The sequence below is a fragment of the Equus caballus genome, chromosome 3 (genome assembly GCF_041296265.1).
Source record: "Equus caballus isolate H_3958 breed thoroughbred chromosome 3, TB-T2T, whole genome shotgun sequence".
Taxonomy (NCBI): Eukaryota; Metazoa; Chordata; class Mammalia; order Perissodactyla; family Equidae; genus Equus; species Equus caballus.
Window position 1 is genome coordinate 57,074,105 of NC_091686.1, and position 59,971 is coordinate 57,134,075.

General features: G+C 39.2%; 1 long non-coding RNA gene across 1 annotated transcript; it reads left to right on the plus strand.

The window, feature by feature from the left end:
• Positions 1 to 9,159: 9,159 nt before the first annotated feature.
• Positions 9,160 to 50,576, plus strand: LOC138923623 (uncharacterized). The gene is made up of 3 exons (XR_011437504.1): positions 9,160 to 9,284; positions 38,365 to 38,439; positions 50,377 to 50,576. It is a non-coding gene; the product is annotated as an uncharacterized lncRNA (long non-coding RNA).
• The last annotated feature ends 9,395 nt before the right edge of the window (positions 50,577 to 59,971 follow it).

Consider the following 59,971-nt stretch of genomic DNA (forward strand, 5'->3'; position numbering starts at 1 on the left):
TCCATCTTCTGTTTACTTCTCTGTTTCTCTGAGTACGTTGTAAACTGGTGGTCCTCAGACTGTAGCTTGCAGCAGAATGGCTGGACTCAATCTCAGAGTTTCTGACTCAGTAGGGTTGGGATAGGGCCTGAGAGCTTGTATTTCTTACAAGTTCCAGGTGAAGCTGAGGCTGCTGGTGGGGAGACCACACTTTGGAAGCTATGTTGTAAGCTGCTGGAGGGCTTATCCAGCCGGACGCACCAGTGAAAGGCCAAGGGGCTCCGCTTGCTCATTTATTGCCAGCAAATCGTGTTCCATATATAGTTTTCCCCTTCACCCTTATTCTTCTGGAAGGTCTAGTACTCATATGCTCTCTTGCTCTGCTTAGAGGATAGTAAGAGCAGTAGTAACTCATTCAATTCTCACAGCTCATCTATGGAGAGAGATTCTACTATTCGCTTGTTACAGATGAGAAAACTGACACTTGCTTAAAGTCACACAGCTGATAACCCAGAACTCTACCAACTGTGGACTGCGTTACTAGGACCAAGGAAGAGCATGATTAGGTCTGTAAAAAAATCAGATTCCCACCCATTCTGTGGCTCTACAAGTTGTTAAGATGGTAAATATCTGTAATATATTTTTCAAATTAACTTTGATTTGCTGAAATAATTAAGTATATGTTTTCTATATCGAATATTGGGGACAGTTGTATGTGTGCCATGTCGATATACAAATTTGAATTTGGTTCCTATATGGCTGGTAAAAATTCTAGGAGGTTGAATTTTATGAACCAGATTATCTTGGCACCTCTTTAGACTGAAGTCAAATATTTAATTACAAGAATAAAATGTGTATATTAATGTTCAAAAGAACATACCCAATTTTGCCTTTAACTGTTATTTGAAGTGAATAGCCAATTGTTACATATCACTCTATCATTATATCATATTGAACAGTAGGTTCTTTTGATCTTAACACTATAAAATAGTCTGTGGCTATATAAAAATTATATGAAATATGAGAGAGAGTCTTACCTAACTATCATGATTATTGAACTGATAACTGGCGAAGCCAGACCCAGAAACAAGGAACACCAGCCAGATTGGTTCAGACTGGTTCACCAGCCAGACTGGCTCAGAGGAGAACAATCCAATTAGGATGTGGAGTCCAGTGTCTGGACCCCACGGTAGCAGGTCATGAGACTGAGGACAGCTGCCACTGCTGCCGACGTTTATTGAGTGCTCGTCATGTGCCAGATGTTAAACATTTTAATCCTCATATAAATTAGGTCTATTATTATTATCTCCATTTTACCAATGAAGAAACTCAATCTCAAAAATGTTAAATAACTTATTTAATGCCACATGGTAACTGGTAACACTGGCAACTGACTCCAGGTAGTTTGGCTTCAGAATAAGCATGAGGAAGGTTTGTAATGAAGTTGTGTGTAGCTGGTACAACATGTAGTGAACTCTACAGTCAGTGAAGTGTGAGAAAAATGCAGAAATCCAGGTGGGGTTTGGGGAAGGTAGGTTTTAGTCAAGAGGTGAAGTTCAGAAGCAGGCTCTGGTTTGGGGGAGGATTGGCAAGTGTCAGTGAAAGCCCCGGACTCAGGCTTCGTGTGAATTCTAGTCCCCAAGTTCTTTAGGTGGGTGCTGCCCTGAGGAGTGACTGCACGTTTTCCAGTCTTGAATGACTTTATTTACGCAGTGGCAATAACACCCATTACATGGGGTGTGGTTCTCTCGCAATGGGGAGATGTTAAAAGCTTTGCTGGAAAGCAGTGGAGAGTTCTCCATGGCTCTGAGAAGATCCTTGGTTTCGAATCATATCAGGGACTTATCGAAATAAATTTAGAAACTCACTAAGACAAAACAATAACAGATGGGACAAGATTAGGGCCAGAAAGACATGGAGGGGTCAGGTTTCAGGACCATCATTGAGCAGAAGGCACTTTGTGCAAATTAGAAAAAAGCACTCCTTGTACCCAACAGCCAGCCTGATAGTGACTCTAGGAGGGGCTTCAGCCCCCCACCTCCCTTGGCCAGGTGCCCATGCCTATGGGGTCCTTTAGTTAACTTTGTATTAGAAACTGTTTCCTTCTATAGATTTAATGTAATCTCTATTGAAATTCCAATGGTATTTTCACAGAAATATAAAAAACAATCCTAAAATTTGTATGGATCCACAAAAGACCCCAAATAGCCAAAGGAACCCTGAGAAAGAACAACAAAGCTGGAGGTATCACACTTCCTGATTTCAAATTATACTACAAAGCTATAGTAATCAAAACAGTATGGTACTGGCATAAAAAGAGACACATAGATCAACAGAACAGAATCAAGAGCCCAGAAATAAACCCGTGCATATACGGTCAACTAGTATTTGACAAAGGAGCCAAGAATACCCAATGGGGAAAGGATAGTCTCTTCAATTAACAGTGTTGGGACTGTTGCAATTAACAGTCTGCATTGGAGAACCATGTGCAGAAGAGCAAAATTAGACCCCTATCTTATACCACTCACAAAAATGAACTCCAAATGGATTAAAGGCTTAAACATAAGACCTGAAACCGCAAGACTTTTAGACAAAAACACAAGGAAAAAGCTCCTTGACATTGGTCTTGGCAATGATTTTTTGGATATGACAACCAAAAGCACAAGCAACAAAAGTAAAAATGAACAAGTGGTACTACATCAAACTAAAAAGCTTGTGCACAGAAAAAGAAACAATCAACAAAATGAAAAGCAACCTTTAGAATGGGAGAAAATATTTGCAACTCATAGATCTGAGAAGGGGTTAATATCCAAAATATACGAAGAACTCATACAACTCAATAGTGAAAAAACCAAACAACCTGACTGAAAAATAGGTGCAGGAACTGCATAGATAGTTTTCCAAAGAAGACATACAAAATTGCCAAAAGGTACATGGAAAGGTGCTAGACATCACTAATCATCAGGGAAATCCAAATCAAACCACAATGAGATATCATCTCATTCCTGTTAGAATGGCTAGCACTGAAAAGACAAGAGATAAGTGTTGATGGAGGTGTGGAGAAAAGGGAACCCTTGAGCACTGTTGGTGGGAATGTAAATTGGTGCAGCCACTATGGAAAACAGCATGGAGATTCCTCAAAAAATTAAAAATAGAACTACCATATGATCCAGCAGTCTCACTTCTGGGTATATATATCCAGAGGAATTGAAATCAGGATCTTGCAGATATTTGCACTCCCATGTTCATTGCAGCATTATTCACAATAGTCAAGATATGGAAACAGGGGCCGGCCCCGTGGCGGAGTGGTTAAGTTTGTGCTCTCCACTTTGGTGGCTAGGGGTTTTGCCAGTTAGGATCCTGGGCGCAAACATCGTACCGCTCATCAGGCCGTGCTTCGGCGGCATCCCACATGCCACAACTAGAAGGACCTACAGCTAGAATATACAACTATGTACTGCGGGGCTTTGAGGAGAAGAATGGAAAAAAAAAAAAAGAAGATTGACAACAGATGTTAGCTCAGGTTTCAGTCTTCAAAAAGAAAAGAAAAGAAAAAAAAGTGTCCATCAGTGAAAGAATGGATATATAGATATGCACGGTGAAATACTATTCAGCCATGAGAAAGAAGGAAATCTTGCCATTTGTGACAATTTGGATGAAACTTGGCGTTATGCTAGGTGAAATGAGTCAGGTAGAGAGAGACAAATACTGTATGGTATCTCTTATATGTGGAATCTGAAAAAGCCAAACTCAGAGAAACAACGAGTAGAATGATGGTTGCTAGGTGCTGGGGTGTGGGGGGCGGGGGGTGGGTGAAATGGGGAGATATTGGTCAAAAGGCACAACCTTCCAGTTATGAGAAGAAGAAGTTCTGGATGTCTAATGTACAGCATGGTGATTATAGCGAATAATGCTGAATTATACACTTGAATGTTGCTAATAGAGTAGATCTTAAATGTTCTCACCACAAAAAAGAAATGGTGATTACATGATGGGATGGAGGCATTGGCTAATGCCATGGTGGTAATCATTTTGCAGTTTACAGATCTATCAAACCAACACATTGTACACCTTAAACTTACACTATTTTATATGTCAATTATATCTCAGTAAAGCTGGAAAAAAAAAGCAAGTGCAGAAGAGCAAAAAGATAAAATTGTTTCCTTCTCACTAACTTTTCTCAGTGAGAGAAGTCTGATTATTTCTAGCCTAATCATGAAAAAAATATTAAAAAAGAAAAAGACATTAAGCTGCTTACCTTTCTGCAGGCTCCGATTTCCACAGGATTTCTTCTGGCTCCTCATGGCTTTTCTGGCCTCTTGGCAGCGGCAGAAGAGAAAGAAAAACTCCATTTTGACTGTCTGCTTAGCACTTCCCCTGGCAGCTGGCTGCTGAATTGCTGCAAGTTCATCCACCGTAGGCTGTCTGCTGGATCCTTCCATACCTGATGGACTCCTTATCAACCAGATTTAACTGATAGATGGCAGAATGAATGGTCGGATTTGATCTTCAAAAATGACTGACCGTAGAGATTATAGTTTTATAATCCCAAGTCAGTAAATATGGCCTGACAACTGCACATGTTCTTATGGGGACAATAATAGCTACTTCTACCGAATGCTGCAGGTCACATACTATGAAGTACTCTATACAAAAAACAGCAACAAGAAACGAATGTTGAAAACAGTGTGCCAGGATCATGCCAAACTCCTGTACAGGATTTTCTTGTTTAATTCACAGAAAACATTCTAGGAAGTAGTAGTATCACAATTTCTATTTTCTTGTTCAAGGTCATAGAGTTAGCACATATATTCATGGGGATTTGAGCCGAGGTAGCCTGTCCCCAGAGCTGGAGCGCTTAACCACTACACTGCTCTTACTGACTGGCTATTGAGAAAGAGTTTGAAACCAGGGCTTTCAGCATCTGGGCCATATGTTGGACTTTCAAGATTCCTTCCCATGCTGTGAAACAAGATTTCTACGGATTTACCCTTTTCTGTTTACAGATTATCTTCCTCTGAAATGGTTTTGCTTCTTCTCTTTTTAAATGGGGCTTAAAATGGCAGGATCAAACTGCCAGAAGTCAACTTTAAAATCGAATTTAAAGAGATCACAATAGGAGTTTTAAACAGTGATAAAATGCTTTCTTTTGCTATATAAAAATAAGAACACATCACAACTAATGGATGATATAGAAGAGGCATGAAACAATAGAGATGGTGAATGCATGAGCGTAGAGAGAGTCAGTGAATCAAGAATCAAGAGTGCTGGTAGCCTAGTGTTCAAGAAAACAGTCCTAAAATCTGTGCATTCAGCCTTGGGGTGCAATTTTCACAGGACAGTTAATTGCAGGAGGAGATTTGCGAGCATTCAGTGATTGCCTTGCTTTTCTCCTTAAATTTTGCACCACTCTCTCCCATGGCAGGCAGATAGTGTAGTTATTAAGTACACACTGTGTGAAGATCATTTCAGGAGACCAAACAGAATATTGTTCAGTGCTGGACTTTGATTCCTAAAACTTGACTGGGAACTCAGAGGAGATATAAAAGAAACAGCTAATGTGGGCCCCCATTTGATGCCTTGACAAGAGATGATTACAACTGAGAAGTACAAGTTTGGACCTGACATCCTGACAACATAATTATTACCTTGGCTTTCGGTATTAGACATGTCATAGCGATTCTCTCTACTTTGAAAGGGTAAACAGACACAATTAAGGGGGTTAGAAGGGGGAGAAGAAGGTGGTCACTCAGGTTCCGTCTGAAGAAGTTAGGCAAAGGCTGTAAGTCTTTTTTTTTAAAGATTGGCACCTGGGATAACAACTGTTGCCAATCTTTTTTTTTTTTTTTTTTCTGCTTTATCTCCCCAAACCCCTCTGTACACAGTTGTGTATGTTAGTTGCAGGTCCTTCTAGTTGTGGGATGTGGGACGCCGCCTCGACGTGGCCTGACAAGCGGTGCCATGTCTGTGCCCAGGATCCGGACCCAGGGCCGCCACAGCAGAGTGCGCGAACTTAACCACTTGGCCATGGAGCTGGCCCCGGCTGTAAGTCTTATAACCACTTGTGCCATACCACCCAGTGCCAAGAATCCATATGAAGCCATCAGTATTTCTTGTTTCTGAATTATCAGAAAAAAATTGACTCAATTCCTGCCATTCTTCCTCTGATTCAGTATTTATCATTTGACACCTTATTGAACTGCTGCCTTAGCCTTAGTTGAATCATCTGTGTCATAAGATCTCGCCATAGGTGTGAGACGTCAGAATGTACGTCACAGACTGCAAACTGTGGGAAGGTAATTGATCAAGAGCCCCACCACTCACTCTGAAATTCACTGTTGCATTTGAGCCCAGGCCGTGTTTTACACGCCTGCCTCCAGTCCTTGACTGACTGCGGCAGGTGGACAAGGCAAGCCTGTTCCCGGGAGACTTGGGCCAGCTTTGGGCTGGAGGTCTTCCCAACAGCCTTGCTAAACCTTCTAAACTCAACTGCGGTCTACAATGCTTTCGCCCAACTTTCCCTCCCTTTCTCCTTCACTCAAGGTCAGACTTACGTCACAGTCAAATGACTAGCCTTTCCCAGCTTCCTCCCCATTTTCTTTCACGCAGGAGTTTCTCTTAAATGAAATCCTTGAACTTTTTATCCTGTCTTAGCATCTACTTCTCAGGAAATCTGGATTAACATACTGCAGTTATAAAAGATTTTTCTTCTCACAATCTCAAGCTTTTTCCTCGTAGGTTTGGTGGTTGACTTAAAAATATGCTGGCCAATGAGTTTATTTATACTTTCTGTACTAATTGGACGTGATTGTGAAACAGTGTTATTGAATTATTATTGATCAAACAGATTTCTTCTGCCCTGTGAATTTGCCTGAACGAAAATTATGAATTAAAGAGACAATGATGATAACTCATATGATGCTGTGTTTGGGGGGCAGATAGCTTCAGATGTGGTTGGATCAAGGATCTCAAGCTTTGTGATCAGAATACCATCTCTGACTCTCTTAATTCTGCTTTCCTTTGTGTTGGTTTGGTTTTCTTCTAAAGTATACTCTCCCTGTGAAGTGAAAAATGTCCTCATAGCAGCTCTAGCTTAGATCGCCTCACTGTGGACAATTTCAGTGAAGTGAGAATACCGGTTTCCCTCCGCTCCAGCACATCTCAGCTATGACTCTTCTTGTTCCAGCTTGGATCATGTGCCCAAATGGAACATAATGACTCTGGCCAGGGGCATGGAATGCTTCTCAGCCAGGTCTGAGTTGTGTATCCCACCCTGGAGCTGGGCAGTGAGGGAGAAAAGGAGGGATAGTTTTTCAAAAGAAAATCTTAAGAGACTTCTAAATGGTAGCAGATATGCAATACTGGGGTTATAGACCTAATACAAATTTCACTGCTGCTCTCTTTGGGCAGACAATAAGCCCGAATATTTGTGAAATGACCTATAAATCCTGTTATAAATAATCTATTTTGAGTTTTACAACATCCTGTGAATATTATCTTTATTTTACAAATAGGAAAATAGAAATTTAGAGATTAAGGGATTTGTTCAGGGTCATGCAGGTTAGTAATAAAATAGATGTTTATTTTTTATACTCCACTTTCAAGACATATAATAAGATAGAAAAATAAATGAGTGAAATTTAAAAAGCGAGACAAAGAAAAATATAATTTAAACCAGAAGGTATAGAGTAGAACATGGAGAATATAGGGCTCTGTGTAATGAATTTTGCTCACACATTTAGGTGTTAGCTTCCAGGTAGCCAAAGAGAAATGAGAAAGATGATTGGTAAGAATAAAGCACATCAGCTCCTAATGGGAGTAAAGCTTTTCTGGCTGGAAGAGATAAAAGACATTTATCACATGGTACTTTATATAGGATGCTTTAGTGAATAACAATCTCAACAATGTCCCTCTAGCTATTGTGATTTTTTTCTAAAGATTGGCCCTGAGCTAACGTCTGTTGCCAATCTTCCTCTTTTTTTTCTTTCTTCTCCCCAAAGCCCCCTAATGCATAGTTGCATATTCTAGTTGTAGTCCTTCTAGTTTTACTTTATGGGACGCTGCCTCAGCATGGCTTGATGAGTGGTGCTAGGTGTGCGCCCAGGATCCGAACTGGTGAAACCCTGGGCCCCCCCGAAGTGGAGCACATGAACCCAACCACTTGGCCATGGGGCCGACCCCTAGCTATTGCAGTTTTGTTTTTTTTGAGGAAGATTAGCCCTGAGCTAACATCTGGGGCCAATCGTCCTCTTTTTTGGCTGAGGAAGACTGGCCCTGAGCTAACATCCGTGTCCATCTTCCTCTACTTTATATGTGGGATGCCCACCACAGCATGGCTTGCCAAGCCATGCCAGGTCCGCACCTGGCATCTGAACTGACGAACCCTGGGCCACTGAAGTGGAACCTGTGCACTTAACTGCTGTGCCACTGGGCCAGCCCAATTGCAGTTTTTAATGCTGTTTCCTATGTTGCCTTTCAGTGGAAGCCAAGAGTCTGAAGCCAAAGTGCAAATCAGTAACAGCTATTCCTGGTGGAGGACAGGATGTGCGTACCACCTAGCACGTTGTATATTCACAGACATAAAGGATGCACAAAACATGCCACGCACTGCATTTCTGCGCTAATGCATAGGAGGCTAATGATAAACTCTTCGCTCACTCAGTGATTTGGTATTCATGTTTTGACTCAAAATTTAATGCCTTTCCTGAAGTACATTGTTTTAAATGTATTTTTAATCTGTTAAAGGAGTAGAAGCAGATCAGAAATAAAAATTCCATTAATAAAGCATATAGTCAGAGATACTAAGTTCATTAATTTATAATTCTGTAAATTATAATTTACTAACTCTGAGAAAATTGGCCTAGTGACCCACACTTAATTTTGCAATCTATGTTCACTATCCATGTATATGTAAGCACATAATCAAATCTTCTTATATTTATTGGATCTGACAAAATTCTTTAAAAAAAAAAAGGAATAATGGTTAATTATAGCTTACTATAGAATTATTTTATAAGTAGATCTTATGGTTAAGCCTCTGAACTTTTGCCACTAAGATGTCATTGAATTAGAAGTAAGTGGCTTCCAAAGAAACTGCAAGGGAGCAAATCCCTGCATTAAACTCTTCTCTCAGAGAGCAGCATCTGTTACATGTTGAGTAACATCTTATATAATTAGAAAGCTTATTGTAACGTTTCATTTTGTGAAAAACGTAAATTGATTCAAGCACATTTATTATAGAAGATAAGTCAACTGTTAACAATATCCTGGTTTGAGTGGACTAATACGGGCTTCGGGACTAAAAGGTATTTTCTATCATGCTGTCATGTCTTTGTTACGGTAACTTGCTATTCCCAGTAGGTTAAACCTCTTCACCACTTAGAAAGAGAGACAGAGAGACAGAATAGAGAGAGAGAGACGGAGAGAGAAGGACAGAGAGAGAGGGAGGGGGAGGGACGGAGGGAGGAAGAAAATCATTACTATCGCTTGCTTATTTTCCTTATATGTTACTATTGTAGTGTTCTCAGGGCTTGAAAGATGTCTGCTCCCTCTTAATATGACATTTTGTCTTGAGAAACTATACTAAACATGGGTGTGGGAAAGAAATGCATTAGCAGAAAGGCAATATAAATAACACTCAATAAGTAAGAGAAAACCATCAGTAAATAATGTCAGAGAAGAGGTGAGCTTTTGTCAGAAACCTATCTAACCCCAAGGCATATCATTAAAATTTCCAACACGGTGACAAAATAATGATAGTTTAGCAGTAACGTTGTACATGATGTGATCGTAAGATGTGGAAATATATTTATGTCTGTGTGAGAATGTATTATTTATATAGTTATGTATGAGCAATATATGCCACAAAAAGATTCTTCAGCTGCCTCATGTTTTCAAGGTTATAGTTCCCGATACTCATTTACATGTCATCTGATTTTTTTTTTGTAGAAACTGTGTAATTTTATATGTTATGGAAAATTTGAAACAAATGTCTATTTAAGTCATTGTCAAGTTTTCATTCTTTTCTCATATTGCTGAGCAGAATGATCTGTTTCCTTCTCTGTGTCTTCATTGCACCAGGCTGATACCACTAGGATAGCATTTGTCACGTTATGCTATAGCTAAGGAACCACCTCCAACTGTAAGGACCTTAAGGTCAGAGGTTGTTGTGCTGCTCTTACACTCCCAGTGGCTAAGGCCTAAGCCTTAGCGCATCAGGATCTCAGTAGCCTGTTTGTTGAATGAACCAATTGATAAAGCCATATTGGCTGCAGGCTCCACCTGTGATTCTTGCCCTCAAACTACTCATAATACAAAAGTGGAGATTGTATATTACTTATTAATGAGAAGGGACATTAATATTGGAAGAAAAGCTATGTGCTAAGTAAGAATCTTTTGACTTCTATTTGAGTTTGTCCTTAAGAGAGGCAGAACTGTGCAGTGACCAGGAGCGTGGATTCTGCAGACACATTGTTTGGGTTCAGTTTCAGCTCTGCTATTTACTAGCAGCCTGACTGCTGGCAAGTGACAACTTTCTGAGCTTCAGTCTTCTCATCTTAAATGGGGAGAGGGGGAGGTGTTGATAATAATACTATTTACTACATAGAGTTGTTATGAATTTAAATGAGTTAAAGATTGGTGAAAGCCACATCTGGCATATAATAAATACTCAGTCATAATTAGCCACAAGATCTTTGGGTCTTTTTAAAAAAAAGTCTTTAGAAGTAATATACTATGGGCATTTCCCCCCGAAATTGAAATTCTATCTCTCCAGAACTGAGTCGAAGGCTAGTGTTAGGAGTGATGATAACTGGGGATGCAGATAAAGAGTGGAAAGTAGATAGTTCTCTATGCCCACTTCTTGAAAAAGAATCATTTTCTCTACATGGTGGTTGACTGGAACAGGAAAAGCCTGAAAATTTATTTGTTTTGGCATAGCAGATTCAGAGCTCTCTTAACTCTCTGTGAAATCCATTGGAAAAACTGAAGCCACAGACTATTTCCATCTTTTCTTCCCTTATCATTGGCTATCAGAATAAACTTAAATAGAGTGTAACTGAATGCAAGGGCTAAGGGTAAAATAAATGGCAATTCATAACACAACTCTCTAAATGATGAGGAAAACAGGGTGTTGCCCAGGAGGGGCAATTTTCAATGCCACTCATCCACAGGGAAAGAACATATCTTGCACTGGAGCCCAGGGGAGGAAGACAAGCACTCCTGGGGGTTCCCAATGCCTGGAGAAAGGGGCAAAGAAGCCAAAGACAATTTCTCCCTTCTTCAAGAAGGTTTGGAAATCTTTAAAATAGGAAAGTTAACCATCTATCGTGAATAATGAATTATTCACTTTCCCTGTGTAGGGGACTAGAATTGGCTGCCCCAAGATGTGTCTCTTTGGCATGAGGATTATTTTGGGCTGGTTAGTTTTAAAAATTGCAGATATGAGAGAAACTCTGAAAAGTAGAATTTACTTACCCTTTGTTGAGAGACATTTACATTTGTAAAGGAAATCTCCATCTGTAAATGTGTCTCCCTTTCTGTACCAGGAAGAAGGGGGGATGACCTTATCTCTACAAACTCTGAATCAGTTGGGAAGGCGAGGCCTTAAATCTGCATAACGACCCTCCCTTATTCACCCTGCTTTTTCTCCCATAACTGACTCCCCCACCCCCAACATCCGCCTTTGTCTTTAGCTGAGGATGGTATTTAAGGTGAGAGCTTCCGCCATTTTGGCGAGTTACTCAGTTTTTCTGGGTCTCTCCCATGTATGCGTGTTATAAAGCTTTGTTTAATTTTCTCCTGTTATTCTGTCTCATGTGAATTTAATTCGTTGTTGGACCAGAAGGACCCAGAGTCGGTAGAGGAAATGTCTTCCTCCCCTACACCTGAAAACATAGTTGAAGTGGTTGGCCTTCTATACCTTCGCAATTCTACATAAAATATACAGCTGTAATGTAGCCACATTTTCCTCACCAGAATCTTTCATGCAATTGTTCGCTAGACTCCACGGAGTAGAGATTATCTATCTATCTATCTAGTCATCCATCTGCCATCTATCTATCGCAACACTTGAGGGAGGAATTTATAAAATGACAATGAAAGAGTTCATTTAGAATGACTAAATCTGCTTTACAGACTGAGAACCATACACAGTTAGGTTAGGCTAGCTACAGTGGGCTTCTTGATTTACAATTCTTTTTCACTGAGGAATTAAGAGAAACTTTTTAGGTGTGTTTAATGAAATTGTCTCTTTCCTGACCTATTCCAGAGCATCTTCTTTTTCTATTGTATGCTCATTTCATCTTTTTCTTCTCTCTCACATAATTTATGCTCTAGGCTAGCATCCAATAAAAATATAATGTGAGCCATAAAGGTGAGCTACATCTGTAACTTTAAATTTCCTTGAAGCCACATTGAAAAGTAAAGAGGTGAGACTAACTTTAATAGTATGTTTTATTTAACTCAATATAGCTAAGATTTTGAATTTCAATATGCAATCAGTATAAAAATTACTAATGAGATACTTTACATTTTTTGGTACTAGGTCTTTAAAATACAATGTGTATTTTACACTTATTTAGTTCATCGCAATTTGGTCTAGCGACATTTCAAGTACTCAATAGCCACATGTGGCTCCTGGCTGCCATATTGGGCAGAGGAGCTCCAGGCCCTCTGTGTTGGAAGGATTTCTTACTCGCGTTTGCTCTATAAGTGCCCCCAATGCACAGATATATAGGGGAGCATGATGCATCCAGTGAAACATTACCCCCACTCCTGGCAACCTCATCTCGCTCTAGCCTCCTCCTACCTCTGCGACTACCAGTATCTGGTGATTTAATGTTTAACCACTTTCTTCACAATGATTTAGTTATACTTTTATTCCTTTATTCCTTCTCCTGGCATTTCTGATATTAACACTTCTTAATTCTTGGTTGCTTCATGAAAATATGGTTTTAGAAAAGTTTGACACATGTTAGCTAATATTTACGTTAATCAAAATGACTACCGAAAAAATACAAGTGACAAGGAGAAAGCATCTGCTTTACAGCTAGAGATTAATTTTGGTTAATTTTCCAAATGTAAGACAGTAGAATTTTTAAATACATTAGATATTAATCAATAAAGATGGATTTGGACTTTAGCTATGATATTGAGTTCTTCATTTTTGGTATGATTATAAAACAAAGATAACAGCCCTTGTTTTTGTATGCAAGTCTGCGTTGTGGCCCCCTTGATCCCCAAAATAGCTTGTGTAGAATACTTAGTGTGGCAGTAAGTAGTGGATTTTTATTGACTCATTATTGTGAATGGGTGCACTTTAAGCTGTTTTGCAGAAGTGGTGGAAGATTTACATGCCCTTTCATTTTGGAAAACAAAGTTCCCCCACAGATCATCCAACAATGGACATGCTTGGGTGGAGATATTGATCCCCTCAGGCACTAGAGCTGGGTTGTGACTGGGGGTGGCCCAGAGCCTTTGGCTGTCCCTCAGCTATAAGCACTTCATCCATTTATCCAGAGCATCATGTAAATATTGTTTTCTATGTGAGTCAAGATTTGGTAAAGGTTGGGAAGTTCTGTCACAGTAGATCCAAATCTTGCTTCACTTTTTAAAATAAATGAGATCCTACTCAAGATAGAAAATGTGCTAGAATGTCAAGCAAGTATATGTTTTCCCCAACATTCCTTTCCATAGGTAATTTTGTCTCATGAGTTTTCAGGTTTCCAAGTGAAGTTTACTTTATCTTCCTCTTCTCCTTAAACCTACTAAATCACTGTTTCCCAACTTTTAAAAGTTGTACACCACTGTTAATAATAAAAAATCCTCTTTAACATTGTTTCAGATCAAAGGCAAACGTTTTGGGACTAAAAAAAATTCAATCAAAGAAAAGGGTAAATAATTATTTTATTTTTAAACTATATATGTTTTCCCAATTTTGATACATCCCTTGGGGATATAGCCTCTCTAAAAAAAATCACTAAAAAATGCTTTCATTTGAAATATTGATAAGCCAAGTATGAACAAATGGCATATTATTATTTTCTCAAAGAGAAATAATTTCAAATATCATCAGTTCTTATTTCTTATTAATCATCTGATGTTCTCATTTTTGACTAACATGTTTTAAGTGTTGTGTTCTTAATGTTGCAATAATAGAGTGACTCCTTAATACCCTGGAAGAGGTCTTTCACCTTATATGATTTAATGAGACATAAAGAAGTTAAGAAAGACACTGAAGGTCACATAAAGAGTTACTATGGAACTTACAGTCATGTCCCTATTGTTGTCTCTGATGTTGTGGAGAGTCTTCAAATTTGTTTTTATTGTCCATCATTCTGCTTAAAGCCTTTGAGTATGACCAGACCCACAGATGTAACGACAGCGTATCACAGAGTTTAAGGAAAGGAGGCTCTTGCTAGAATCACAACATAGACTGGTTATTTATTTTTTTAAGATTTTATTTTTCCATTTTCTCACCAAAGCCTCTCGTTATGTAGTTACATATTTTTTTTACTTGCGGGTCCTTCTAGTTGTGGCATGTGGGACGCAGCCTCAGCATGGCTTGATGAGCGGTGCCATGTCTGCGCCCAGGATCTGAACTGGTGAAACCCTGGGTCGCCAAAGCAGAGCATGTGAACTTAACCACTTGGCCACCGGACTGGCCCCAGATTGATTCTTTTTAAAGAAGCTAAAAATATTCCTTGATTACTTCAGGAAAAAATTGTAACTTAATGGAATAAAAGCTATCGTGGCAGTATTTAAAATATTCAGCTTGTCAGTGTTTGCCTGGTAGTTGGTCTGTTAGAAATATTACTTTTTAAATTTTTGGTCGTAAAGATTATTGAGTTATAGGTGATCAAGAATATTTTTATAAATTTATGAAAAATTATAGGACTGTTAAAGTCAATATAATAATCAAATTTCTTGATTCTTTAATATGTCTCTTTTTATTTGCAAAGTTTAAAGTATTTCTTTTAAAAAAAGAAGCAAAATCATTAATTTGATATAAAAGAGCAACTGTTGCCAAACCAAAGTGGGTTTGCTTTCTGGTGAGTTAAAATCAGATTCTAAAATCAGACCAGAAGTAGTGTTACAGGCTCTTAATTAATACCAGCCCTGATGTCAGTTCCCCTACAGTGAACCCAGCATATAAGTGATTAAAACTAAAAGCACACATCCCCATTCCCTGCTTCTTTAGTCACAGTCATATGTAAATATTTGTTTCTTTAACCTCTGACTCCCTGAGCTTTACAACCAAATAGAAGTTACAAACTGCTAAAAACCCAGATGGCCTCATGCCGGGCCCCCACTAAAGTTGTAACTAATCACAGGTCCGTGAAGTCTACTACAGGGAACCTAACGTCCAGAGGATATCAAGAAACTGAAGCTTCCCAGGCCCCAACTCCTTGGCTTTCTGATGCCAGAGTCTACCATCCACCATGGAGATAAACAGCCAAGGACACTCATCTGCAAAATCCTTTGTCTCCTGTGCTGGAAGCAGCCCCAGACTCAGGCCCATGGGAAAATGCTGAATGGCAAGGCCACAGCGCCCCACTCCCACCATAAACAGCCACATTTCCAGCCTTTAAAAACTCCTCCCCACTTCCTAACGGGGAGCTAGCAATTCTTAAGGCACTAGCCATTGCTTTGCTCCCTCTGCCTGACAAAGAAAGTAAAGTTTTTTCTTTCCACTCAAGACACTCTTCTCGTTAGTTGGATTGGCATTGGGTTCAGAGACCAAACTTTTGGTAATGGTAGTTGTCTCACAAACTACCATTTATTTGCAGCAAGTAGGAGACGACATGGAATCATTTCCTAAGCTGTAGTTCTCCCTGAGCACGGGACAGCCGGGGCCTTTTATTTTGGACGGCGAATGAATATTCAAAAGCTGAGGTGGGTAGTCATTTGCGTGGGCTCAGTTGAAAAACATGCTTCCACATACATCACAGGTTCTAGTAATAAGGCCTAAGCTCCTCCCAGAGCTGAGATCTTAGCATTAAAGATGAAGCAAAGGTCATCTCTTGGGCGCTTTTTGGCCCACCTGCACAGGCATTGCTCTTGTGTTAGGGTTTGGATTGGTTAGGGTGGTTGGTGATTGCGTCTCCTAACATAACACATAAGAAAAGAAAGCAATTTAGAGAAACAGTCAAATGCTTCAGAAACCTCCCTTTGGTTCCTTGGGGCAATTAGCCAGTGACGGAACCTGTAAGAAATGAACTCGGCTAAAAATTTGAGTTGAATTTATTGAAGTAAATATCCACAGATTTATTGGGTAAGCATTTCGAATTTTCTTGTTAAATGATCTTAACTTTCTAATCAAAGCTATGCTTGAAGGAAAAAAAAATTCCTTCTATATTTTCTCTTGATGAAAGGTCAAAATATTCCTTTTTTTTTTTTGTGAGGAAGATTGGCCTTGAGTTAACATGTGTTGACAAGCTTCCTCTATTTTATGTGGGAAGCTGCCACAGAGTCGCTTGACCAAGAGGTGCGAGGTCTGTGCCTGGGATCTGAACCTGTTATCTCTGGGCTGCTGAAGTGGAGTGTGTGAACTTAACCACTGCACCACTATGCTAGCCCCAAAATATGCCTATTTTTATCAACACATTTGAATTTGATTTCTACTTAAAGAATTTAGATACTTATAGGTAGTGTTCATTAAACCTGGCAAGTATGCTCCGCCTTGAAGACAGCCTCTGCAAGAACTCATCTTCAGAGAGGTAGTCTAACTCCAAAAGCCTTGAACAATAGACTACAGACCCTAAGGTGACATTTTTTTAATGTAGGAATCCTGTATGTAGCTTATCACAGAGCAGGACTTCTGCAAAGTTCTCTTTACACCTCTCTCCATCTCCCCAAAGTTTCACAGTCGTAATAACTTCTAGAAACTTCTCCTCTCCTTCTACACGATCTCCTCACCAACGCATAGTCACGCCCGCTTCTTCCTCACCCCTCCCCTCTTCTGAGCCAAACTGTGGTCCTTCCTGCTGCTTGAAGCCCCCTTGGGGAATTTATTCATTCATTCAGAAAGTTTTTGTTGGGCACCTACTATGCAACTGACATCATCCTTAGTATTGAGGATGGAGTGGAGAATTGTAATCTCCATTTTACCTCTTAGGAACTTTTTTTTTTGCAGATTACAAAACATCCAACTCAAACTTCCCTATCAAATGCACAGAAAAGACTTCAATGGTTTATGTAACCAGACAGACTTGCCTCCGTTCAGAACTCAAAAGATGTCCTCGGAGTCCACTTTTCTACTCTGCTTCCTCTCGCTTGGCTCCATTTTCACACTCTGCCCACCGGCCTTACAGAGCTTCAGGCTCGCAGCTTGATGAGACCCAATCAGCATAATAGATACTCCACTTCCCTGATACTGCAAAGAAGACTTTAGAATTGAGCTTATTGGTCCTGATTGGCCTATTTTGTGTCTGGTGCCCATTCCAGAAATCACCAATGTGGCCAGCAGATGGAATGTGCTGCTTGCCTAAGCCTATGGCATGCTTTGCTCCTCCATCCCAGAGGTGAAGTTAGTTATACTTGAAGCGGTTTGGTTGAGAATGTGAAAAGGATGGGTGCCCTGGAAGGAAATGAGTGTGAACACATTCTGGTAGTCAAAAGACAAGAGCCCATGCCACTGCTGTTACTGCTTTCCCCTAGAAGACCGAATCTCTCCTCCCCATGTTAATAAACAATGTCATCTGTCTTGTTGCATATGGATTTTTAGCTTTGTCTAGGCTAATTTCACACCCAATGCAGGAATCTTTTCTTATACTCCGAAGAAATTCAAACTTTCTTTGGAGGATCCCCAGAGATGGAGTTCACTGCCAACAGTGGTAACCTGACCAGTGGCTCTCTAAGCCATAGGATCAGGCCTCTTCATTTTCCACTCCACACTAGGCTTAACGTGGAGTTATAAAAAATGTTGTAAATGCTTAGAGTAGATAGTTCTATTATTCTTCAATCATAATATACTTAAAAAACATGCATGTAGACATATGCATGTTATGACTAGAGATTGAATTACTCTGGCTAATATGACCAGAAGGTAAAAATCTAAAATATTAATGGATTTTGTTTCTATTTGCTCTTATCTTAAAGGATAGTATTCAAGTGAAGCTTTTTACTATGATTAGAGTCGTGATCTATGATAATATTTATAGAGCCTTGCATTCTGGTGACATGCAAGTTTGAGAAACTCAAATATAATTTTATGTACTAAAACTGTGCTTAAGGAAGAGGCTATTAAATAAACAAATAGGCTTGAATGTAAATTATGCATCTCTAGTTTCATCTTCCTCAATTTCCTAACTGATTTGTGTGCAGGCTTTCATGTCTGAAAATGAACCCAAATGTGGAGAAAACAAAAGTGTCTTTCTTAAACAATATTCTAGTATTTTTGAAAAGGTTGCACTGGTAATGCAAATAGATAAAACAACGAAACTTCTCAGTAAGCAGTTGTGTGGCACAGGCTCTGAGAGCCAATCTCTGAGTCATGCATAGGAAAATGCCAAGGATAATATCTACCTGGACAGAAGCCTGGGAACGTGATTTTCTGGCCCTAAGTGTTGTGGAAGGCCCTAAATGTCTGATTGCTCAGGAGGAGCTGTAAGGGCCTTAACACACACACAACACCTGCTGTTCATGACATCGAACAATGCTGAGTTGCTAGTACATTTGGATAACAAAGCTAAAGTGTTAGAATCACTAGGTCCAGATGGAATCAAGAGAGTAAATGATTTCTCTAGGGTTCTACTGAAGTCAAAGGTGGAATTAGAGGAATAGGCTCGGGGCTAACTCTGCAGGAAACACTGTTTTAATCCTTGCCTTCACATTGGAGGAAATTTATCTAAGGGTACAGAGCAGATTTTATCTGTTTACTCATAATGCAGCTTCATGAAGAGCAGCTCACAGTAGCTGATGGTTAGAGAGGGGAAGCCCGTTAGAGACATACGGTGGCTTTCCTTGGCATGGGCTGCGAAGGATATGCTGAAACATGTATATATATATATATATAAATATATATATATATATATGTTTCGTAGGATGTCAATTAAACCATTTCTCACTTGTAGTTTGCTTTTGTGAATCAGAACCAATTGCATAATTGCATAAAGCAGGTAAACAAAGGGGTATGTTTTCTCTCTTCCAACAATGGGCCGCACTCTTTACAAAGATGCCTTCAGCTTTAAGCACCCGTCCATGCATTTCATCTTGATGATGAAAGCATATATTTGGAAATCTGGCCAGGAAAACTTTTGCTATCTGAAAATCAATAGCACAGGCATTATTAACTCAGGTATTTAACATTTTTTTTTGCTCAAATTAGGGTGTAAAGAAATGCCTTTATCATTTTATAAGCATCATTTTATACTTCCTTTTTCTACGTTGCTTTTTCTCATCAACCTAATCATCACTTTCTGTCCTTTGGAAAGTGTTTTAACAAAGTTCATGTAAGAAATCATGCATATGCTAAGTAAGAGGAAAATAATAGTCATCTTATTTTAGCCTTCAACTTCCGGTGTTAGCCTTTAGTCACAGTGAACTATACAAAACTGTGCTCTGGGTCAAGACCTTTCCTTTTTCCTTGACTCTTTTCAAAAGATTTTATATTTCCTCTTGCTCCCAGCAGGATGTAACAGATGCAGCCTTTAAGTTTTGTTAGAGGCATGAGAAAATAGATTGTGATTCTAAGTGGGAGGGGATGTGCCACACTCTCCCAGGGGATATTTTTTTGGGCTTTTTTTTGGTGTTTATTCGGGGTTACAATGATTGGAGGTTCAACTGGCCTTTAGTTGGCTGGGACAAAGGGGGAAGATGTTGTGCAATGTGTGGGGCAACCCCACATGATGAAGAATTGTCCCGTGTGTGTTCTGTGTGACTTTCGAATGTCACACAAGTGACAAGCTGTTATAGTTTGTCATGGTTTTCATATATACTAAATTTTCTAGGAATGTAGTTACTGTGTAAGTAGAGGAAAAATTTTATACAATCTTTTTGTATTTTCAGCGTTAGTAGGGCTTGGTAAGGAATTCAAAATATGTTACTGAAGGCAGTATCACTTGTGAAATTTGAATTGCTAAAATGGCTCATTCTGCACCTACAGCAGTTGAATCCATGTTGAACGAACCTTTGTCTCTCATCTATCCAGCTCTGCATATATTTACCTATCCCTTATTTTAAAATGACAAATATAGAGAAGAAAGGTTGATAGTATTCGATAGAATATTGCCTTTTCTTAAATAAATCCAGATTTATTCATCACAAGTGAGGGCAAACATCTGGCTTCTTCCTTTTCTTTTCTGATGGAGCCTTGCCTGCACATTTAAATACTGTAATGTATATTATTTTACTATATACACAAAATTTTATTTATCCTTTATTTCACACTTGAGGCATTGTATCGATTCCTTGAAATTGTATATGTGGGTAGGTTGTATTATCTATAGATTTCACTCCATGGTAGTAAAGGAGGGGGATAAAAAGATTTGTTATTAAAAGTGTGTATTCGGTTTTGCAATGCTTTTTGACACCTTACTCACTGCAAGAATTTAAAAGGAATCAGCATGTGGAGAGGAAAGAGAATTTGTAAAAAAAAAAAAAAAAAGCTCACTTTGAAGAGAACTATAGCCTTTAGGTCCCCACCCTCTCTCCCCAGGTGACTTTGGCAGGGTGCTAGCTCCACTTTGGGTCCAGGGTAGGGCGCTTCCATTAGAGCACCTAGAAAACTTGAACCATGTTCCCTGCTATTGGAGACGCGTATGCTTTCCTCACACCTGAGAAAGCCAGAGGAGTTAGAGGAGAATTTCAGCAGGACAGAGGTGCCTGTGTTTTGATTGATTTGCACTCTCGGAGCATGTGAGGTTAATGGATGCATGCCCAGCTATGGACACAATGGACAGAGAGCCAAAACATCACCATTTCACGTTCTACCTTAGCCTGGAGGATCACCAAGGAGGACAACGGGACTCCAGCAGGTGAGGGTCTGTGTGGAGTGGACCATGAACGGCATCTAAGGGCTAGGGGGAGGATGAGGAGTTGTGAGCCAAAAGTAACGGGTTTGTCCCTGTCAAAGAAGCTCCATAGAGCCCACAACTGTGCCCAAGAGAGAAAGAGTCAGCCTTAAAGAACTGACAGGCCCAGAGTGTGAGCCGTCCAATCAAGCAGGTAATGTCCTAACTCCTTTATTTCATCCATCTCCTCTACTGTAATCTGGGGCTTGAAAGTGAGGAAGGAAATAATTGAGGACAGAGAACCGAAGCCAACCCACGTTCCTTCCCTAAGACCAGTGCCTGTCAACCATGGGCCTCTGCTGGGGGAGAGGGAAGAGATCCGTCACCATGCAGTGAAGACTGAAGTGTTGATGAATACATTGGGTTGGATCTTCTAATTCTGAACTGAGACTTTCTTTGTTTAATTAAAAGTGACTAAATGGATCATTTATTATGTAAGAGTGAGTCAATAAGCAAAAAGACCTAACTGGATGAGCTGTAGATTTCACCTAGGGGCAAGGGAAAAATTTCCCCCCACTGAATAAACTTTAAGAGGATTCTCAGGGCACAAATATTTGGTAACTTCCCATAGGTCATGTCATAAATTAGGCAAAACCATGCTCCAGGTATAGTTTTACCGTCTATCATTAGTCTTCTGAACAGGCTCATTCTCACATGCTGTCTTTATCTCCTCTCAGAAGACGTCCTTATATTTGTCATTTACACTGCATCTTGGTGAAATTATATCAGCATGTTTGTGCTTTCAGTCTCTGTAACTGTAGAGGAAAAGGCCTGCCTCCTGTCGAAGAACTTTTAGTCTCCTTTTCAGGAAGCAGAAGATCTGTTTGAAAATGGGCTTACTCCATCAATACATCGGTAAAACTTTCATGATGGAAACTTATATTCTGTTGAAAAGGAACAACATGCTCCTGTGTGTCCCCTCTGCTTTTGATGCTCTACTGCAACACTGCCTCACTTCTGACCCCAGTGTGTGGGTTTTCCACACATCAAGCAATTCTGTGACACCAGCTGGGTGTTCTAATGTTTAACTCAATTCTGACACTATCTACCTGAAAATAGCATCAGATCCCAGAGGTTAAGGGCTCAGTCTGACTAGACTGTCTGCCCCTCATCCCCAACATATACTCTTCAGACATTGACCCCACGTACAGGTTGTTATCTACGCTTCTGACCCACTGGCTGTAAATTGGGGGTTCCCACGACCCCTTCCTGGGATTCCATTAATTTGCTAGAGCAGGTCCCAAAACTCAGGGAAACAGTTTACTTACTAGATTACTATTAATTATAAAAGGATATAATTAAAGAACAACCACATGGAAGAGATACACGGGGCAAGGTATGAGGGAAGGGGTGCAGAGTTTGCATGCCCTCCCTGGGCATCCTACACTCTCCCTGCACCTCCACGTGTTCACAGACCTGGAAGCTCTCTGAGTTCTGTCCTTTTGTGTTTTTATGGAGGCTTCATTACTTAGGCATGATTGATTAAATCATTAGCCATTGGTAATTGAACTTAACCTTGAGCCCCTCTCCCTTCCCCAGAGGTGAGGGAGGTTGGGGTGGGGCTGAAAGTTTCCAACCCTTTAATTATCTTTGGTTCCCCTGGCAACTAGCCACCATCTTTAGGTTCCTGAGGGGCTTTCCAAAAATCATGTCATTAACATAAACTCAGGTGTGGCTGAAAGGAGCTTATTATGAATAACAAACTCACCTTTATTGCTCTAATCACTTAGGAAATTCCAAGGGTTTTAAGAGCTTTGTGCCAGGAATGGGAGGAAGATCAAATATATATTTCTTATTATAAATCACAGTATCACATCTATCCTTGACTATTAATATATGTTTTGGATGTTTCACAGGATTGGAAGGGAATATCTTTCAGAGATTACTCATAATGTCTTAATAATATGTCTGAGGAAATGAAGAAGAGATTTGGCTATGCAATGAATTTGAACTCCTATGATCTATTAAAGAGAGCGTAGCCAAATACATCAAGGTCTAGTATTAATATACAGTCCATTTATAATGTTTTAAAATAATTTGCTCATAATTTTAAATTAACAGCCACTAATTTAAGAAAGCATGCTTTTTATGATGTCAGCCTAAATAAAGAGGTAAAGTGAGGCAAGCTCAGATTATCAGAAATTGAATTTATTTGGGAATAGTAGAGGAATTGCAATTTGAGAAATGCAAGCTGTAGCAAGCTATAGGCAAGTCCACTGAGGGTTTGGAGCGGGCTGCATTTATAGACAAGGAGCACAAAGAGAAGGAAGTCTGGTCAGAGATCAAGGAGTAAGTTCATTGGCTTGAGGATGGGGAGACATTCTTGAAAGATGTTCATTGGTTAGGAAATAAGTCTTGGTCTTCTGTAAATCAGACATTTAATGGAAATCAGTCTCTCACTTCTTAAGTTTTGTTCTTCTGAGGGCTCATGCTTGAGATTCTCCATTTCATATCCTCAGGTTCCATTTTAGATGGAAACTCTTTCACATTTTACCCTCTAGATCAAGATCTTTTACAGAAAGCATTGCTAATCAACCATGTCATTTAGGTGTTGTTTTCCTTCTTTCTTTTTTTTTTGATCAAAGACATTTTTAGATGGAATACATGTCCCTCAGAGCTGAGGGGGACCATCCTCAGGTGTCTTGTCTCATAGAGTAGGGAAATGGCAAGTGGATTTCATTGGCCTCATTTGAACAACAAAAGGAATGAGACATGAAAAATCTCAGTCATGCTCCTCTAGGGTGGTTAGCTCAGTTTCTGTGGTCAGTTGGATTTTAGGATAAGCATAAAAACAATATTCTTTTTTTAAAGATTTTGTTTTTTTCCTTTTTCTCCCCAAAGCCCCCCGGTACATAGTTGTATATTCTTCGTTGTGGGTCCTTCTAGTTGTGGCATGTGGGACACTGCCTCAGCGTGGTTTGATGAGCAGTGCCATGTCCGCACCCAGGATTCGAACCAATGAAACACTGGGCCATGTGCAGCAGAGCGCGTGAACTTAACCACTCGGCCATGGGGCCAGCCCCCCAAAAAACAATATTCTTAATACAGTGCACCATGGAGACTACTATTCTTATTATAAGCAGAATAATTCCCACTGTCTGGAGTACGCTTCAGAGCCATGGTCCCTAAGACCCAAACCAATCAGAATCAATCCAAAGAATGACCCCACTGAAGGATTCACTTCTTTAAACCAACTGGCTTGTTCAATGATCTTATGTAGCGAAGTCTCAATTTCCCCAGAAGTGCCAATCTAAGTGCAGCCAGTGGTCCTGGCCATAACACAAACATCTTGTTCTGCTAAAAGATAATCAAGGGCTATCCTATTATAAAGAAAAACTTTGACCAGAGAGTTGAGGGATTTTCGTTGGGCAATTGTTGCTTTAGCAGCAGATTTTGCAATATCTTTAAGAGTTAAGGAGAGGTTTCTGATCATAGCCTCATTTGTACTTACTCCTAGTCAGGGGAGTAGGGATCTGCCAAAGGAAGCAAATTTTGAATCATGAATGTCTCCTGGTGATTCCCATTTGAGTCTATGTCTCAGGACTGGAAAGGTGACAGTGATGGAAGCCAGTAAAATTTAAGGGTCTGTAGACCATGCAGGTGGTTTTATTTTGGTTAATTTTGCCTTATGTCCCTTCGTACAGCACCTGGATGAAAAGTTCCCTGGTTTGGGATTGTTAACCAGAGACAGGGTTATGGACCCCCAGGGTTAGGGAGTCTGACATGACAGAGAGGGGGCTGAGATTGTTCAAGAGAAACTGAGGCTATACGATCATCAGCATTGTGACAAATCCAACAGCTGTTTGGAGGTTGGATCACACCTCCTTTGCAATGGCATGAGATATGTCAACAGTGGCATTATTATTTCAGACCAGAACACGGCAAAATGTGGACACAAGAATAACAAAGACCTTCATGGTATAAGAATTAAGAAAAAGATGGTCAGAGAGGGATGGAGGAATGGAAAGAAACATTCTTGATCTGACGTCTTGGGAGGAAGCAGTCTACCTTGATGTCAGCAAGATCCTAGTCAATTCGATTCTGATGTCTCTGGGGTTTGCACAGGACCAGATGTCAGGTGGGGACTTCTTCAGTTGTGAAATATGCACCCTAAGTGTGACATTTTGTAATTTGGCAGTGATGTCAGTGGTAAAGAGTTCTTGGTAGAGTCCTTTCCATGAGTCTAACTTTTGCAAAAGCATCAGAGTAAGACAATAACTGTCTGTAAACAACAAAAGACTTAAAAATGCCCATGGTTAAAGATCTGATGAAAGTTCATTATAATGGAATTGGCAAGGAAATTTTTTTATTTCTGTGATGTGCAACATTTTAAGATAATAACTGGAATTATGACTGACAAGATTATACCAGAACATATCAGATTTCTAGGCATTTCATACAATTTCTAGAACATGTATATTAATGACATGCATCCGTACAAATATAAGCTAAGTAAACCCTACTTCTTATTTAACAATGCTCCCTATGTAATTTAACATATCAGGTAAGTCTAATTTGTTTAACATTTTACCAGATGAGAGACAAATCCTTTGAGATTTTTCCAAAGTTATTCTTAAAGTTATTTTGAGGTCAAAAAGACTCCATGTAGAATTTGATTTTGGGAAGTTGTCAAAGGTTTAAACATTTTACTAAATAGGATCACAGATCATTATGAAATAATACTTAATTATCTATTTAACCAAGTGATAATAGAAGATGTTAAAGGCAAATACAGAAGGTTACATAGGTGTGAACATTAGGTCTTTTAATACTGAGAAGATTGGGTTTCTTAACTAATCAAAGATCTTATAAAGACAAAATGAAGCACAGTAAATTATTTTGGTAAGACACAGAATTTTTGCTGTCCAAGAAGGTTAATCAAAAGATAAAGAAAAGATCATAATCTCCTATCAAAAGCAGACCAAAAATCCAAGAAAACTTTGTCCTTTTGTCTGATGAAGGAAAATTAAGGTTTAGTTTTACATGAGTATGCTGTTGATATTAAAGGTTAGTTTTAAATCTCATGACAAACTCATTCAATTTTAGCCAGCTTGACCACACAAGGTAAAATTTTCTCTCTTTCTCCTCAACTTTCTGTCTCTCTTTTCTCAACTTTCTATGTCCATTTAATTTGTCCTCTATTCTACTCTTTCCTATTCTGAAATAACCAGCTTTACTTTAGGACAAAATTACTTTCTTTTCCCTCAACAAAAATGCGTTTCCATTCCTCATACCTTTTCTTACTGAAAATACACATCTTACTTTCCTTGCATACAGAGACGTTTCCCTTATTATTTTTAGTAGCTGTAATTACAATTTTAGAATTTTTAACCCTTACAAACCTAATGTCTAGTGAAAACTAAGAAGCACGCAACTGTGAACTGACAAATTTATAAACACATTTTATAACTTCTGGAAGTATATTTTTCCTCATAGTAAATTTTTCAATGTGGCACAAAACAGTTGCTAATGGACCCAAATATCTTTAGTTCCTCTGTAAAAGGAGGACAAAAGTAGACAAACCTACGTTCAATAATCAATGTTTTCAGTATTTTATCTTATTTGGAAATGGTCTACATAGCCAGTGAATACCCGTTGTTTAACTTATCTCAGTATAACTTTAAAGTTTCAAGTAACCAAAGAGACTTCGTAAACTATTTTTAAGTACACATACCATAAAGCACAATTCTTGTTGAAAAGTTGGTTTATGAACTTTTACTTTTATCTTGCTTACATTTACTTAATTCACTTGTTCTTAACAATTATGTTTAGATTATGCTCGACAATTTCATGAGACATTAAACAGCTAACCATCATCTAAAATTATCTTTCTCCCTGACAAATTCTATAAGAGAGATAACATGAATTTATTTGACTTTTAGTAAACCCAGGTAGAATAAAAGTTATATTTAATGCTGATAATTCTAAAGACATGCTCTTTTAATTAGACTAACAAGGTTAAACTAACTTTTATTTACCAAGGATTATCCTAGATCATGAGAACTTGAAAAACATTTGAGTTCATTTTTATATTTTTCGAGAGTGTACTTAACTTCCCTAGCACTTATTTGTCTTTAAGCCAATTAATCAGAGCTCTTTCCAAATTAATTTTAGCAATAGCATCTGGAGGTAGAAAAATATTACACACCTACAACACACATAGATAGGCATACATAAACGCATAGATGGATGCAAACAGAGATCTTACAGCTGTTGTTTTAAAATTTAGCCATGAGGCAGGTATGATAATGCAAAATTCACTAGTTTATAAAAGTTGGATCCAAACTGTGTTTCTGGTAGATGGAATATGTTAAAGTTACCTGCTCAGCTGGCTTAAACTTTTTATTAATATTTGTGGAGAAGACACTTAAGACTTTTTATTCACCTAAGTGCCAAATAGTTTCCCCCTCCTTTTTTTCTTCTGATAATAATTACCTCCTAGAAGTTTGTATTTCAAAGAGATGGACTGAATAAGAATTCCTAGAGAGACCAGAGTGGAAGATTTACATCTCAAAGACACAGGGGAAAAATCCAAGTTCCTCCAAGGACTTTTGTTCCCTAAATCCAGATGTTTTACAATATCTGCAAACCTTTTGAGATGAATAGAGGAGGTTTTAGGATTGGTAAAAAGGATAAGTGGACTTTGAATTGTTTCTGGAGCCACATCTCCGGACTTGTAAGGACTTAATTTGTAAGACAAGGACAGCTGTTTCTAATTCCTCAAAGAATTGTGTTGTAGCCTGAATGTTATCACAGAACTGACACACCCATCTGAATACATTATCCACAATTTGCTTCTTTGTGTCTTGGAGAACTTCAAAAGATTCCCGTGTTCTGGATTTAGAGATTTGTCTTTGGAATGTTCTAGTAAATACTTCTACAAAAGGCTTCAGAATATTTTTTTCCCCTCTGACTACATAGTTTTATTTTAGCTTAGGGGAAAAGGCCTAAAAGAAGTTCCCATCAGGCTCTGAGTGTCAGGCCCCAAAGCGGCAAACTTTTGACCATAGAGCTACTTAAAAAAATCCTTTCAAACATCTTGTCAGGTTCAGCCGGGATGAACAGTAAATATTCCTGGCAGTATTGAATGACCTCTTGGATGCAAGAAGCATTCCCAAGAAGGGTACAAAGGAGACTAACCTCCCAAGATCCAGAGACTGTCCCAATGACAAACCAAAAGAAGGAAATACTTAGACAATTCCCCTGAGAGTTGGAAACAGTTAATAAAATCCTAGTTACGAAAGGGATTCAACCTGCATTTCTGTCCAGCCACATTTAGCTGCAAATGGGGTGCGACCCACATTTCTGTCGAGCCATATTTTGGGGCCCTCAACCTGACCACTGCCAAGCCAATTTCTCAGGATGCAAAATGAGACGCACAAGAAGGCAATAGCTGTCCCTAGGAGAGAAAGGATCAGTAACCAATGGGACTGGATTTGGAAAACAAGGGACAGTGGTTATATTTTACCTTCCTCTCTTGAGTGGGTACTTCAGACAGAGACTTAGGATAGCTGACTCTGGAAAGAATTCACACCCTTTGCTGGCTTCTGTCAGTTTTCCCAGGATCCCATCTGCAGGGGCCCAAGCGAGTGAGGTTCAAAGTAGAGAGTGTAGCTCTGGCATCTACAAGAATTTGGCAAGATTTTCCGTTAATTTTAATTTTAGTTTCTCCTTTGCCACTTAAGGGAAAACTGGTAGTAGTTTTACTGGAGAATCCCTCAGAGTCCTGTCAACACTGGGAGGGGCCTGTATGGGGATCCTCCTTTGAGAGTAGATACAGGGATGTCTGTAAGGCCGTTAACTTGGTGAACTTTTGTTTCTGGTTGTCTAGTCTCTTCAGAATGTAAAGACAATTTAGACAGAGGATTAGTAGAATAAGTACTCAAGTAAGGGAGAGTAGAGGGGATCAATAAGAGTTACATTAGTCTTATAGTCTTTTGTTTTAGGTACCCCTTATAGCTTTAATTTTTCATTTATCTTTTGCAATTAATCTTTCAATGAAGCTATTTTGGAATTTCGAAGACTTTTGGAGGATTCTGCATGCCGAGTAAAATAGCTCTTCCATTCTGTTTGTTTGATTTGGGAACCCTTGCTTTCACGTGCACTTCATAAATAATCTTGTCTCATTGGAACATTCCTTGTAATGGTCATTGTATTTCCAGGCTATATTCCGTAGGGCTGGTCCATGTGCACGAGGAGAGACCATGTTTTTAACACAAAACTGGCCAGGGTTCCTAAAGTGGCAGGGGAAGGGGCACCCTTAGAGCACTTAAATGACTGGGATCCCATTTTCATAATTGTCCGAAGAGCAAAGAAAAAAAATCCTAGATAACCTAAGGCCATGCTTAGGATTGGGACTTGGGTTTTGTTTGACAATGTGCCTTTCATGGGATGTTTCTTTTTCCTGGTGGATGGCCTTTGCCCTCTTGTCTGACCTGTGACCAGGTGTTCCTCTTTGCATGGAATTTTCTGTGGGTGGCAAATGACCTATTCTGAAACTTGCTCATCCGTGACCACCTTATCTGTCCATGGGAGTCTTGTGCTTGGGATACAGTTGTCTCTCATGTAAAGATGGTGAGTGCTCTAGCAGTGTTTAGGTGCTCAACTCATGCCCACTGGTTTTAGCTTTAGTTTTGCTCTCAGGAAAATCCACAAGTTTAAATCTAAATCAAGTGCATTCTAATTCAGAAACCAAGTGCATTTTAATTCAGAAACTAAGTGCACTCTAATTCAGAAATCAAGCATATTCTTTCAGAAACCAAAAGAGTACTCACCAGAAGGAAAATCTGTCCTTAAGCAAACCCCAAATAAAGTTGGAGAGCTCAACCAAAAGGAGGGAACTCAAAATCGAAGAAGAGACTCATTGAACAGAAGCTGAAGGTGACTTGCGGAAGCGTTGAATGCAAGGGGCTCATTGTGGGTACCTCACTCGGTTCCTAGGGTTGCCATACCTATGGGAGTCATCTCCTTCAGCTCCTGCATTCTGACACCATAAAAGGTCAACTTATGTAAAGAGGTAAACTGAGGCAAGCTCAAATTACTAGAAATTGAGTTTATTCAGGAATAGCAGAGGGATTGCAATTTGGGAAATGCATGCTGTAGCAAGCCATGGGCAAGTCCCTTGAGGCTTTGGAGTAGGCTGTATTTATAGACAAGGAGGCAAAAGAGGGGGAAGTTCAGCCAGAGATCAAGCAGTAAGCTCATTAGCTTGAGGATGGGGAGAGAGTCTTGGGGGATGCTCATCGGTCAGGGATAAGGCTCGGTCTCTATGAATCAGGCATTTAGTGGAAATCAGTCTCTCAGTTCTTGTTGCCTTCTTCTGAGGGCGCGTGTGTGAGATTCTCCATTCCGTATCCTCAGGTTCCATTTTAGATTGAAATCCTTTCACAAGGAAAGGTGGAAAGCTGGAGGATGAGTAGTAACTTTCTCACAGAGCAGACGAAACTGAAACCTGTGTCCACAGAGGGCAAAGCCAATATGAAAGACAACAGTTATCTGTTTATGAACAAAGTATAAACATCAGTAAAAATTGATGAATTAGTTATATTTGGATTTTTCTTGTCCTGAGAATATCGAGTGTTTACTGTGTACCAGGTACACTGTTAGGAATTATATACATCGTATGGGCAAGTCATTTGAGATCCCTGGATTTCTGGGTGCTAAACTATAAAATAAGGAAGTCATATTTGGCCTCTGGACATTGTAATACATTGTATTACTCTTCTTAATTATTTGCTGCTCTTCTCTATTAGGCATATCCCTACAGGGCTCTGAGCTTGGAATTTGCCTTAACCTCCCTCTAACCTCACTTCCTGGTGAGAGGAGTACAGTCCAGCCCCACTGATAACAGGCTTGGCCATAGGACATACTCTAGCCATAAGAATGTGAGCAGAATGTATGCAGCAGTCGTTTTAGAGACGCTCCCCTCAGATCTCCCTTCAGAGGAGCACTTGCTGCCCAGGTCAGGAGCACAATTGGCAGGCAGCCTCCAGCAGTAGGTTCCTTAAGATCTGCCTTAGCTGCAGAGAGCTGCTTTTCCTTGGATCATGCTTTTCCCAGGACAGCCCACATCTGGTGCCTCAGTGAGCGGGGAATATAAAGACCAAGCAATTTTGGCCCCATTTGGGATACTCTGATGGGCAATGCTTGTTTCAGAGCTCCCCTCTGGGTTGGTGGAAGCTCTGATAAGCCTGCATCACAGTTTAGCTTTTTGTTCTGACCGATCCTGCTCCTACCCTCTTTCTTCACAGGTGTTGACTTCTAATGAACATCTTGCCCCACTAACTCCGTTTTAGTGTCTGTTTCTGAGGAACGCAACCTGTGACTTATACCATGTCTGATCTGCAGTTTTAAAAGTCATCAGGTGGTTCATCTATTGCTCTTGTCCCTCTGCCACTAACATAGTGTGTCCTGGACAGGGGCTGCTCCTTTAGCCTGAGTCCCAGAATGAAAACAGGAGCACAGACACAGCCAACCTGCAAAGGACCTTTAACAGAGAATATAGAATTAACCTTTGTTGTAAGAGTAACTGTTGAAGAGTGTTTATTCCTGCAGGATGACTTAATGAAAGCTGATTAATAATAATTATATAAAAAATAGCAAATAATAAAAACGTTAACTGATCCCTAAATTTAATAGTAATATGCACATATATAAGATTACTCACATAGCCAAATCTTATAAGCAATAAAAATCAAGTAAGTTGGGCCTGCCCGGTGGTGCAGCAGTTAAGTGCTCACATTCCACTTTGGTGACCCGGGATTCACTGGTTCAGATCCCAGATGTGGACACGGCAGTGCTTGGCCCCCCATGCTGTGGTAGGCATCCAACATATAAAGTAAAGGAAGATGGGCACGATGTTAGCTCAGGGCCAGTCTTCCTCAGCAAAAAGAGGAGGATTGGCAGCAGTTAGCTCAGGGCTAGTCTTCCTCAAAAAAAAAAAAAAATAAATAAATAAAGTAAGTCTTTCTTAAAACATTACTTCCAGAATTAAAAACAATGCTCCAGTATAACATTGCTAAATTAACCTCTATGTTGTGATGGATTTTAAGAAACTGGTTATGGTTTTTCCCTGTAGAACACCAAATGCCTCATAGTTGGAAAGGGCTAACTGAAGAAGAGGTGTGTCCATATTCAGACAGAAATACTGTTTAAGTCTCTGCTGTTCTACAGTTGATGCCTGGCATGCAGTAAAAAATTACAAGGCACGTGTAAGTCAAGAAAACACAACTCAGTATTAAGTGACAATAGAATCTGACTCAGAAGTGACCCAAAGGTTGAAGCTATAAGACGGGGATAAACTCTTCTTGGTAAAATAAACAATAATTGATGAAAGAAACTCCTAAAGATGATAACACCATCAACAGGCATGAGATAACTTGAGCTGGTTGTTAAAATTTTGTGCTTACTTTGGCTGACATAGTAAATAATATAGTCCATACCTTGGGGGCACAAAAATGTTTAAATTCCTTAGCGTGAGTATTTATGGAAAACTGAAGAGACTTGGGTTTCCTTTTGGACAACCACAGAGGAATAAGCACCATTGTTTACATTTCACATTGTAATCGATTAATGCCACAGATGAGTTGAAATAATTTATATCCACATTAATTTGCTAGGGCTGCCATAAATAAATACCACAAACTGGGTGCTTTAAACAGCAGAAATTTATTTTCTCAAAATTGTGGAGGCTAGAAGTCTGAGATCAAGATGTCAGCAGGGTTGGTTTCTTCTGAGTCCCCTCTCTTTGGCTTGTAGATGGCCGTTTTCGCCTCCCTGTGTCTTCACATGTGTGTGTCTGTGCCCTAATCTCCTCATGTAAGGATACCAGTCATATTGGATTAAGGTTGGGCCCACCTTGATGACTTCATTTTAACTTAATAACCTCTTTAGAGACCTGTCTCCAAATGCAGTCATGTTCTAAGCTACTGAGGGTTGGGACTTCAACATATGAATACTGGGGGGATCCAATTCAGCCTCCAACAATCCTTAAACTAAAAGAAGAGGCAACTGACTAAGGTAGACTTAGAGAATTGTTGGAACTTGTTTACTTGTTAAGCCTGGAAATCCAGGGTTATGTTTCCAGAGTGCCTTCTAGTCTCTTCTTATGATGCTTTCAGTTTTTCTTGTTTGTTTCACTGTTGTTCCATATCTGTTGGCTAGAACCTTAAATGCTGCTATGCAGCCACTGTCTTATTAAATGATTCAAAGATAAAACAAAAAGAAAGCATGCTGATTCACCCTCAAACTGAAAACCACATCTCTATACACAAAACGTTGTCTTTAAGGTACATGAATAAGAGTGACGAAGATCTGGACAATCCCTGATGGTTTCTTCTGCAGCTTTGGCTGAGGGTGGACCAAAAAAGAGGTTTAAGAATAATGGGTCCCACACTCCTAGTAAAAGACTAATTGTTTTTAGCCATTGTAACAAGTAACTACAGAGCTGGTTTTAAACCCGTTTAATCTATCAATGACAACTCACCTCAGTGAATGTACTTCTTCAGGCCAAGCCGCCAGTGACAGCCATTTACTTCTGAAAGTCAGCCCGAGTCACTCCAATGAACACGCTTTTGAAGAATAAACTGTTACCAATAGTCTGACCCAAGGAGCTGTGCTTCCACAGCTAATGTCAGCCCACTTTCGCTTCTGGAAATCTGCCAGGCTCTGAACTCGCTGCTTCCTGAACGCCCTGTGTAACATCAGCAGTGTGTTCTGCTTGGGGAGTTTGAGCATAGGCAGCATAGCTCTCTCTAAGTAAGAAATTTAACTTGGTGGTTCTGTTTCAGATTTTGAATAGTCGTCTCATCCCTTGTCTCTCACTGTCCTATCAACCAAATCTCATTTGCCACTGAGATGCAGAATAGTGTGATAGCAGTTATGAACCTGAGCTCAAGGCTGATTCTGCCGCGTTTAGGCTGTGTGGTCTCGAGCAATATGGCTATGTCCTGATATTCTCATTTATAAAATCGGGAGAATTCATAACATCTACCTCGCAGTGTTAAATTAAATCTATGAATCATTTAAAAATTACATAGAGCTTATACAAAAGCTCTAAGGTAGGTATTCAATAAATGTTTTATAAATGCTCGTTAATATTACTATTTTTTGCTTTTATGAATACCTAGCATAAGTTCAAAGTTAAAAGTAGGTAAAAGGGGTCACTAATCCTTTAAAATTCAAGGCTTGGCTTGCATTTATTAACATTAATATTTTTAATTTATGTCAATGCAAATAATCTATAATCAATCTATAAATCAAAAGTGGGGTGAGTTTCTCATGAGCCAAACCTAGGGACCGTAAAGCCTGGGAGAGTACCTCCACGAGGGAGGGAAGCACTGCAAGGAAGTGAGGTGGACAGGGTAGTTATACGCTGTCTGGGAAAAAAGAGCATCCGTCACGTATGACAGGAATATCCCTTTTACAACAGTGGCTGGATACTTTTGCTGGTACCGCAGGTCGTTGGTCACGAGGTGAACACAACAGCTTGGAATTCATCCTTAGTTTCTGGGAAGAGCAGTTTATCCTTAAAGAAATGCCGACATCGGGGGAAGCCACATCCCCATCTTTAAGGGCATCATTCTTGGCTTTGGGACATTGTCAGTGTTTAAAGCAGATGTACAACGCATGCTCAACAGGCCACATCAGGGCTTTGTGGAAAAATAAGGTCAGGCTGAATTAGTTTTAAACCAAATGGCTTCCTCATATACTCCAATATATCCTACTGCTTTTCATTTATTCATCAAGTATAACTAAAATACTCTTAAAACTTGGAGGAATTGTGCCTGTGTGCGCATGTTTTATGTATGTAAATATATATATCATACATAGCTGTCAATTTTGAAACTATTCCTGTTGTTTGAGGAACAGCTTGTCTTCAGACTACATTCATAGTGGAGCAAATATCTATTTAATATAATGCATACTAACAACAGTATAGTGTTATTATTATTATTTTTTTAAAGATTTTATTTTTTTCTTTTTCTCCCCAAAGCCCCCCGGTACATAGTTGTATCTTCTTCATTGTGGGTCCTTCTAGTTGTGGCATGTGGGACGCTGCCTCAGCGTGGTTTGATGAGCAGTGCCATGTCCGCACCCAGGATTTGAACCAACGAAACACTGGGCCGCCTGCAGTGGAGCGTGCGAACTTAACCACTCGGCCACGGGGCCGGCCCCAACAGTGTAGTATTATTAATAAATTGTTGGATATTTATTGCTAAAAGCTGGCATACTGAGTTCTACATTTCATTTTTTGCACTAAGAATATTACATGTATTGTATCATTTTATTCATTCATTAATTCATTTGTTCACTTATTCATTTAACAAAAATTTGTTATGTGCCTACTTTATGCTAGGCAGTTTTCTTGGGGCTAGAGATTAAGCGGTGAGCTGTTGTGTTGAATAAATTTTATTCATCTATGTTTCTTTTTGAAAACAGAAATATCATGGATACAATTTGGATTGTTTATTACTATTTATCTTTATGTGTGTGTATGTTCATGCTTATCTTAAAGTTACATAATGAAAAATGATTTGGATATTGTCTTTGTTACATGGATTCAATTGTTATCCTTGAATTGACTTGTTATGCGATAATACTGGAAATGCAAAGAAAGTTAGGCAAGTTTTTGTGACATCTGACTGGTGGTCAGGATTTCCGGGAGAGTAAGTCACAGACACGATGTTCCTTGTTTTTTTAATTTCCCATAAAGACCAATAAGTAGAAGTCACCTCATATATCATTTGACAAATAACTGAATTGACTCTGAGTTAATTTGCTTGATTCTTCTTGTGTTTCCTTTAATATTTGAATGTTAACTAACATTTGCCAGTTATTAATTTTAGAGTTATATGGCAAAGTTAATACTTTTATATCCTTAGTCATGGCTATAATATATATACACGTTAACTGACAAAAATAAGCAGCGTACAATGCCATATGTTAACTGTGACGTGTTATATCTAAGCCATGTGTGCATTATACACACACTTTTTTTTCCCTGAACTATTTGAGGTAAATTACAAGTTACATTATACATTATGGCTCTTTCAGTAGTGTGAATTTTCTAACATGGTTACAGTACAGTAATGAACCTCATAAATTTACATTGATAATCTATCATTTATTTAGTAGTTTTTTTTTTTTTGAGGAAGATTAGCCCTGAGCTAACTACTGCCAATCCTCCTCTTTTTTGCTGAAGACTGGCCCTGAGCTAACATCGTGCCCATCTTCCTCTACTTTATATGTGGGACGCCTACCACAGCATGGCTTGCCAAGTGGTGCCATGTCCGCACCCAGGATCCAAACCGGCAAACCCCGGGCCGCCAAAGCGGAATGTGTGCACTTAACTGCTGCACCACTGGGCCGGCCCCTGTTTAATAGTTTTATTATTTGTAAGTTTTTCTGCATATTTTTGTGTGTACATTTAAAATAATTTTTGGAGACTCCACCCTGGAAATGCGTTTTCTAGCTTTCTGTGTGCTTAGTGGCCTGAGGTTCTGATGGTCTCAGTCCCGGCAGCCAAAGGGTGTGCTTAGCAAGATGAACAAAGATGCGCAGATGAGAGCAGCAATGAACCAAAAGTTGATAGAAACTGGAGAAAGAGAAGACGTCAAAGAGTTGCTGAGAGCTAAATTAATTGAATGTGGCTGGGAGGATCAATTGGAGGCCCACTGTAAAGGGAATTAAAGAAAAAGGACTAGAACACGTTACTGTTGATGACTTGGTGGCTGAAATCGCGCCAGAAGGCCGAGGCCTGGCAGCTGGCAGGGTAGAGGAGGAGCTCCCACAAAGGGTAAGAGTGTGCCCTGCTCAGCGTGCCCGCCTTTAAGATTGAGTGAGATTGTGTCGTCCGGTGGCTTTATTTCTGAAAGCAACACTTGCCATAAATTAGGAATCAAGTTCCCAAAATAAAGGCCTTTTTTGGTGATAGTATACTGTTTTCAGTAATGAAGTATACAGTGTATTGATTTTTTCCCCTAAATGTGTAATTTTAATAATCTCGTGAATAAAAAAATAATTTTTAAAAGAGACAGCTTTCTCACTATGCTAAGTAACCATCTTAAACCGTTAGTTACACGTAAGTAGTACAGAGTATTTTATATGCAAAAGAACCAGCTAGATCCAGTTAAAAACATAAACACCTGACATTAGGAGGGAGTCTAAAAAGCAATTCAGAAAAACACTAATTGAGGAACAAAGACAGCTCAGTTTACTCTTTTTTTTTTTTTTGAGGAAGATTAGCCCTGAGCTAACATCTGCTGCCAATCCTCTTCTTTTTGCTGAGGAAGACTGTCCCTGAGCTAACATCCGTGCCCATCTTCCTCCACTTTATGTGTGGGACACCTACCACAGCATGGCTTGTGAAGCGGTGCCACGGCCGCACTGGGGATCCAAACCGGCGAACCCTGGGCCGCCAAGAAGAGGAACATGCGAACCTAACCGCTGTGCCACCAAGCTGGCCCCTCAGTTTACTCTTTTCATGTCAATGTGAACTATGTAGCTGCCTTTTTTGCTTTTTACTTTTCTCCTGCTGTATGAGGGGAGTGAAAACAGCAGCTTCCAAACAAGGCCACCAAGGCTTCCTGTCACTTATGTTGCACAATGCGCAGAGGTGGACTAGAACACTGGCCGAGTCGGTGCCAGCCTCTCAGAGAGAAGAGCTCAGGGCGTCGCCCCAGCCAAACCTCAACCTCGAGGATGACATCAGGAAATGCTTTTCACGGGTCGAGATTCTGGGAACTGCTAAAACTAAATATTGTGTGAATTGGTAAAGCCTTGCATCGAAATAGTCATTCATGTGGAAAGAAGCTCTAATTTATTGTTTTGAGTTTAATACGTGGCTATTTGAATAATTTCTTATCTGAAAGTGGGCACTCGACAGCCAAAATTTAAGCCTTCAAGTTTCCACCTGTAGGATACTAATCCTTTCTGTTGACAGAGAACTTAAACTGCAGAATCAAACTTTTGTGGTAATCTCTACAATCAACAAATATTTGCTAAGTAACTACAATAAGGCAGATGTTGTGCTGTGTGTAAGGTTTCAAGGGCCAATAAATAGAACCTTTTCCCTCCCTGCTTGCATTCTGCATAATTTAAGAAAAAAAATAGCGAGGCAGATAGAGACAAAATATCATCTCCACTGCTCATAGAGCAAGACTGAAGACACAGATTCGTGAGAGAACCAAGTGAGCCCATGAGCCGAATCTCAGGATTAGAAATACCCGCCCAGACGGTCCCTTTCCTACACAGGGACTTGGGTCCTAGAGGCAAAGGGAAAAACATCCCTTTGCAGGCAGGCAGCTCCCAAGAGAGAGCATGGTACAACTGAGCATGCCCAGTTATTCTTCCCAATTTTTTATTTCTCTTACAGGAAGAGTGTATAAAGGGACAGAGAGGTGCCAGAACCACGCCGAGGGAAATTTATCTCTATGCCAAGCAGGAGCCGGTAATGAGAGTCCCTTCTGACAGAATGCACAGTGAGATGAGAGAAATAATGCTGCTGAAGTCAAACACAGGATTGTTTCTCTTTCTTTTTTTGAAATTTCACTAAGTGTGAGGAAATCCTTCAGAAAGCTTGCACCATTTCTATGCTGAGTTTTGCTTCATTAGATTTTAAAACAGTAGGTTAACAATGGTTGTTAGATTAGTAGCAAAAATCAACAGTGGTTGGTAGATTAAAATGATTGAATAACAATTAGGAATTTGCTAATTGTTTTTACAGTAGCTAACCAACCGCTTAGTGATATTTCTATTCATTAATTATAGAAATACTTTATGTTACTTTAAAACATTTTTTCTCTAACATTGAGAAAGATATGCACTAAAGGTAAAGTGAATGAAGATCAAAGTATGAAAAATTTTGTTTTTATATACTTTTAAATTTCCAAATAAACCCTACCATGCCAATGATATGCCCAAGAGCGTTACATGTATAAGAAAATAATTTCGATGTAATTATTTGGAGATCTGCTTTTTCCTCCTCTTTAGCTTAGATGGAAGTTGTTAAAACTTTGGTCGTTTTCTTTAGGACAGGTGTGCATGACTTAATTTCTGGCTCTACTAGAACTTTGCAAGATGAGTTGTCGTAATTGCATGAAACATTCATAAATAAAAAAACAAGCACTTACTGTTATCTTGTACATCCAGTCCTACAGTCAGCAAGTCTGTCGTCTCCACAGTCAAATATATTCTGATTCCAACCACTTCTCTTCTTATCTGCCCCTATCATTCTCATCCCACTCACTATCATCTCTTGCCTCATTTAATACCACCCTAATTTGTTTCCTTGCCTCTGCTTTTTCTATCTAGACTCTGGTCTCCACATACCTTCTGCTCCCAGAGTGGTTCTTTGGTGTCAATCAGACCCTGTCACATCCTGGCCTTCAATTCTCCATGGCTTCTTACACAGAATACAGTTAGGAGTCCAAACCGGGGGACTCCTGGCTTCCCCTCTGGCCTCATTTCCTACTGTCCTCCCATTGCTCCCTGGCCTCCTTCCTGTTTTTGAATACACCCAGCTCCGTTCTGTCTCAGGATTCTTGCACTTGCTAGTTTTCTGCCTTGAATATACAAACTTTTCTGCTAACATGCCTGTCTATTCTGTCCCTGCGGTTGTAATTGTCAAGTAAACAAACAGTCTGATGACAAAGTCAGAGCTAGCATTCTGTATTTTAGAGACGGCCCAGATAACTGATGTGATGGGGATGGGTCAGCAGAGCTCTTGTGTTTCTCCAACGCTTGGAGATACTTTTAAGTGTACTGTAGGAACCGGTGAGGACAGACTAGTCCACGCAGCTTTGGGACATAACGATGAAAGAAATGGTATGTCTTCTAGACTGTTGAAAGATGAGAGCAAAGAGGTGTGAATATTAAAAATTAATCAAAGAAGTTAACCAAGCCATTTAATTCTTTATACTTGTTATGCACCTTGGTACCATGTATTTGCTCTTTTGCCTTTCAACTACGTATGAGGCACATTGTGTCATCTCTATTCATGATGTCTAAATCTTCTTATTTTTTTTTTTTAATTTCTATTCTTAGAACTTTTCCCCACTCTTTGTAATGGCATTTAATTTTTTTAAAGTAAATTTCCTGCATCTTCTACCTATATCAAATCTATGTTTAAAGGATAAAATAAAATTGAAGAAGGGGATATTATTTTATTCTTTACTGGAAAACTATCAGCCTTTCTGGATTTTGAAGTCATGTCTAGGTTTTTAATTTGATTATTTTTGGTTAATATTTCATCTTGAATTGACATAAAAGCACAATAACAGTTTATTTTGTTTTAGTGGTTCACACTTCGGTCATATTCGTCATGAAATTAATAAATGTTTTCCTGCTGACGTTAAGATGCTCCTTGGAGAAATGTGAAAATAAAAGCCAGAAAGGGAGTTGAGTTCACAAATTATTTACTTGTCTGACCATCATATGCTGAGTGGAAAGGAGGGCTGGAAAGGTTAAGGAGAGAATAGGAGGTTTGGGTCCGCCCAGGCCTGGGGAAAGTGCTCAGACGGCACAGGCGTTGTTGCCCGGGTCACACAGCACAGAGGCGCCATCAAAAGACTAATGGGTTTGCCACTCGCTGGCTGCTTGATCTAGAGTAAATGCTCAACACCTCTTAGAGGAGCAGTTTATTGTAAGGAGCTTGGACTCTTCTAGTCTTGTACCTAAAGGGAAGGAAAATAAAGGAACAAGGCTTCATGGAAAGGAACCCTAATACATGTCTGAGACTACATTATTTTATTTAATTCACACTATACAGGTATCGTCTAAGCACTTTAAAATTCTTTACTCCATTTAATTCTTAAAACAATTTTATGAGGTATGTAGTATCATCCTTATTTTACTGAGAAAACTAAAGCACAGAGAGGTTAAGCAGATTGATCAAGGTCACACAGCAGGAAAGAAGTAGAAGAAGCAAGGATTTGAACCCAGGCAATCTGTCTCTGGATCCGCACTCTTAAAACTCCCCTCTATTGCTTCTCCCATTGACCTAAAACAGTGGTTCTCTAACACCAGCGAGCAGCAGAATCACCATGGCAGGAATGGACGGCTCACACTCTCAGCTGAAATTTATGCCTGTCTTTTGGTAATGATAATCCAAGGACTTTGTACTGCGATAGTTGTTGCTTACTTTTATTTTAGCATCTTGAGTGATCTTATTTATTTACATGCTTATTTTTTGTGGTAAAATACACGTAACATAAAATGTTTCATTTTAACTATTTTTAAGTGTATACTTCAGTAATGTTAAGTGTATTCTCACTGTTGTGCAACCAATCTCCAGAACTTTCCATCTTGCAAAACTGAAACTCTATGCCCATTGCTCCCCATCACCCCCTTTGTCTAGCCCCTGGCAACCGCCATTGTACTTTCTGTCTCTACGAATTTGATTAATCCAGGTACCTCATATAAATGGAATCATATAGTATTTGCCCTTTTGTGTCTGGCTTATTTGACTTAGCATAATGTCCTCAAGGTTCATCCATGTTGTAGTGTGTGTCAGAATTTCCTTCCTTTGTCAGGCTAATATTCATTCATTCTATATATATATATGTGTATATATATATATATACACACACATATTCATTCATTATGTATATATGTATATATATATACACACACACACACACCACATTTTGATGGACATGTGGGTTTCTTTCATCTTTTGGCTGTTGTGAATAACGCGGCTATGAATGTGGGAATACAAAAAGAGTTTATTCATTTCAAACATTATTCATTTTATTAATTAGATTAGTATGCCAAATAACTACTTTTTATTTCTACTTTTTTAACTTTTCTCTATTTAAAATTTTTCTATAGTCCCAGTTGCATTTGTTATAGGTACATTTGAATTCTTTTCAGTGAACATTTTTATTGATATTATTAATTTACTTGTTATTATTATTTACTTGTTTTAACCTGTTCCATTAGCTTAACTTAGTTTCATGTACAAAATAAGGAAGTTCTACCAGATAAGAGACTTTTATAATGTTTTTCATGAATATGAAGTGAGAGCTGCGTGAATATTTGAGTCGGATTTTATTTCTTGACTGTATTTTAAATATATTTTATTTGTTTAACAATAAGAACACTCAATGTAATCTAAAACAAATTTGTGATAAGCAATTCACCAGTATATTAACATATGCTGTCAAGCTAGCACATTCATTCGTGTTCAGTTATTCCTCATGTGTTTATTGAGCTCCGACTTTGTGCCAGCCACGGTGCTGGCTGGAAGGTGAGGCAGCAGTCATGGCCCACGTCCTCAAAAGCTCTTCAGTCCACAGGTGAGACAGGTACTAAAATACGCAGACACATAAAATGCATGGTGGCAAAATGTGATAAGGTCTGAGGGTGAACAGTAGGGTACAGTTAGTGAGAAGCATGAGTGAGAACTTGATTCAGCAAGAGGTGGGGCCCGCCAGGAAAGGTGCCGCGTAAAACGGAGATCTGAAGAATGAGTGGGGGTCAATGCGAGGTCCACGTTGGGTAACGAGTTGTGCTGAATATCTTCCGCTTGCCCCTCCAGATCCACTCTCCACCCTCCTCTTTGCTTGGGAGGTTGACCTGGATGGACTACAACAGGAAGTCGTACCTCAGTGGTCCTCAACTGGGGAGCGATTTTGACCCCCAGAGGACATTTGACAGCATCTGGATACATTGTTGGTTGTCACGGCTTCTATTGGGATGTTGCTAAACACTCTGTAATGCGGAGGACACCCCGCACCCCCTCGCCCTGCATAGAATTACCGGCCCACAATGATGTTGCTAGAGCCACAGCACAGGAACACTGTGTAGGGAGGAAAGCAGTGTCAGGGATTTTATTCCTCTCGCTTCTCCCCTGTATAGTTATCCGCAGTTGGCTGTATCCTTTGCCTGAAGGTGCCTGCTCCTTACAAAATGGATGGCTCTACCTAAATCTCTCCTCGTTGAGTCTAGGGGTGCTAAGCACTATCCCCCGTGGTTCCTCTATACTGACATCTTTGTAAATAAATCCGCCTCCAATTATCCCTTTCAAATGTGCCGTCTGTTTCCTGTGGAGACCCTGATTGATATAAGGTATCCCCAGCAGAAGAGACAGCCTGTGTGAGGACTCCAGGAGCTGGCGTCACAGGAGAGAGGGGCTCCTGATAGAGACGCTGCATGAGGCAGACAGGAAGGGACACAAATACCTTGGCTTCTCCCTTTTCCTCACCCTCCAATCCCTTCCAGTGCCTCCCATTGACTGAACTCCATCGAGAGACATCAAGCATGAGTGTCTGGGAAATGCAGGCTACAGGAGTCAGTGAAGGACAAGGCGTGGATCCAACGGCAGATACAACTAGGCCTGCATGGAGAGGGTGACCTCCGAGTGAGAACATTTAGGAGGTCACCGCAGTGGCCCTGGAGCAGCCTGATGCGGTGTGGATTAGGGTGACGGGCTAGAGTGATGGAGCAGAGAGAGCGAGAAAGGAGCAAAGCTTCTCCCGCTGTCTTTGAGCATATAATTCAGGGAACACAACTGAAACGCTGTGGGACCCAGGTGGGTAGTGAATGGAAGATGCTTGTGTGTGTGTGTGTGTGTGAGGCCATCTGAAAGAGCAAACCATCTAAAGAAGTTACTAGGTGGGAATATGGCCCTGGTGTTGCCAGATCCTCAGAGATTTCAAGAGAAGCCAGAAATCCAGATTTTTAAATAAAATCTTTTAATTTTTAAACCCTGGCAACTAATTTAATAACATACACTATGAACTAAACTGTTCTTTCTCTTTTTTTACAGATTTAATTTTTCCTTTTTCTCCCCAAAGCCCCCCGGTACATAGTTGTATATCTTAGTTGTGAGTCCTTCTAGTTGTGGCATGTGGGATGGCACCTCAGCATGGCCTGACAAGCAGTGCCATGTCCACGCCCAGGATCCGAACCGGCGAAACCCTGGGCCGGTGAAACCCTGGGCCGTTGAAACGGACTACCGAACTTAACCACTCGGTCACGGGGCCAGCCCCCAAACTGGTTTTGACTCCAGGCTTTAGAGTCCGTAGAGAGATGAGTTTACAACTTATAATCTACATAAAATAATTGTAAATAAGCCACAGATTAGAAGTTTCTAGCTCTGCTTCGGTCTCTCTCTTTTTCTTTTTTAAACTCAGGATCTATGAATCAGATCCGTTAGAAAAATTTATTTTCCAACAAAAAGAAAAACCAGAGCCAGATGTCATACTGGTAACGACAGGTCCGCAAGGGTCATTCATAACTCAGGATTGAAGATGTCATCAAAATAGCCACATTGTGCTCGTTGATCACTTTTACTATAAACAATGATACAAGTTTGAACATTCATAATGTATTTATAATTAATTAAACACTGCTTTACAGATTTTATACACTGGGGTCTGTGTGAGATTTTCTTGAGGAACAGGAAAAAGGATTTCATTAAAAGAACTGAAAACAACTGAGGGCTGGCCCAGTGGTGCAGCAGTTAAGTTCGCAGGTTCTGCTTCAGTGGCCCGGGGTCCGCCGGTTTGGATCCTGGGTGCAGACATGGCACTGCTTGGCAAGACGTGCTGTGGTAGGCGTCCCACATATAAAGTAGAGGAAGGTGGGCACGGATGTTAGCTCAGGGCCAGTCTTCCTCAGCAAAAAGAGGAGGATTGGCAGCAGATGTTAGCTCAGGGCTTAATCTTCCACACACACGCAAAAAGAAAACAACCAGCCTAGATGAATGCACTAGAGGTTTGTGATTGGAAAACTGATGACCAAAAGGCCTGCAGCTCAGGACTGAAGGTTAGGAAAGCTGATTTGTCAGTGGCGGCCTGTATCTGCGATTGGCCTGATCTCTTTGTTTAGACTGGGACAAAAGCACAGTTTAGGGCAAAATTACTACAAGCAAAGTCAACAAATAATTGTGACACTGTGTCTCCAGAGATGTGTTGATGCAGAGAAGTCAGGACTACATAGAGGAGTGGGAATTATAAAACTGGGGACTCTAAGCCAACGTATAGTAGATGTTGATCAAACCACATTTTAATAGAAAATGTAAAGAAACCAGACAACAACAACAACACCCAACAGCTCCCATCCCCAACAAATCAAATTGTTTTCTTTTAGGTGTTGCTCACGGGCAAAATGCTTTTTTCAACACGGTAATGCCGGTAGCAGAGTTGTGGCGCCTGTAGGGAGAGATTTAGGTTTCACCCCTGTCACACCTTAAAGTAGTCATGTATCCACTGGGCTGGGGCTTCAGGAGGGTTCTTTGGGCTCTAGGATAAACTCCCACTTCCTTAAAATGGGAAATAAGCCACCTGCTCCCTGCTTTTCCATCAAGCCTCAGGTCTCACCGCCCAAGCTTTGCTGCTCCTGCGCCGCTCACCCGCCGTGTTCTTGTGCTCCAACTATGCTTAACTGCGTTTCATTATCTGAACCCACCAGACTGTTCCACACTCCACTGAGCATCTTTAGGTTGCCTCTTCCTTACGGCAAGTTCTTTCAAGCCTACATTCACCCTTTACTTGTTCCACGAAGCCTTTCCTACCTATCAGGTAGGACTGTTGTCTCCTTTGTAGTTTTACAGTTTGTACACTACTTATAGCAATTTGTGGAACATACTTAAATTCTGTCCCAAGCTTCTTGAGGACTGGGTCCATGAGAGATTTATGTGTAGCTCTCCTGTGACTGTCCCAGTCCCAGGTACAAAAGAACGGCCAAATAGATGTTTAGTGGCTGATATCTTCTTTTTACAGAATTTTCAAGAGTGTCAGAGCAAATGTGTAAGATTGTAATATCAGTCATTCACCAGATATGTACCTAGCGTACCTACCATGTATCAGGCATTGTTCTGGGTGTGAGGACACATCAGCAAACCAAACCTTGTCCCCGTCCTCAGGCATTTTAGAGAGGAAGACAGAAGGTGAGCATACGAACATTCAATGCATCAGGAAGGGGTAATTGCTGTAAAGAAAACACAGCCACCGAATAACAGATAGAGGTGATGTGGGCTCTATTTTAGACAGGCTTGTCAAAGTCCTCTCTAGAAGACCATTCCATGAGTTCTGAATGACCTGAGATACAAATGACACGCATATTAAGGAGAGTTCCAGACAGGAGTAACAGCAAAGGCAAAAGCCATGAGGTAGAAGTATTCTTCACTTTTCTGAGAAACAGCAAAGAGGCCAGCGCTGGCTGAAGGGAGGAGGGTGTGAGGAGAGAAGGACAGACAATGAGGTCAGTGAGGGAGCCACGAGTCAGAACACAGGAGGCCTGGTGGCCATGATAAGAAATTTGCATTTTATTCTCAGTGTGTTGGAAGCCATTGTGTGTTTTGCATAGGAAAGAGACATGACATAATTGGTCACTATAGTTGCTCTGTGGAGAATAGACTGTGGGGGAGCAAGAAGACAAGCTGTATTGGGGGGACTGTATTAGTTTTGCTGGGGCTGCTATAGCAAAACACCGCACACTGGGTGCCTTCAACAACAGAAGGTTATCGTCTCACAGTCTGGAGGCTGAAAGTCTGAGATCAAGGTGTCGGCAGGATTGGTTCCTCCTGAGGGCTGTGAGGGAAGAATCTGTTCCAGGCCTCTCTCGTTGGCTTGTCATCTTTTCCCTGGGCCACTTCACACCATCCTCCTTCTGCATGTGTCTGTGTAAAAATTGGCCCTTTTCGTAAGAACATCTTGTCCTTAATGGATTAGGGGCCCACCCTGTATTGCATTCGGGGCTCACTCTACTCCAGTGTGACCTCATCTTAACTAATTACATCTGCAAACCATCTGGACTGCATTTCCAAGTAAGGTCACTTCTTGAGGTGCTGGGGGTTAGGACTTCAACACATCTTTTAAGGGGGCACAATTCCATCCACGACAGAAACTTTAACACTTTTGCTCCTTATATTGTTCATACTCGATTGTTTTGTTGATTCGCTGATCCATTCATTCAACAAAAATGCGTTGATTATTTACTAGGAACTCTTCTAGTCATGGTGGATATAGTTATAGATAGACAGAAAACATTCCTGCTCTGTGCCAGCCCAGTGGCACAGTGGTTAAGTTCACATGTTCTGCTTCAGTGGCCCGCTTGGCAGGCCATGCTGTGGCAGGCGTCCCACATATAAAGTGGAGGAAGATGGGCACAGATGTTAGCTCAGGGCCAGTCTTCCTCAGCAAAAAAGAGGAGGATTGGAGGCAGATGTTAGCTCAGGACTAATCTTCCTCAAGAAAAAAAAAAATTCCTGCTCTCATGACACTTACACTCTGAGATACATGCTCCCTCCTCCCGGTAAGATTTTGAATCATCTAGCCCTTCAGGCTCTGGGCCTCTCTCACCAAAGCCTGCAGCTCAGTTGGAAACTCCTGTCAGCAGAGACTCGGTAAAAGGCTCTGCTGGCGGCTGTAGCTGATCCCTGTTCTCATTGTCAGGTCAGCTTCTTTGCAGGGCTTGGGAGAATCACCTTCTCTTCTTCTGGAAGTCTGAATCTTCCGGGCAATCCAGTAATAGAGCTCTACTGGAAGCCGTTGCAGCTCTGACCAGCTGTGTTCAGAGATCCCTGCAAAGGTGGCCTTAAATCAAGGAGAATCTGGATGGCCCTCACTTGTCAGAGTGCTAGTGCTAACCTGATGAGAAGACAGTCCTTCAGAAGTGGAAAGCCCTCTCCAGTCTCTTCAACATGGCTGCCTCACAGGGAACGATTGGCTGCTGCTGAATTTTGATGAGGCCAAGGGCGTTAGTCATCCATGACATGTGGAACACTCAGCTTTGGAAATGGGCCCCTGCTCATACAGCTGTCATGTTTCTCACTGACTCTGCTGGGTTACTCTGGAGGAGAAATTGCCAGCAAGGGCCAGGAGGAGTGCAAGAGGAGATTTTCCCACGGAAGTTGGTCTCCTGTGGTTGCGAGGTTTAGAATGAAGTCATTTTTACCCTAGTGGTTCAATTTAGGAATGGATTATGTTGAGTTTAAATTATTTTCTCTATTTTGAAAGGACGTGGCAGAATGTGTTCTTCTGCAAAATATTTGAGAGACTCTGAAGTAGCTTTGGGAAAGTGCATGGTTGGTTCTTAGCATATTAAATGCTAGAATTTAGGCAACTCTCTTGGAATGAATGTGATTAATTACTTAAGTGCTTAAATAAATATGATTTCTTCCTATTTTTGTACCCAGCACTATGTTAGCTGTTAGGGATGATGTGATGCCTGAGACATGATCTCAATAAGCTCTCCATCTAGTGGAGGACGTAATCTTAATTCAACAGCCACGTTCCACGTGTGCTTTTGACAAAAATTTTGAACTGTCTATAATTCACTTTCTTTCTTATGAAGTCTGAACATGGTGAATTGGAGTCCTCATATTTTAGCAAACTTTATCGGGTTTCAAAATGTTTACTTAGCTTTCAGCGTTAATTTCACGATGTTTGCATTTCCATCTGAAAAATCAGGATGCGACTATGTTATTCACTTAGTTAAAATAATGACTGATTTAGAGTGGCTATTTTTTTAAAAATTCTGGAATATATTTTGAAGCCATTTTGGGTAAGGAGTAAAAAAGATAAATATACTACTTAATAGCATCTGATTAGACCCAAAGATAAGTCTTGAGACTATCCAAGGAAAAAAAAAAGGAAATAATTTTCTTCATTTTAGAACATTTTCCTTTATGTTGAAAGAATATTGGAGTTTGAGTTGGCAGATCTCAGTTCTTCCTACCAACTGAGTGCGAATGATATTTCATTAGTAGAATGGGATAATGTCTGGAATAGAAGAAAAAATGTTAAAGACCATAGCATAGTGCTTGGCACACAATAGATACTCTCTTTTGTGTTAAACTCTTGTGGAACTGAGGGAATTAACTTGTACTTATATCCACTGTATTAAAATGATGACAAGTTCACAGAGTTCATTACAGAAAATTGTGTGGGGTTCACACATAAGGTAAGGGGGTAGTTAGGTTATGAATTGAGAGAATGTTTTCTATTGAACTGTTATATTTCCTGCAAATTGAACCTGGTTTCCATTGAATTTTTGTGTGTTGAACTTCATTTCTGATTTCTCTATTTCAAATTCATCACTGGAAGCTTTGCAATTTCTTGGTGTTATGTGTGATAGTGAGTGACCTGGCGCATTTCTGTGTTTAAAGTATTCCTGTTTGTGTTACAGATCTTTAGTCAGTGGTCTCTTCATTACCCTAGGCTGGTTCCTTCTCTATATTCCTAGAAATTTTCCACAAAATACATTACAGACTATGTTTTGTGTGTGTGTGTGTGCGTATATTTGTGTGTAAAGGAAAAACTCCTGTTTTCCCCTACTCACACCCATAACACTTGGTGAGTTGCTGGTGTAACTCTGTGTGACTCTGACCAGTGTGACACTGGTGTCTCTTCTGATACCAAACGTGTGTATTTTTCCCTCACACAAACAATTCTCTGACACCAGCCCACCATTCACTTCAATTCTGACACTAACTGGAATTAGCACAGACGCCGCAGATTAAGGGTTCAGTCCCCCAAGACTGTCCCCACTTGAGATACCAACCACAAGTAGTAGGTCCCCAGGTTACAACTTCTGTCTGACTTGGTTACAAATCAGAGATTTCCATGACCACCTCGTTGGAGGTGATCATTTGCTAGAACGGCTCACAGAACTCAGGGAAACACATTTACGAGTATCTGGAAGCTCTCTGAACTCCGTACTTTTGGGATTTTTATGGAGGCTTCATCACATAGGCATGATGATCATTAACTTAATCTCCAGCTCCTCTCCCCTTTCCAGAGGATGGGAGTGGGGCTGAAAGTTCCAAGCTTCTAATCATGGTTGGATCTTTCAAGTTATCAGCCCCTATCCCGAAACTATCCAGGAAGCCACCAAGAGTATCCTCATTAGAACAAAAGATGCTATCTCCTATCACCCAGGAAATTCCGAGGGATTTAGGAGATCTGTGTCGGGAACCAGGGTCAAAGACCACATATTAGAACAAAGATGCTCCCAGTGCTCTTATCACTTAGGAGATTATGAGAATTTTAGGAGTTCAGTGCCAGGAACAGGGCAGGGGTCTGGGGAGAGAGGCAGAAACCAATATATATATTTTCTATTATTTCACGGTGTGTGTTTCTAAGGTTTTCCTGATCACTCCAGCTAGAAATAATCTCTTTCCCCCCTGAAACTTTCATTGCTTTATTCCCACTGCTCTAATGATTTAGCAATTTAAAAAAGCTCACTTTAAGAGTATTTGTATCTGTGTCTAGTAAAACACTGAGCTCCTTGAAAGAGCAGAAGCAATATCTGAACAAGTTTTGTCTTTACCATGTATAGTAGATATTCAATGAGTATTTGTGGCCTGGATAAATACTTGGTTGTATTTTTGTGTATAATACCATTGCATTCATTATGCCATTGCATTTTGTTTCTACAGATGATGTCTCCAATCAAAGTATGCAGCTGTGTTTGAAAGACTACTCCCAATATCTTTTCTACATTGCATACGGGAAGTGGGTTTTCAGCTTAGGGACTGTAGCTATTCGAAGAGACTGAAACTTTGTCTCTTAGACTCACAGTTGGCCTAAAACCTTTGCTGAAAGAAGAGCAGTCACATTCCTTAAAGAAGAACCCCAGGTATTCTAGAAGCTGCTGCTGTTTCTCAGCAGTTCACATTCACAGCCATGTCGTATTTTTAAAAGCTATGTTACACTATATCCTGGAAGGGCTTCTTCTGCCTTCCAATGTGGGGGGTTTTCTGCTTCCGCTCACCAGGTTGTATGGCTCTGCCAGTTCTCCACATGTACCACCCCCGGCAACAATAACCAGAGGACGTGATTGGTGCTCCCATTCTGAGTGTGTGCAAAGACCTTCTAATTGGAGGACACTACTTTTATAATTGAAGTTCATTAGCATTTTTCCCCTTAACCTCTCATTGTGGGAACTTCAGTCAATTATGTAGGGATTTAAATCCTGATCCATTTAGTTATTAGCTTTGTGATCCTGGACAATGACTTAAATTCTAAGTCTCAGTTTTGTTGTCTATAAAGTAGGGATAATAGTCCAACCCATGTGACCGGATAGTAGTGAGGACTGTCATCACGTAGCATGGGCCCACCACATAGTGGAGGATCAATAAATGTTAGTGAGATGGTGATCAAGAAATGCTGTCAGGTTAGAGCTGATGTCTGTAAATCTAGCCAAGTGCCTGATGCAGAGAATCCTCTCAATAGATGGTAGCTAAAATAATAATAAGGATGTTTATGATGATATCGGTGACAACAGTGGTAAAAATGTTAGCAACTATGACTTTATTATTGTAAGGTAATATCATCAAATGACTCAAAAAGCCAGAACTGACTTCAGCAGTGGGTCCTGTTCTCACTGCCTTATATTTTCATTTATAAAGTAAATGTTTGGTTTGCGTCTTTTGCACCATAATACAATCTGGTTGAAGATTTTCCATTTCTCCCACTACTTTCCTACTCCCTTCAATTAGGGAAGTATTATCTTTCTACTTTCATCCAAATATGATACATTTCCCCCCACTTTTAAGTCTGTTCTTCTTAAATCCCCAATTGTCCAAATTCTGTTCATTGCTCAAGAGCCATCTTAAAGCTCTCTCTTCCATTTTCTTACAGCACCATAATTCTCATGTAATTTAGATCCAATACTTTATAGGTGAAGAAACTGAAATCTAGACACCTACTAGCCGCCCAGCATCTCATGGGTAGTTAGTCGTGGTGGAATTAGAGCTTACATCTCCATTTTTATTGGACTGTGCTGCTTCACAACACATACAGGATTGGAGGTCTGTGTTTTCAGCGCGCACGCCCAAGTTGAAGTCTTCCCTCTTTGACCCGGAGACTTCATTGTTTTATCCTACATCTAGGTTCTTATTTATAGATTTTTTTTCCTCAGTGGGCCAGTCTTGACTCTGCAATAAGATGATGAGCTTCTTTTTAATGGGTGCTGTGACTTGGATATCTGTTCTTCATCTCCAGCACAATGCATTATCCTCATATGCTACTCAGTGATTTGCTAATTGAACTAATTTTAATTAAATTATAAGAAAGTCACACAGCTCCAACAGTCATACATTTTTTGCTTAGTTTTCTTCATTTGTTTCTCTCTGTCTTGTGAAACAGTATCTCTCTGAATATCTGCTGACCAAGTAGCTGAATTTTCTCTGGGAAATTTCCAGTGAGAATTGCTGATGTCCTGAATAGTTTCTCAAGTGTAGACTGGCAGGTAGGCTCAAATTCCTTCAAGTTTATTATTAGTTCCATAGAGCTGCTTCAACACTGCCAAGTAGCATATGATCAACTGCATCTCCTCTTGCGTATACGCTTTGAGAACATTGTCAAGCAACAGAAGATGAATGCTTCTGGGTCACTGGACAATGTTCATAGCTTACAAAGTTGTCTCAGGAAATTTAAGTTTAAGTGTGGGTCACATCTTTCTTATTGCAAATGGATTCAGTTAAATGTTCAATATTTACTGAGTGAGTATCATATGCCAAGGGTTGTGTCAGGCACTGTCATATACATTATTTAATTTGGTTCTCACGAAAATTCTGTGAAGTGAGTGTTATTATACCCATTACGTCAATGCCTAAATTGGGAGTTGGAGATGCCCTGTGATGCACTCAAGTCACACAGACAGCAAACAGCATAGCTACGACTTAAACAAAATCTGTTCATGAGTCCAATACCCTTTCTACTATCTATACATATTCCAAATAAGCTTTCAAAGTATTTATACGTTATTTTAAAATTTAAAAAATATCCTGTACATATAAGAGACAGATATTGAATTTATACTCTCATCAATACTATATCTTCACGAATTTAGATAATTTTCAAAATTTGATTCCTATTTCCGTCTCCCTCTTGAATATAACATTCCAATAAAGGTTAAATGGCATGTTTAGGATATTCTAAGATTTTTTTTTTGTTAACAATTTGAAAATCTAGAAGATATAAGCTGAATATACAAGTTTATGCTAATGAGTTTTTGGTTAAAAAATATAAGACCAAATATGCCAAATCCTGTATTATTTTATTAACTCTGATTATGACTCTTTTAATGGTTTGGATGCCATCACCTGTATTACTATAACTTATCCTATTGTTCTATTGCACAGACTCCAGATTCACTAACTAATTAAGTGATTGCAAAAATCTTCTCATATCAATGTTTAAAAATAGGCTCTCTAATATTAGGAAATTCCATTTTGTGGTGATAGAAGATCTATATTTATAAAAAGAATATTACTAACTTTTAATTTAAATTTAATTACAAAAGTTTGGGCTTGTGTTTTGTCTCTTGGCTTGCCTCCGTGACTGCCTTTTGAACACTATGATGGCAAGTCAGAGTCAGAGGTGAAAACAGCCCTTTTAGAAATCCTGCCATTTGTGACAACATGGATGGACCTTGAGGGCACTATGCTAAGTGAAATAAGTCAGACAGAGAAAGACAAATACTGAACTCATAGAAACAGAGGGTAGAAAGTGGTTGCCAGGGTCTGGGGAGTGGAAGAAATAGGGAGAGGTTGGTAAAAGGGTACACGCTTCTGGTTAAAAGATGAATACAGTCTGAGGATCTAATGTACAACATGCTGACTGTAGTTGATAACAGTGCATTGTGTAGTTGAAATTTGCTAAGAGAGATCTTAAATGTTCTCATGAAAAAAGGACAAATATGATATGTGGGGTGATGGATGTGATAATTAACTCGATGAAGGAAATGTTTTCACAACGTATATCAAATCATCATGTATGCCTTAAATATCTTACAATTTTATTTGTCAGTTATGCTTCAATAAAGCTGGAAAAACCCAAAAAGAATAGCCCTTTTAATGAATATACAAGTTGCTTCAGAGTGGTAGGAAGTTGTATTTCTAGGCCAAACTTAAATATAATCCATGGTCTCTTCGTGCTTTTGTCATGCTTCTGGGGCCCTGCAGGAAAGCAAGGATGAGGAAAATTGGAATTGCTACAGATGTGCACGGATTGAAGTGTGGGTAAACCTGAGGATGTCTGGTAAGAACAGCTGTTTCTTTATCTCCCAAACCAGCTTCTGCTGGAATCTAAGAAAAGGCAATTTTCTATTAGCGTTGTTGTTCAAAAGACAAATACTCTAATTAGATTTTTTAAGTTGTTGCTACTGGAGGAAGCTTAAGCCTCTTTGATATTACTTTTAATAGAATTTTCTCCCCATTATTATTGTAAACTAAATCCAGACTTCCAAAGTGTACCAGGATACTGAAAAGCTGTGTATAACTACTATTTTCATTGCAGATATTCTGCATTTGTAGTCAAAGTGTGTTTAACCACAGAGGAATATAATTTGGCTAGTTATAGGTGTTCCCAATGGAAAAAAAAAATCGATGCTTTCATAAGCTTAATAAAAGTTGGTTCAAAGTACGTTTTCTGCCATTGAATCTAACAGTAGTGCTCTGTCCACTAGGAAAAACTTTCAGCAGACCAATTTTATCTACTTTCTTTTGATATGAACACAGTTGTTTCCTAAATGCAAAATTGACTCCTAAGCAAGAAGAAAATTAAAAGAGAGTGCAACATGACATTATACATTTGTCAGATCCCATAGAACTGTACAATACAAAGAGTGAACCCTAACATAAACTATGAACTTTGTAGTTACTGCTAATGTATCAATGTCCATCAGTTGTAACCAATTTACCACACTGACACAAGATGTTAACAATAGGGGAAACTGTGTGGGGAGGGGAGCAGGGTATGTGGGAATTCTCTGTACTTCTCTGCTAAATTTTCCTGTAAACCTAAACCTATTCTAAGAAATAAAGTCAATTAATTAAAAAGAAAAGTGAGTTCAGAGGTATATCTCTTCTATTTCTATGATGTTGAACGGTCACAAAGTTATTAGGAACCATTAGTATTTTATTTTTTATTGAGGTATAATTGACACACAACATTACATTAGTTTCAGGTGTACAACACAATGATGCAACACCTATACATGTTGTACAATGATCACCACAATAAGTCCAGCCAATATTCATCACCATATGGTTACAGAATTTTTTTTCTTGTGATAACTTTCAGTATTTACTCTCTTAGCAATTCTTAAATATGTAATACAGTATTATTAACTATAGTTGTCATGCTGTTACATCCCATGACTTATTTATTTTATAACTGGAAATTTGTAGCTTTTGACTCCGCCCATTTCACCCACCACCCACCTCTGGCAGCCACCAATCTGTTCTCTGTATCTATGAGCCTGTGACCGTGTTGTTGTTATTGTTGTTTTAAATTCCACATATAAGTGAGATCATATGGCATTTGTCTTTGTCTTATTTCACTTAGTATAATGCCCTCAAGGTCCATCCATGTTGTCACAGATGGCAAGTTTTCATTCTTTTTTTATAGCTGAATAATATTCCACTGCACATATATACCACATTTTCTTTATCTATTCATCTGTCAATGGACACTTAGGTTGTTTCCACATTTTGGCTATTGTAAACAATGCTGCAATGAACATGAGGGTGCAGATCTTTTTGAGTTAGTGTTTTTGTTTTCTCTGGGTAAATACCCAGAAATGGAATTGCTGGATCATATTAGGAATCATAAGTATTTTAAGTTCACTCACTGAAGGTCATTTATGGCCATGGTAAGCTGTTGGCTCTGTCTTTCCTATCCAAACAGAATGATAAAATATATTAATTAAAAACTACATTTCAGAAATTATTTTGAGATATAAATTTTGATTTAATTTACAGAAATTTAAACTTTTTATTTTTACTCAAGGTTTCTTAGTGCTTTTAATTTAGTAATGTGTAATATGACTTTCCAAAAGGGAGATGTTGTATGCAGCATCTCTGAAACTTTTAAACTATGAAATAGTTTTGCAAAGGACGAGTGTTCCCCAAGTGGAAGCATCCTGAAAGATACCTGACTGACCCTCTGAGAGAAGACATTATTAGGTATCTTGAAATGACAGTGAATCCTGGTCAACACTGACCCTCTGCATTCCCCTCATATTCATTCACTCACCAAGTTCCATTGATTTATCTTTCATAATTTTGCTTGTGTTTACCAAACTATTTGCATCCTCTTGCCACCATTCTAACTCACGGCGTAAAAATCTAATTGTTCAAAGTGTAGCTAGGTGACACTCCTCTTTAGCAACATGACAGTTAGAACAAACTCTTTGACTGCTTTCTTTTGTAACTCTCTTTCTTTTGCAACTGGGACCTTTAATTCTCATCTGGGTGTTCAAATCCATCTAGGTGTTCTAGACTCTGGGATAGGGTGACTAACCTTCTCAGTTTGCCTAGGACTGAGGGGTTTCCTGGCATTTGGGACATGCTAAAAACAAGGAAGTCCCTGGCAAATGAGGATGAGTGGGTCACCCTACTCTGGGACCAATGTCAGTAAGAGACCTTAGTGCAGTAGTTGGTTTTATTACCAGCCCGCCCCCCACCACCCCGCCCATGAATGCGCTTGAGACTTGGATTCAGAGGTTGAATTCTTACTTGGCACCCCAATTTCACTGATTTGATTCCTTTATGTTCCCCTATTTCTGGGTCCCTTGCCACTTACTGTTTGGAAAGCCATTTCTTCAGCACTTCTTGCTCACTCAGCAATTTTCTTCTTGGGAATTGCCTTAATTTTTTTTCAACAGCAATTTAATTTACATAGAGTGAAATGCACCAGTCTTAAGAGTTACACTTGAGGAGTTTTGACAAATGCTTACACCTATGTAATAACTCATACCTCCATCGAGACGGAGAACATTTTCATGACTACGGAAATTTCCCATGTGCCCTCAATACAGTCCTCAACTGTGTGGCTCCCTAAGGCAATCATAGCTCTGATTTTCATCAACATAGAATAATTTTGTCTGTTCTAGAACTTTATATAAATGAATTTATACAGTAAATACTCTTCTGTCTTATTTTTTTCACTTAATGTAATGTTTTTGAGATTCATCTATATTGTTGCATGTTTCAGCAGTTCATTCTGAAAATGTAATATCCCAAAGTTTTCATTTATAAGGGAAGGGAGATCGCCTTACTTGGAGAACAAGAAATATTCCCGAATCTCATCAGTCCCACTACAGACTACAAAGATGCCATTAAAGAAATAAACTAGTATGCAAAGGGTATACTATTGCGTACAAACTTGTATACAAAGTTGTATACTCGATATAACTCTGTGCTTTTCAAAGTAATAACTTACATTCATTTATTCATTTAAAACTCTTTTTTCAAAAACTCTGACGATTGATAGTACTGATAGAATTCAGATCAGACTTCTTGATTAAATACAGTTTCATTTGAAAACACTTTGAAACAAAGTTCAAATATTTAATATTTTAACAGATGTTACCTGCTTTAATATTGGCTATCTTAAAACTTAACACTCCATAATAACATTAGAGGTAAAAAGTTTGATAGCTGGTAAAAAGAATTATATAACCACATATAATTATAATCAACCTAAGTGTTTACTGATTACCTACCATATCTACAAAGATAGGTTCTTGGAACAGGGAGCTTTCAAGGAAGATGATGAGGAATAAAGAGGATTAAGTCACAGGCAAGTTTAAGGTAAGATAGTATATATCCGTAAAATTAGAGTAATATGAAATCCAGTAGGGTAAATACCAAATGAAAGGAATGAGATACTTTTGTGGGAGTTATATGGTGGGTGAAACTGCACAGAAGCATAGTACCTGGCAACCATAATGATACCTATAATAGGGTCGGTATCTGTTCTTTTTCTTTCTCTCTTTTGATTAAAAAAATGTATTTTGGGGGGAGGAGAGGCTCTAAAACTTATTGTGTCAAAGATTGAGAAATGGCAGTAGAGACTTACTTTAGACTCATCTTATTAAGGGCTTTAAATAAAAAATTTTGGCCTTATCCAACAAGGATTGGTATCTATTTAGGTGTTGATTTTTAGAAAAACTAACTTGTATTAAATGATCTAATTTTAGGAAATTAATTTCTCTATAGTGTATAGAATAGACTTAAAAGACCATTTTAGCCATCTAAATATTACTGAAATGAGTAGGTTGAGAATTAAAGCCCTAAATAGTGAAATCCACCTCAAAATCTAAGATCAATGTCACTCTTTGTAACTTATGCCATCAAGAACTAACTGGGAGAAAATGATTGGTTTTAACCTATTCACAGTTGCCATTCTTTTTTATTGCTGAATAGTATTCTATTATATCAATATACCATAATTTGTTTATCCATTCTCATGTTGATATACTTTGAGTTGTTTCCAGTTTTCCAACTATAGATAAAGCTGGCATAAACATTTGTATACAACTTTTTTTTTTGTGGACGTGTGTTTCTATTCTCTTGGTTGACTATCTATGAATAGAACTGTTGAGTCATACTATAGGTATATGTTTCTCATTTAAAAAACTGCCAAACCATTTCCCAAAGTAGTTTTACCATTTTATACTCCCATTAGTAATGTAGGAGAGTGCAGTTTTCTCTGTATCCTAGCCAATATTTAATGCTTAGTCTTTTTAATTTTAACCATTTTTATGGGTGTGAAATGGCATTTATTGCAGTTTTAATTTGCATTTCTCTGATGACCAATGACGTTGAATACTTTTTTATATATACCTATTGACCATTTATAAATCTTCCTTTGTCAAATACCTGCTCAAGACTTTTGCCCATTAAACAAAATTGTGTTTATCATTGAGTTGTAGGATATTTTCATATAATCTAGAATTTGTGTATATCAAGAATATTTCAGATATGTTTATCAAGAATAGTTTCTTTTAATCTGTGGTTTGTTTATTCATTTTCTTAATGGTAACTTTGGATAAGTGGAAGCTTTTAATTTTGTTCAAGTCTATTTCTTTTCCTATTATGGTGAGTGCTTTCTGTGTCCTAAGAAATTTTTGCCTACTCCAAGATCAGAAAGCTATTTTTTCTTCTAAAAGATACATTTTATTCTAATAGCTTTATAGGTTTTGGCTTTTATATTTCGACGTATAATTCATCTCGAATTAATTTTTGTATTTGCAATGTGAGGTAAGAGTTGAAGTTTACTTTTTCCTTATTGCTATTCAGTTGTTGGGAATTGACTTTTGATATTAAAATGTAGAATACAATAACTTAAAAGTCTGAATGTCAATTACATTGTGCTATAGGGTTGTTTGGCTAATTAATACATTTGCTTGAGACATAGTCATCTTACAGGTAGACCCAATGCCAAGACAGAAAGTTAATAATCTTATTATTGTTGAACTTGAAATTAGAGTAAAGCGACATCCAAACACTCGTCCAATGGACAAAAAGACAGAAAACTCATCAAGACTTTCTTTTTCGAGATTCTCTGCTGAATAAAATAACAGCGGCAACAGCAACAACAAAACCTGATGTGTCACATGCAGTTTTACGATGAGTTTCAGTATCTGCAATCACAGCTTAGTTTATATCTGTTGCATGTTATATCTTTTCTTCTAACATACGGAAGAAGATCCTTATTCATGTAAGTGTGCTAGTTTTAAAACAATACAGAATGATATAAAACTGAGCACTACTTGGTTGCAATAGATAGAAACTCACCTCAAGGTTGTTTAAGTAAAAAAGGAATTTGGTTAGATTATGTAACTGGAGAAGTGCAAGCGCTGAGGCTGGTTAGGCCAAATATGTATTGAAAATTTTCCTTATGTAAAAAAATATTTTTAAAAGGTTAAAAAAATTGATAATTTAAAAAAATAGTGGAAGTAGTCTTTTGCTCTCATTAAAAAAAAACTATTTATAGATGTTAAAACTGTATGGAGACTTAAAAACATACTCTAACAGTCAAAGGTAAGGGAAATTACTTAAATAAAATTGAGATATTTGCCCCAAATAGTAATGATGCAATTTGTATCAGTTTTCCAGAGAATTATCGGCAATTAAAAGAAAAAGAACTCTGATTTGTTAACTCAAATTATCAGTATTTTCTTTCCACATTCAAGTTGCAGTCGAAGAATCAGTTTGTTGAGCTTGGTTTAGTGGGTAT